At 38.8% G+C, this 72,089-nt stretch overlaps 1 protein-coding gene across 1 annotated transcript; it reads left to right on the forward strand.

The window, feature by feature from the left end:
* Positions 1-2,382: 2,382 nt before the first annotated feature.
* On the forward strand, positions 2,383-59,184 carry LOC126455692 (probable tRNA (guanine(26)-N(2))-dimethyltransferase). Its single transcript, XM_050091458.1, has 9 exons — positions 2,383-2,694; positions 2,769-2,856; positions 16,624-16,811; positions 17,124-17,352; positions 20,961-21,109; positions 32,599-32,761; positions 34,216-34,430; positions 52,790-53,089; positions 58,947-59,184. The coding sequence occupies exons 1-9, from the start codon at positions 2,468-2,470 to the stop codon at positions 59,059-59,061; spliced, it is 1,674 nt and encodes a 557-aa protein (XP_049947415.1). The 5' UTR covers positions 2,383-2,467; the 3' UTR covers positions 59,062-59,184.
* The last annotated feature ends 12,905 nt before the right edge of the window (positions 59,185-72,089 follow it).

Raw genomic sequence — 72,089 nt, forward strand, 5'->3', positions numbered from 1 at the left:
GTCGAACAAAGATTAAAATAAGTAACTAGTATATAATACGTGACAAACATCAATTTCTTTGTCTTCTTCATCTGGGAGTCGAGCGAGTAAGATATCCTGTGTCGTAGTAGCGAACGCTAGTGTAGCATTCTTTTGTCGAGACTAAGAGATGTACGCCATTACGTGTGAATTCATAAAGGTGTGTAACAATTGAAATATTTAAATGTTTTAATAGAGTTATGTAAATGAAAACTTGCATTATTAATTGTTAAAGCTTGCTTGCCTATTATCCCATCCAGTTGACACATTTTTCAGTTATATAAATATTATCAGTGGTGCTGCGCTGCGTGGCGAACGAAAGAGCCGCTGCCGCGGCGTATTCAAACGACTTCCAATATAGTCTATCATACCGCAAGGAAGCGGTAAAGTAACAGTAAAATAATATTATTTCTTTTAGCTTCCAGACTTGCAGAGCAGATCAGCAGATTTTATGATGTGTTGCAGGTTGACGCGGGCTGCTGATAGTATATAACTCACAGTACAAATAAGTTAATGTACCGTCAAAATCTAATAGGAATCTTGCTGTGCTCCGTTCTGGTCTGGCAAACTTTATAGTGAAAACGTATTTTTTAATAAGAGTCTCATGTTCTTGTGCTAGTCGTGGCATTGAATGGTGTTTTACCGAGAAACAAAATCCACTGCAAAATTTTGTTGTTGAACGATCATACGAACTGTAACATCAGTGTTCATAACCAAGTAATTTCAATTTTCAATAACTATAAAGTAGTGAAGATATGTTGATTTTTAGAATGAGTTACAGTCACGAAAAAACGTTACTTTAATTGTAGGCCAGATACAGAACAATAAGATCTCTATATATATATATATATATATATATATATATATATATATATATATATATATATATATATATTGCTTTGTTAAAAGGTAATGATGATAAAGAAATTCAAAGCACGGCATTACTAACAGATATTGCGCGGCTCTTTTCGTATATGCATTAATAAAAAACGCGAAAACGCGCAGTCTAATGCACTGCTTTCCAGGTGGGAAGGTGTGCCGGTCCCTGACATAAATCCCGCCAGCAGGTTAGTGTCGACATCCTGTGTGCTGGGCCAGTCCGTGGGTAGTTTTATGGTTTTTAAGGTGGTTTTCCATCTGTCTCGGCAAATATGGGCTGGTTCCCCTTATCCCACCTCAGTTACACTATGTCGGCGATTGCTGCCCAGACACTTTCTTCACTTATGCGTACACCATAATTACTCTACCACACTACCATTGGGGTTACACTCGTCTGGTGTGAGACATTCCTTGGGAGGGGGGGGGGGGGGTGTCCACTGGGGGCTGAACCGCACAATAACACTGTGTTCGTTGTGTGGCGGCAGTGGGGTGAGTGGACTGCTGTAGCCTGTAGTGGGGTTGTGTACCGGTGCAGGCTACAGTGGGGACAAAGCCTCTCTGTCGTTTCTGACTCCCCAGTTCCATACAATGCAATACAATTATCTTCTTGTACTACTGTAAATCATATCAGTAATCTCTGTCTGTAACCTGACTCTAACCTAAACAATGTTCCCTGTCATTCCAGTAATCACAGGGATTGTGCCTAGTGTGGTTGTCTCCCCCACCCCTCTACACTTTTGGCGATGTGCTATTTCCTTCATCCTCTTATTCAGATGCAGGCCATGATTAGTGTATCTTCATCTCCCAGTCTCAGCACCTGACACGAGACAGCTATGAGACTTTGTTTCAGACAAAAGTGATTCGCTCAGCTTTTTATTACACAGCTAACAGTCGTGTTAACTTAGGAATATACAAAAGCACAAAATCGAGACAATAACTTGAAAGAGCGTGGCGAAAGTGGATTAACTTCCGATGTTAGCAGACACGGATACCGTCAAAACTTTCTTCCAGAGAAACGTTGGTGTAATGTGGCAGCCCGTTCACGGCCTGTGTGAATGCTGCCAATTGAAATGCATTGTAGAATGTTTAGACGTGACGTGACACGATGGCCAGTGTAAACTGGCCTTAATTGTATTTGACGTTATTTCGTAATAGAAAGAAACAAAACAAATTGAATGAGGTAAATGAGAGATATGTAGGTCCTCATAAATGTTGTTTGATGTATGTTTCTTGACATTTTCCTGGCCATAAGAACATTCTGTTATCTTCCGGGCGTGTGACGGCTGGTAGCGATTGAGCCATCTTCGAGGTAAGTCGGTGAAAGAAGTGAAACTACATTACGCATTACTGAAGACAAGACACAAAAATCATTTTTCCGTACCTGTAGATTGTATTCGCCTTGAAGAGAAAACACAAAAATCGTTTCATCGTTTTTGTAATTGTCTTGGTCTAGTGTTTTACATCTTTGGATGTTGGTTGGTCGTGTACATCTTTGAATTTGTTTACAGTGTGATGGACATGTGGCATTGTTGTTGTTTTGATGTCAAGCATTTAGATCAGATAGACTTGTATGACACAAAGACTCCCTGTATTTATACAACTGCGTCGATTAGTAGCGTCAACCCTGAAGCGTAATACACTCGATGTGAAAACGATTATGGCTAGTACATGTGTAGAACCGAACACGGAAGCAAAACAAAATATTGTAACTATAGAAGAAGGGCAGGCAAAAGTTATTATTGAGTCAGCAAACAACGTATTTTATAATCCGGTTCAGCAGTTTAATAGGGATATAAGGTATCACATCGTAGTCTTTGTCGTGTAATATAACAATGTCGCCGTAAGTACTATTTTTAAATTTTTATTTTCAGTACTGCTGTTCTAACCTTACTTGCGAATGAAAGGTTGGAAAAGCAGGGTCCACAAGAAAGTAAGCCACAAGCGGGAATCAGATACGAGGTTGGTAATGTCTACTTGATTTGAAGGTGTAACTATTTGCATTCATCGAGTTACAAATCATTCAATGTTATTTGAGAAATATTCTTGGATATAGAGCCTGTTGAGCAATAATTAATGTACAGAACAGGTAATAGAAATTGCTATCGTATGTTGTTTATTTCAATATTTTTATTTTTGTCTTGTAGTTAGGTCAGTTCATCATTAATTCATGTTATTAACAGCAAGTACCATTAAATGTATGCTAGCAAGAGAGATTAAGTGAAGTTTTCATAAGTTGTCAGAGGTAGTTTGACTTATTAATTCAGCTGGTTTCGTCTATGGATAATGAAATAACTGTTCAGTTGTCAGTCATTCTGTAGTCTTGTGAATTTTATTTTTTCTAACGGAAATTAATGGCACTTTTGCAACTGTCAGTACTTTGTGTGTGAAAAGATCAAATGTTAATCATTATTCATTGCAGTACATTCATAAAAATGGTATTTGCTCAAGACTAATGTTTTGGATTAAATTTGCTTTTAGTAAGCAAAGATTTTGTCTTTTAGACTAAATTACTTTAGATTTAGTTTTTGCCCATAGACCCAAAAAATAATATCATCCTCTTGAGAATGGAAGATCCATTAACTAACCCTTATCGAAGATGAATGCAAAAACTTTCCAGTACACATCAAAAACTTTCAGCCCTGTGTTAATTAAAAAATTTGTAACTGAAAATATTTTTGTAATTACTTTCAACAAAAAGACACAAATGATTGTTAGGATACAGATCAGGATATCTGTTTGCTGACAACCATACCAGCATCATTTCTGTTGTGTATTGGAAAGTTTCTATACTTGTTATGCATGTGGTTTTGTTGATGGATTAAATTGTGGGTCGACAAAACCTTAAATGAGCAGAAGTGAACTCAGTAACACAAAACACTGAGTTTTGTATAGATTCCTGTTATGAGGCATCATGCTCTCAAATCAAGCCCTGTAGTATCAGAGAAATTTCATTTATAAAATTGGTATCCAAAACTGAAATAAAATCTTTTTATCAGGTGTCAGTTGACATTCTCATGAATGGATGAAAGGAAAAGTGTTGAAACTTGTAACTAGAGATTCCTTCATATTTTTTGTAGGAAAAGATGTTCAGAAACAAAGGTGGGATGTGTTAGGGGGCCTTAAATCGTATAAATGATGGTGAGATTATTATAGATAGTGTAGAAGCACATATTGTACAAGGCAGTTGGCATTGTCATGTCTTTGAATTTATTTTATCTCAATATCAAGGTCACGACTTCTTAAAGCAGGTAGTAACATATTCTTAACTTATATAAGAAATAAAAAGCAGTCTAATAAAATGATAAAATATGAATGTCTGTTGTGAGAATAATGATAATTCACTAGTAGGCTCTAGTAAGAATTAAACATGCAGCATTAACAGGTTATTTGATTTCATATAATATTTTAATGGACAAGAAAAGGCAAAGTTATTGGTCATGACCTGTGAGCAGGAATCAGTCACACATTCCATAGACCTTGATGTGTTCATAAAGTGAGCAAAAAATTATGAATAGTGAGCAGTAGGTGTAAAACAAAGCATAGGGCCAGAGATAGAAATATTCTCAGTGAAACACTTGGAAGGTCAATAGTGGAGCCTTCAGTTATTTCCATAGCAGAATCTTATCAAAATGTGTCTCATAGAACCCAGAGAAATGGTCATATGCAAAGGTTGTTGCTGGGACCAAAGTTAGTGTACAGACATTCATAGACGACACAGGAACTGGGATTCAGGGTAGCAAAGCAGAAGCTGAAGTACTTTATACCATTTCCAAATGATTCTTTACAAAGGGAAATAAGGGACTTCAGCCCCAGTTTCATTCACACATTTCTACAAGGGTGAGTGACGTAGCTGTTACAGTCAGTAGGGTTGAGAAACAGCTGAAACTGAATAAGTCTTCAAGGCCTAATGGAAATTCTTTCCAGATTCTGTACAGAAATTATGATTTAACTATAATACACCATACATCGGTGAAACATGTATTTGTGCCCAGTAGTTGGAAGAAAGCTCAGATCTCACATGAACAATAGCAGAAGTGATGGGCGAAACTAGCATCCAGCATCATTGACATCCATCTGTTGTGTAATCTCAGAACATGTTTTGAGCTCAAACATAATTATTCTAGATAAACTAAAGTATTGTGGTATGAATGGGACAGTGCACAAATGGTTTAATTCATACTTAACTGGAAGAATGCAGAAGGTTGAAGTTAACAGTACAGATAGTCTACAAAAACCAGCAGAATCTAACTGTGGAAGTATCAAGAATGGTGTGCCACAGGGTTCAGTCTTGGGCCCCTTATTGTTCTTAATATATATTAACGACTTGCCACTCTAAATTTATGAAGATGCAAAGTTAGTTCTTTTGGCTGATATACAAGTATAGTAATCACACCCAGGAAGCAAGAATCAGCTGAGGAAATTTCAAATAATGTCTTTCAGAAAATTATTAAGTGGTTCCCTGCAAATGGACTCTCACTAAATTTTGAGAAAACACAGTTTATACAATTCTGTACAGTAACTGGCATAATACCATTGATAAATACGGACTATGAATGGAAGTCTGTTGCTAAGGTAGAATACTCAAAATTTCTGGTTGTGTGCATTGATGAGAAATTGAATTGGAAGAATCACATTGATGATCTGCTGAAACGGTTAGGTTCAGCTGCTTATGCTATTAGGGTTATTGCAAATTTTGGTGATAAACACATAAGTAAAATAGCCCACTATGCCTATTTTCATTCACTGCTTTCATATGGCATCATATTTTGGGACAATTCATCATTAAGAGAGAAAATATTCATTGCACAAATGTGTGTAATCAGAATAATGGCTGGAGCCCACCCAAGATCACCCTCCAGACATTTATTTAAGGAACTCGGGATATTCACAGTACCTTCACTATTTTTTATTTATATATATATAATTTATATATATAAATTTCATAAGTGTGTGTGTATATATATATATATTCACTTATGAAATTTGTCATTAACAACACATCCCAATTCAAAAATAACAGTGAAGTGCATAGCTACAACACTAGAATAAAGGATGATATCCACTATTCTGGATTAATCCCACTCTGGCACAGAAAGGGGTGAATTATGCTGCCACAAAAATCTTTGGTCATTTGCCAAATGGTATTAAAAGTCTGACAGATAGCCAACCAACATTTAAAAGCAAATTAAAAGAATTTCTGAATGACAACTCCTCCTACTCAATAGATGAATTCTTAGATATGAAGTAGTAACTGTAAAAAAAAAAAAATTATTATTAATTAATGATTGTGTGTAAAGAAAACTTATGTTAAAGTGACACGAAATGTTGTATTCATGATCTATGGAACAAGGATTAATGTATGTATGAGGTATTGTGATCTTAGTGATCTCCAAGTCAAGTGGCATGGCTTTCGAAAACACAGGTCACACAAAATCCGATTTGCACTTTTTTCACATGTCTTCCGAAAGCCATTGATCAAGGCAATATGTGTGTGTTGGGGGGGGGAGGGGGAGTGGTCAGCATGTTATCTTGGATGGAGTTATCCACAGATTTAGAAATAGCTTCAGACTTCCCTCAGGGAATTGTTTTTAACCCTTGTTGTTTGTACTGGACATTAATGTCATGGTAGACATTGATAGTTATCTCTCACATTTGGCAGGATATGCTGTTATCCATAATGAAGTTCTACCTGAAAAATGCTGCACAAATAATCAAGCCCATCTTGATAAGATTTAAAAATGGCATAAAGATTGGAAAATTGCTTTAAATGTTCAGGGAAATGTGAAATTCTACACTTCGAAAAGTGCAAAAAGCTTAGCATGTTCGACTACAATATGTGGGAGTGTCAGTTAAAGTCAGTCAACTCATACAAATATGCCAATGTAATGATTTGTGGGGTATGGTCACATATCCTGAATTGTAGATAAAGTGGGTGTTAGACTTTGCTTCATTGAAAGGACACTGGAAAAATACCATCAGGTTAAAAAAGTAGATTGCTTGTAAAACACTTATTACATCTACATCCATGTGACTGCTCTGAAATTAACACTTAAGTGCCTGGTAGAGGACCTACACTTATACTCAGCAAACCACAGTGAGGCGCATGGCAGAGGGTAAGTCACAATGTACCAGTTATTTGGGTTTGTTCCCATTCCATTCACATATGGAGCATGGGAAGAATTATTGTTTGAATCCCTCCATGCATGCAGTAATTATTCTAATCTTATCCCCACAATCCTAATGTGGGTGATACATAGGGGATTGTAGTATACTGCTGGAGTCATCATTTAAAGCCAGTTTTTGAAACTTGGTTAATAGAATTTTTTCAGGATACTTTATGTCTATCTCCAGGAGTCTGCTAGTTGTGATTTTTTCAGTATCTCTGTGACACTATAAATTGAAATCTACCTCTTCCACCTTGTTTACCCACAACTGAGCCTGTATGATCATTCCATCTTGTATCCCTACAAAGTGTTACGCCCAGGTATTTGTGTGAATTGACAGTTCCAACTATAACCCATTGATATTACGGTCACAGGATATAAAATTGTTTTTTTTTTTTTTAAGTGCACAGTTTTATATTTCTGAACATTTAAACCATGTTGCTAATCTTGCCACCACTTTGAAATCTTATCAAGATCTGACTTAATATTTATGGAGCTTCTTTCAGGCAGTACTTCATCATAGATAACTGCATCATCTGCAAAAAGTCTGAGTTTACTATTAATACTGTCTGTAAGCTCATGAAAGGCCATTAACATGCAACATGAATGGCATGGGTCCCAACACACTGAGTCACAGCTAAAGTTAGCTCTATATCTGACAGTGACTCTCCATCCAAGTTAACATACTGTGTCCTCCCTACCAAAAAGTCCTCAATCCAGTCACAAATTTCATTTGATACCCCATATGATTGTACTTTTGACAGTAAGTATAGGTGTTAAGTCAAACGCTTTTTGGAAATCAAGAAACACTGCAGCTACCTGATTGCCTTGATCCAACACTTTCTGTGTGTCCTGTTAGAAAAGTGTGTGTTGTGTTTAATATGATTGATGTTTTCGGTATCCATGCTGGTTGGCTTTGAGGATGTCATTCTTTTCAAGATGCCTCATTATCTTTGAGCTCAGAATATAGTCTAAGATACTACGACAAATTGATGTCAAGGATATTGGACAGTAGTTTTGTGGGTTACTTCTACCACCCCTCTTGCATTTGGATTTGACCTGTGCTTTTTCCAAGAACTGGGCACTATTTTCTGTTCAGGGGATCTACGAAAGATTATAGTTAAAAGAGGAGCTAACTCAGTTGCAAATTCAGTATAGAATCTGATACAGGTTCCATTGGCCCCTGGAGCTTTGTTCAGTTTTAAAGATTTCAGCTATTACTCAATGCCACTGACACTAATACTTACTTCATTCATCTTTTCAATTGCGTGAGGATTAAATTGGGCAATTCATCTGGATTTTTCTTTGTAAAGGAACATTTGAAAATAAAGTTAAGCATTTCAGCTTTGCTTTGCTACCCTCAGTTTCAGTTCCTGTCTCATTCGCTAGAGAATGGACACTCAACTTTGGTGCCAGTAACAGCCTTTACATATGACCATAATTTCTTTGGGTTCTGTGGAAGCTCACTTGGCAATATTCTGCTACAGTCGTCATTGAAGGCATCACGCATTGGTCTCTTGACAGCCAAAACCGTTTCATTCAGCATCTCTCCATCTATAGCCATATGCCTTGTGTTACACATCTTGTGCAGTAATCTCTGTTTATTTAGAAGCTTCTCTACAGTGACTGAATACTAAGTTCCTCATTGAGATATGACACTACTAATTGTTTCTGTAGTTTGCTGAACATATATATGTATATCTTGCTGCTTTTTGAGTTGCCCTTTAGACTTAGGTAATCATTGTTGCCACAACCATGTCACCGTCACTGATACCAGTTTCGAAATGGACTTCCTTAAAGAGGTCATGTCTATTTGTTGCCATTGGATCCAAAATGTTTTCATCATGAGTGGGGTACCTAACTAACTGTTCTAGATAATTTTCAGAGAGGCCATTTAGTAATGTTTCACAGGATATCTTATCACATCCACAACTGACGAAACTAATTTTTCCAATTCATTACTGGATAGTTAAAGTTTCCACCAATGTTTACAGTATGATTGGGGAACTTACATACATGTGACCTGCGGTTTTCTCTAAGGTTTTCGGTTATATTGGGAGATGAGTCTGGTGAGTGATGAAATTATCACTTTATGCCCACCCCTGATGCTGAGACTTGCCCAAATAATTTTACATGCAGCTCCAGTTTCTATCTTTGTATAGGCCTATATGAGTTTCTTATCTACTGCGACAAATCTACCGTCACCATTTCCCATTTGCCCATCCTTTCAATATACAGTCCTGTTTTCCCCAAAAATCTCACTGCTATCAGTTTCAGCTTTCAACCAGCTTTCAATACCTAGTTTTATGTGAGCTTCACTGCTTTTCAGGAGTGCTTCAAACTCTGGCACTTTGCTGTGATGCTTCTGCAGTTAATTGTTAGGATTTTAATGCTCTCATCTGTTCAAGGCATTTCTTTCAGTCCTACTCTTATTCCTCTCAGTTTCCTATCGCTATCTTTAGGTTGATTGGATGAAGAGTCACCTAATCTAAAAAAAACTCGTGTATCAATCCCAAACACAGTCAGCTACAGGAGTTATAGCCTATGATGTGTAGTGCACACCTGACCTATTTAGGGGGCTCTACAGTTCTCAACCCTGTGGCACAAGTCTGGGAAATTACAGCCTAGCTTGTCACAGAACCTCCGAAGTCCTTCCACTCGACTCAGAACCTGTGATTAGTTCTGGGGACAATGTTGCAGATTGTGAACTTCATTGAAACCGATGCTCAAGGCTGGTGTTCTCAACCCTTTTTGCCAATCGCAGGAATGACCCAAGTACGACCTCGGTGCTCAGACGACTGGCATCATTTGTTCCAACAAACACCACAGTTTACAGTTGATTGCACCCTGTTTTCTTAATGGCTGCTGCAATAGCTTCCTCAATGAATGAGGCCTCTAGGCATACACACTGAGCGCACCTGGTGTCCTTTTCTGCCTCTTGCTGCCATTTTCCTAAGGGGTACAGTCATTCGCATCTTTGAACTGCTTACTATTAATAGGCCCATACCCTTTTGCATGTGCCTCCTGTTGACACCAGACATAACAGGTTTCCCCAGAACACGTGAAGTGAGTTCCACTTGCACAGTTTCAGTGAAAGACAGCACCTCAAATTTGTTAGTTAAGGGGATTGGAACAACACCCTCAGTCCTCCCTGGTTCCTTTCCACCCTGTACAGGATGCCTCGATTTACCATTAACGTGTCAAGTGGCTGAGTACTAACAGATCGTGTACTTTCTGCAGAGGAGGCAGGATCCACAGTAGAGGATAGTATTTGAGATGCCTCTGGTACTGATATCACAGGTAAACAACTCTCAGGCGCTCTTCCAACACACTGAATCTGCATCAGCTGCCAATCATTTGACAGTAGTCACGGCGATTTTCAGCTGCTTACAAATGTCAGCCAACTCATCTCATGTTCAACAACATCGTTCACGGTGGGGCTTTGTTTTGGCTGGTGCAATGCATTACAAGGCAGTGAAAAATAACTTTGTAAGTTAAGCCTGCTGATTATCTTTTAATCTGTTAAGCTAAAAGGTTACTGGTTCCCTATGAGAACTGAAGCAAATACACAAAATAAGATTTTTATTAAGGCAACACAAAAACCTTTGGTAAAAATTGCTAGTTTCCTAAAACATTTTGAAGTTAATTATATTTGTTAGAAAACCTGAAATCAGATTTAATTCACGATAAATGTAGATAATATATAGGGCTACTTCTCCTTAAGGAAAAAGTAGATGTAACCCAATAAATTAGTTAGAATATCAGTTTATCAAACCACCTTCAGACTATTGCTGTACCATTCCACTCTCAAACAGTACAAGGGACAAATGGACACTTAAATCTTTCCTTAGAAGCTCTGATTTCTGTAATTTTATTACGAAGATCATTTTTCCCTACATAGATTGGGATCTGTAAAATATTTTCACATTCAGAGGAGAAAGTTTGTGATTGAAATTTTGTGAAAAGATCTCACCGCAATCTAAAATGCCTTTCTTTTTATGACAGACACCCCCTCTTCCTTGCCATATCCATGACATCTATCCCCTTTTCATTATAATACAAAATGAACTGCCCTTCAATGCCCTCTGTCAAACCTATCTGGTAAGTATCCCATACTGCACGGCAGTACTCTAGCAGAAGATGGAAAAGTTTAGTGTAGGCAGACTCCTTAGTAGACCAGTTGCATCTTCTAAGTGTTCTGCCAAAAAACACAGTCTTGTTTTGATTTTCCCATCACATTATCTATGTAATCATTCCAATGTAAGTTGTTTGTAATTGTAATTTTTAGTTTTTAGTTGAACTGGTAGCCTTGGTAGATTTTTGTGATTTGTTGTGCAACCAAAATGTACAGATTTCGTTCAGCAGTCTTGTGGATAGCTGCAGACTTTTCCTTATTCCACTTTCTGCACCACAGAGACACTGTGACACCCATCATAGAATATTGCTCAGCTGTGAGAGATCAATGCAAAAATTGTTCTAACTTATTGAATGGGTACATACAAGGATTACATGAATGGGGGACTTGTTCGTTTGACTCGTGCATGTATTCACAAACAATGGTAGATGCAGAACCACAAATGCTTTATGACATTTATGGAATTTTCCTTCGGTAAGGGCAGGATGTGACTACTGTTTTAAATAGGAAGCACTTTTATAATGGTCTGTGAAATTATATGTATTTGGTTACCAGTCAGCTTTTGATTTTTTAGGTCATTGTGAGATAACAACTGAACTTTACGGGCACACTTCTGTGTTCCTCAGAAATGTTTACATTTAGCAAAAAGTGAAAGATGAGGTTTCTTGTAACAGAAAATCACCTGTATGATGTAGATTTTGATGTAGTATATTCTTTTAAGGAAAGCAGAAAGATGACCCTATTGGAAATTATTCCTTATAAAATCCTCTGATAAATAAATACTGTGATCTCATTATGAGCTTTAAATGAGTAACATAAATGTATTTTTTCAGTTTATTTATTTTGGTACTCTAATATTAAATCTACTTTCTGGTGTAAGCAACAAAATAGTCTTTTATGCTGGTATGCAATATTCTTTTTAATTTTCTGTCTTTTAGTACGACAGTATTCCCCACCTAAAACTGCTCTTGGCCTTTAACCTACATCTTAAACATCGAAGCAAATGCTGATCAACTTCAGGCTTTAGTGTGTCCCTACTCATAAACATTCCAAACCATTGGTTATGAGAAGTGGTGCAAACTCAGGGCAGCCAGTTTTTTATGCATTAAATAATGCTATTCCTTGCTTTGTGTAGTTATGAAATATCTACTTACAAATTGGGCACCAAAAAAGTTTTTTATGTGGGGTCAGTATTACACACAACCTACATCATCACACAGTGTCCAGAACACAATTAGCCATAGCATCCATTTCATCATTCAGATACCCCTGAGTCTGTTGTAACACTCAAAATAGCTTAACTACCACAATACCAAAGGAGAAAAACAAACAGTCACTGTCCTCATGAGGCACGGTGCTACCTATGAATTAGTTACAAATTCTGGATAATGATTGATAAAATTACTGATCCAACAACTTTCATTGATCATATCTTCAAACCCATTCAAAAAGTTATTTACTTCAATATTAACTAATGAGTACAATTTTTTTTCTGCAACATAGTACAAGGTGTACAACTTTGCTTCCGCCGTTTTCCCGCAACATTTGAGGCTTTAATGAGACAAATTGGTTTCACAAGTATCATTAAAAGTATTTTCCATTGCTGGCCACTACTTTCTCTCATCTTTCGGGCAGTGTACGAATCCTGCATCGAAGAAATTGTTCATCTTTTGAAGCGATCCATGAATTGATCCAGTTTGTGACTTCTTCATGAGTTTGGAAGTGTTGGTCAGCCAGGCCATGCACCATTCATCTAAACAGGGGATAGTCAGAGGGAGAAATGTCTGGAGAATATGGTGGGTGGGGTAGGACTTCCCATTTTAACGTTTCCAAGTACATTTTGACCTCTTTTTGCAATGTGGGGTCAAGTGTGCTCATTCAGCAAAATCACTTTATCATGCCTCTCGCTGTATTGTGGCTGTTTGTCTTTTAATGCTCTGCTCTAATGCATTAATTGCATTCGATAATGAGCACCTGTGATTGTTTCACTTGGTTTTAGCATGTCATAGTATACGACGCCGAGCTGGTCCCACCAAATGCAGAGCATGATTTTGGAGCTGTCGACATGGAAGCACGGCCAGGATATACCCATGATTTTTTGTGTTTAGGGTTATCATAATGAACCCATTTTTCGTCCCCGGCCACAGTGCGATGCAGAAATCCCTTCCGTTTTTGCCTCTGAAGTAACTGTTCACAAACACTGTTCAACGTCTCTTGGGTTCAGCTCACATGGGACCCAAGTTCCTTCTTTCTGAATCATGCCCATAGCCTTGAGATGTTTTGAAATGACTTGTGTCACTCCCACTAATTGTGCCACTTCTTCTTGAGTTTGATGCGAGTCTTCACTCAGCAATGTCTCCAATTCTGCCTCTTTGAAAACATTCTCTCTTCCACCACTATGCCAGTCTGTGACGTAAAAGTCACAGTTCTTGAAGCGTTGAAACCACTCACAACATGTTCTTTCACTAATAGTGTTCTTACCATACATAATCGAGAGCATTCGATGAGACTCAGCCACTGTTTTCTCCATATTGAAACAAAACAGTAACACCTCCCACAAATGACGAGAATTAGGGTCGTAAACTGACATTTTCAATCAAGAACAACTTTATGATGCAGACACAAATTGACTAATGTTTGAATGAGGTTATGTTGACAAAGTCCAAGCTAACTGCCTGATGTCTGCAATCTGTTTCTTTCGACCGCTACTTACCGTTGTAAGTTTTTAACTTACCACCTATTGGCAAATGGCGGAAGCAAAGTTCTACACCTTGTATTTCATTACACAAATCAAATGTTACTGTTGTAATGTTTTTGTCTCTTCTCTCCCAATCTTGGAGAAACTGAAAATGATGTTAATCAGACTTCAACTACTGAAAACATCAAGATGTACTAATTTTACTCTAAATACAATGCTTTCCTGTCTCTAATTAGGTTACCATAGTCTTCTGATCAATACACTCAGTCAACTCCAGACCCAAAATTCTACTGCCCTAAAAAGAAAACCATTATGATCCTCAGAAAGAACTACATAAAAGCAAAGGAATGGCATTATACAAGGGCTGTTCAGTAAAGAATGAACATAATTTTTTTATGGTCATAATTTCTTACTCTAAAATTTAATCTTATGATATTCTGTTAGCTTAATGTGCAACAAACACACCGTGGTAGTTTCATTGTTGGGACTCCTGGTTCCCGCCTGTGAGAGGCAGGCAAGGTCAGACATGTTCAGTATTGCATACCGCTACAATGGAGGTAGCATGTGAGGAACAATATGTGGCTTTGAAATTCTGCTTTTGTCTCAACAAATCTTCAGCTGAGGCCTATACAATGCTACAGGAGGCCTATGGAGAGTCTGTTCTTCCCTACAGCACAGCTCGAAGATGGTTTAAAATGTTTAAAGAGGGGAGACAATAAATTTCAAAGGAAGGTGGACCCGGTGCTCCAGTTACTGCTTACTGCTCTTACGGAAAAAAACATGAACACTGCAGCTGTCATTGTGAGAGAGGATCAGCGTATTACCTTAAGATGACTTCCCACTTTCTGAAATACTGAACATTTCAATGGGTGCCATTCAGACGTTAGTGACAGAAAAACTACAAATGACATTTGTTTCTGATTCCTGAACAAAAGGACATTCACATATTAGCTCTGCATGCTGTTAAAGTTGACATTAGAGGAAGGTCCTGAGTTTCTTTCAAATGTAATCACTGCTGATGAAACTTGGCTACATCATTTTGACTCTGAAAGCAGACAGCAAAGCTCAGGGTGAAAATCTCCTTCATCACCAACCCCCAAAAAAGCAAAACTGGTGCTTCTGCTGGGAAAGTTATGGTCATCTCATTCTTTGATATTAATGGAATGGTTTGTCAGCATGTTGTACCTGCACACACATCAGTAACTGTACAATACTACAAGGATGTCCTGAAAACATTGCAAGTCCATATCAGGCGCAAAAGACCACATTTTTGTGAAGCAGGCTGGATGCTGCACCACAATAATGCGTGACCTCATATTGCCGATGTTGTTGCTGAATATATATCAACGTGAAGTGCATCACTCACCCTCCCTCTTCTCCGGATTTAGCCCCATGTCACTTTTTTCTGTTCCCTAACATGAAGAAACGCCTTCATGGGAGGCATTAGCAATCATCAGAAGCAGTGATGAAAGCTGTGAGATGATTTTGAAAGCGTGCATTTGAAGACTGGCAGAAACTCTAAAAAGAGATCATAATTTATTTACTACCATTGTACCTTGTGCCAGAAAACCTGAGAGATCACACTTTGTAATAGTGCTTGATTGTAGGCTACGGCCATTCGTAGTCTTCCTACCAGTCTGCTTTGATGGCCTGTATAATACGTACTTCAGCATTATTCATCGTTTCTCCATTCAGTTAGGCTCTGATTAACTTCTACAACATTACAATAAAATTTTCATATTAATTCACAATATATATAAAAAATCACAATCCACAGAATTTAAAAAGTAATATTTTCCTAATTATTCAGCTTTGCATCATCTGAATGTTAAATAGTGCGATACCTTTTTTGCATGATGCATTATTCTCTTTTTGACCTGTCACATATGTCACTTTAAAGACCTTTTGCAACTCTTTGAATGACGTGGGTGGGACTAGAGGGTCAAGTAATTTAAATGAAAGGACTACAGAGATGACACATCGTACTATAGATAAGCATAACACTAGATGAGTATGTATTCATGATGAACAAAATATAGAGAACATAGTGAAGGCATGCAATATTAGAGAGTTCTGGAACATTTGTAAAAGGGAAGGAGGTCTGTGGGAGTGGTCATTGATCAAAGTGGGATTATCAGAAAAACTACTTCATGTATGGTTCTGTGTCACCTTTTCCATTAGAAAGGTTCTGAAGTTGAACGACAAAGTGAAATTTCCAATTTCCTTTGAGTGTAAAGGAACTTAGGATATTGACTGATGCAGTTAGTTTGGTATTAGATATGGAACTGAGATGGTAGAGACAACTAAGGTACATCTGAGTGAAGATCTGAGAAAGTTTCCTGATGCTGTGTTCTTGCTGGCTTTAAAGATTCTAAACATTCATATTTGAGGGAAGCAGGACATGTGGCTAAGCAAGTCGAAAAGATTCACCAGATTGAGTTAGCAGCACAAGCATGGGTGGTATCTGGAGAACAGGAGTCAGACAGGGATATTGCACTGTTGATGTACCTGAGGAGAAAGTTAGTTAATGTTTTAAGGCAGTTGCTGCAGTCTTTGTATAGCTTGACAGATAATGGCATCCATCTGTATATGGGGTTCAGACACTGAGAACATAAAAAACAATGAGAAAATTACATTTTGTATTTGCGTCATTTTATTGATAAATTTGAATGATACATAGGTTTCTAATATTATGATGCAAGAGTTAATAACTGTTTTACTGGTTTCAGAATGGTATAAGAGTCTTAGAAGCTCTTTCTGCAACTGGTCTGCGAAGCATTCGCTATGCTAAAGAAGTTCCAGGGGTAAAAGAGGTTGTGGCCAATGATATTAGTGAGAAAGCTGTCAAAAGCATTCAGACAAATGTAGCTCATAATGGAGTAGAGGAACTGGTGACTACAACACAATCTGATGCGGGGTAATGATAATTTTCTTTTCAATTTTTCTTCCTTACTCCTCTAAGAACTATATTACAAGAGTGATGGGTAGTCCAGTGAATTAAAATTTGCTGTTAATTTTGCTGCAGTTATTTTCTGAACTTCAACAAAGCATAATTTGTTTACTGCCATTTTATGTATTTGTTGTTTTTCTTTTATTATAATATATAGTAAATATAATATTAGTACTTAATACATCACTTATTTCAGTGCAAGTTTTCCTGACACTTTGCAATAATTATTATTAAGAGTTAGGGCCAACAGTAATATTTTTAGTCTTCCTTTTTTTTCAGCATGCTGATGTACCAACACAAGCATCCAAAAGACAGATTTGATGCTATTGACCTTGATCCATATGGGTGCCCCTCTCAGTTCTTAGATTCAGCTGTACAGTCAGTAGCTGATGGTGGCCTTCTGCTTGTCACTAGCACTGACATGGCCGTTCTTGCCGGGAACACACCAGAGACTTGTTATGTGAAATATGGTGCTGTATCTCTCAGGATACGAGCATGTCATGAGATGGTTAGTGTCAATAGCACATAAGAATGTTGCATGTATTTTTATCTTGTGTATCAGTTTCATAGTGTTTCTTATTTAGTGATGTTTCTGTGTGTTTTTATAGAATTCTGTTTCTTTTTCTGTTTCAGATTTTAAATTTTTTTTAATGATTCATGTTAAATTGTTGTGAGATTAAACTCCGAAGTTCAGGTAGACCGTGTCACAGTACTTACTTGTTCAGTCTCATTGTTAATACCAGGAGACTCCTGACAATAACTTGTACTGCAACACATTCAGCTTGAGAATAGTGGAGACTTGCTTATTTCCTGGCCTGTATTGCTTGTTGTTTCTGATGTTTAGTGTGTCATGCATTTTGTTTTAGAGGGACTGTTGATTATCCTTTAATGTATGTGGTATTCAGGGAGCTATTTAACACAAGGACTGTTACACATTATAAATATGCTGATATTTCTGAGCTTTTTGGTGATGCACAAAACTGTAAGAAGGTCTGGTATTGTACTACAACTGGCTTTGTAACAATGAGAGATACTGTACTTCATATCATTGGCTCAAGGAACTATTGTGGTGGTATCCGGTTTGTTGCCAATCAAAGCATCTTAACCTGTATTCATACCTTGTTTGTATTTTACTTTTGTAAAGGCCTTCATACCTTCCTAAGTGGAAGTTGTTTGGACCACTGTAGGAACAGATTTATTATTATGACTGATCTTACCTATGAAGAGTTGCAGTTCTTATAAGTTTTTGGGGGCTAGTAGGTAGTGTACTGCTTTTATGAACTCAAATGTGATCTTAAGTAATCCTTTGTTCTGGAAGTCGATACTTCGTATGTAGTGTAGGTACTGATGCTCCAGTTGAAGAACCAGCTTGCACTATAAGCTGCTAACGTTGAGTTTCTCGAATAGCAGTCTTAAGGGACACAAATGGTGTCTGTATCCTCAAACTAGTTGGCACATGATACCTTTGTATTGTTACCACAAACATCAAACTTTAAATCTGTACATTTCAGATACTATTTTTAGGTCTAATATTTGGTTCATCACCTTATCAAGTAGCAGTTGTAAATATTGGTCAGTCAAATGGATCTTTGATAAAGTATTTGTACCTGGTAATTTGATTGGCAGTTCTTTGAGGCAAGGTATCAGATACAGGTCTATGTTGGACTGGTTTTGAAACTTCAACAAATTTATTTTGCACCATTATTTCCACCATCATGGGTTTAAGGTTATAAGTGTGATAACACTCCAGACAAGGCATCTGCAACTGATTTTGACATTGTGTATCCTGAGCAGCACTTTTTGACAACATATAAAATGGCCAAATACTGACTTATGAAGAACCGATTGAGTGTGAGTGACTGCAAACTACACACTTTTTGTTGTTGGTGACTACTGATTCTGGACAACTAATACCACTGCTGTCACTTTATTTTGCTGTAGCTGTATGTTTACTGTGGAAAACACTGACTGATGAAGAAAATTCTGATTTTCATAAATTTGTGAAATCCTTGTCAGGTGCTGATTGCACTACTGAGGCTACTTTATGAGACAGCCTGGGCAGTTTGAGGATTTCGCTGAGACTTAAGTCCAAAACTCTTAATGCCATCACGCACTTGCGACCAGGTGCTAAATACACTAACGCATTGTGTATGAATGGTTCCATGAAAGCTATGCCGTTGAAGTTACACCGTCAAATGAAACCTGCAAGGACCAAATAGGAATGACCTATTTTGTGTAACATCCACTGTATCTGGGTGGGATGGCTGCTACTTGAATTTGATGACAAATGTACATACTCTACAAACTGCAGATGTTAGCAAATAATGAGTTTCCGGGGTCTTTGAAGGGTGCTAATGTGTTCAGTGCTGTGTACAAATCACTAACAGAAAACAACAATAATGGCTACACAGATTAGGCATGCTACTTTAAGGAAACACAGGACCATTTTGTATGTTTTATTTATTAATATTTCAGCCTGATGTCTCACAAATGGTATCACTGCCAGTTTAAACTTATTGCCAAGTCATCATTAGACAATCTCAATAAAAAATAAAGAAGAAAGGGGTATTTCCTATCCCATGTCCTCATTTATTGTTTAAACAAGTCATGTGATAGTGATGTGAATATAAGTCAAAACTGGTAATAGTACAATGTATGTGACAATGTTGAAAGACATAACATGAATAAAAGCAGCAATATCTTTCTGTGAGCAGCACTACATATCTAGCAATACAGCATACAGTGACAGAGGTTGAATTCCAAACTCTCCTTCAGTTTGTTGAAATTCATGAATGGAGGAGCAGGTGGAACTGATGCCACCTTTTACTGCATCAGGGGATTCAAAAGGAGCTCATACTGCTTTTACTATTGTGGCATCAACTTTTATTAACTCAGATCAAAAACTTTGGCTCCATAATGAAGTAGTTGAAAATGTACTAGTGTTGAAGCCTTGTTGCCATTTAAGTATCCCATGAGGAACTTCATTACTGAGTTTGTTTGTGACTGACAGAAGAGAGCTGTGCTCAAAGAACAAGTCCACTTCATGCAAGATCGTCAAGAGTGAACAAATGTTCCAAACATTTTGCAAGTCAATGAATAACATAAACTGTGCACTTCTGTGTAGCTCATTTTATTCTGCTTCTGAGATAGAGGCTTTGCCCATTGAAGTTGCCTGTAGTGGTTCCCCTGCTGAATGTTGCAAGATAGCCAAATGTCTTGCCCCATTTCCAGAATACCGTCTGGTGAGAGCTTTGATGAATCCCTTTTCCCTCTCCTTTGATTCAGGATACTGAAGCTACAATTTTATTGGTGCTATAATAATTTTCTGTCTTCAACGACATTGTCTTTCAACATGTTTATGTATGTAATGAACATAATGACTATTAAATACTTCTGTGGGGCACACACTAATCTACTTTCACATCTGACATCCTCTTTTATTTATTAAACAATGGAAACTCCAGGTAGGAATATCAACAATGTGCGAAAAGATAGATGTAAAGAAGACACATCAAGTTGCAGACAGGCACGATTAAAAGAGATTCACATTTATTAAGTGTGACATACTAAATTATGCTTGGTAATGGAAAGTCCTGCTGGAACATAAGTAATTTATGAGCAACATTCATCACCCCCCCCCCCCCCCCACCCACCCACCCACACACACACACACAGAGGAAAGTTTGAAAGTGTGACTGAATAGAGTGCAGGTTGAGTGGGCTTATGTCGGGTGGAGTGGGCGAGGGAAGAAGGCAGCCTGGAGGGAGAAGCAGATGCATGGGATAGAAATGAGGGAGGTAAACACAGCAGGTGCATCAGATAAGAATGCAATATAATGAGTTTTTTTAATCTCTTCAGTGAAGTATGCATAATTTTGAAACTTTGTTATTGATGAAAACTGTGTGATCTATCATGACTCGCACCTGGGACGTCGCCTTTCATGGGCAGTGCACTTCCCAAATGATTTGCTCAGGCACATGAGGAGTTAATAAATAGGCTAAGCTTTGAATATTATGTGGTGGAAATTTCCAGTGGTGCTTTACTAAATATGTGTAAACATTCTGTTTTTACTTTCCTTTAGTAGTATGATTAAAGGATAAAAATTATCTTTTATAGGCACTGAGGATACTGCTGCAGTGTATCGAAGCCCACGCAAATCGTTATGGACGATACATTGTTCCTCTCCTCTCACTTAGTGTTGACTTCTATATCAGAGTATTTGTCAGGGTATTCAGTGGACCTGTTCACTGCAAACGAACAACGAGGTAAGTGTCAGTTATAATGTTCACTGAAGCTGAAACGATAAATTTTATGTTCTGTTTCTCCAAATGCGTTAAAACTGTGATTTCCATGTATGTAATGTACATCTGTGTGGCTTAATGAAATACCTTGAAATAGTCACACATTTCGTTCTTTGTTTAACTAGCAAAGTATTCTCAGCGCCCTGTAATACGTGTCTTGAATATTCAGTAAATCTGTGAAAAGAAAATCTTGAAACAATCTTTCACATCTGTTTTTTAGATTGTAAAAATTTTGATAGACATATTTCCCAGCTTATTAAACATTATTAATTTAATTTTGGTTTTCCTGAAACTCAGAAACGTATGCAAATCATTCTTCAAGCTGAAGATTGCTGAACCTTGTTTGTTTTTGGTTGCTCCTTTTCTTCCCTTTAAATTCCACTGCTTTCTTTCTCCCAATCATAGTAAACGTGTGTATGAAACCATAAGCAGTTTAACAGTACATACAACCTTTTTACTTACCTAAATTAATGCACTTAATATACATGACATGAGGTCTATCAGTTTCATTCTGTAGGTTCCCTCACAGAATTTTGTAAGGTACTTTTGTTTTTAAATAAACTAATTTGGAGAAAATACAGAAAAGTATTCATTCATAAAAAATATGATACTGAAGCTGATAAGAAAATTTAATGCAGTAGTGAAAGCATATGGCATCTATTCAGAATATATTATCTCCCCTGTCCCCTCCTCACACTGAATGTATGAAGCACATCAAATCAGACGAAAGTCTGTTTCATGGATATTACTAATTTGGGTAATATACGATAGCTGATGAGATATGTACAGTGGCTTGCGGGTATTCTGCGATTAATAAACACACTAAAAAAACAGAAACATTGCCGAGTTTCTCTGCGATGCTCTTTTCCAATGCTAACTGATATGGTAACCTCCCCGCCCCCCTCTCCACACACACACACACACACACACACACACACACACACACACACACACACATTCTATTTCAGTCCTGTCTTCTGTCTTCTAGAGGAAGAACTGCTTGTGAAAGCAGTCATGTCATATACCAACTGTGCTGTAACTTCTGCACAGCCCTTCTGTGAGCATGGCCTCCAGCAAACTGTCCACCTGAAATGAATGGACAGTGCCAAATGGTGGCTTTGGCTAGCCAGCGGCAGAACATGTTGCTGAGTATAGCATGCTCCACTGTAATGGCTAATTCACAACCTGTGCTGTACTGGTTCAAAAGATCCTTGAATTTCTCCGTCTCCCTGGTCTCTGTCTATTCCAAGAACTAGCCTTACACCCCTGTACTCAGTGTCTCCTTGAAGAAAGCTCATGAAATTGCTGTATGCTGTGTCCTGCTACTAGTGCCTGTGAATCTGAGTGTGCCAAGAGTAGTGTCACTGTGCATGTGTACTTAAATCAACCACCCACTGTACCAGCATGGGCCACCCACTAGAGGCTGCCTGTAGGAAGCGAGCACACAGCACAGTCTCCACTGTGCCATCTACTGGCAACTGGCACCTGTATGTACACAGAGCAGTGCTTACTCACTCTGACAATGTTCTTTTGCTTTATACTGCTCACATCAGTTGCACCTTCTGTATGATTCTTTTGTCTTGTTTTGTGTGGAGTCATGAGAGGCTTATTTCTGTTATTTTTCAGAGGTTTATGAATAAAGATTTTGGTGTGTAAGACTCAAATTTGTGCAAAGTCTTATTCCTTTCATGGATTCCACATGAGGTGTATCAATTACTGTGTCAGCTTGCCACTCCACAAGAACTGGCGGCTCATATTTTGATCACATGTGAAGTTTATTGTCCAGCCACCGTCGAACGCATGTCATTATAGGGTGAGTTGAATTCTACTGATGCTGCAAGAAACCAAACCAGTCATACAGGCCCTGTGCAGCCAAACTTCACACCCATAGCCATAAGTGTCAGTTAGTTACTGATGCCCATAATGACAGTTATGCAGACTTTACAGTGCTCAGCATAATTATATGTTTAGTGCCAGACAAGGAAGTGTGCCAGAAGTCTTTACTCTCTGTAACCTGCCCCCCCCCCCCCTCCCCCAGTGCACCAATATATTGACAGTTCTGAACGACCAGTTACTTTCACCTCAAAATCTGTCACTCAGCCCAGCAGTATTACTGTCAGGGGAAAAAGAGGCTCTTACCATCATTTATGCTCTCCAGAAATTTCATGCTTTTTGTATGGCTCCAAGTTTCAACTTATTACTGACCATAAACCATTGGTTTCCTTGTTTAACCCTCACACTTCCATTGACATCGGCTGAGGTCACAATTTATATGCTTTTGAGGTTTTTTTGGGGGTTGCCTTGCACTTTAGTTTCTGACAATGGACCCCAGTTTGTTTCTCGCACCTTCCAATTGTTTTTTCCCATCACGACTAGATCATGTTATGGTTCTGCCATTCCACCCTCTATCAAATGATGAGGCAGAATGTCTAGTTTGTACATTCAAGTCCCAAATCAAAAAGTTTGTTGTGGATTCTTCACCGGACAATGCCCTTCTCCATTTTCTGAGCACCTATATAGCTTCATGCCTATGGGGGAGTGGAGCTTGACTGAATTACTTCACAGCTAGGAGCCACGCATGCTCCTCTGTTTTCTGCAGCCTGTACTGCATCGGTGAGTGCAAGGGTTTGGTCGCAGGCCCGAGTGGATGCCAGCAGCTGCTGTCTGCCACCAGATACACCACCTTTGTGATGTCTATACTGCCAGTGGCCTGGTGACATGTCACTTTGATCAGTTATGGCCCCACTTGCCACCAGAAGCTACTGGTTCACATGTGTGACCCTCCATTGCTGCAGCCCGTCCCGCCACTTCCGCCTGAAGCCCATTATTGCCTGCTGTGGAGGCATCCCCGTACCATTGGCTGCCTCTTCCATGGGCAGTGTCCTGGTGTTCCATCTGCTGGGTGCTGGTCCATCTTCAGCCTCGGTACCATTGCTGCAGCATGCTGTTTTGGCCTGGCCGCCTTCACTGGCCTCCTCACCATCATCACCTCAGCCATTGTTGCCAGTGGGTCCAATCAGGCTCCTCCACACACAGCCCTGTCTGCTGATGACAACACAGAAATGGTGATGGCACCCACCTCCTAATGGTTTTGCCAGTCTCTGCACGGACCCAGCACCCTTGGGCATGCCAACATCTCTGCGTATTGTGGCCCTATGCTGCTGTACCTGCCCAGCATATTGTCCTGCCCCCAGCGTCAGCACTGGCTGCTGCCACTCGGGATCTGATGAATCTATCTCTCATTGGGCTGCTGGCGTCTCCTCCCTCACCTGGTCACCATCTTTGCATAAGGGAGTGGTGTACTGTATTCTGCTATTAGTGCATTTAAGTGTGAGTGCACCAAGTGTAGTGTCATTGCGCATATTTACTTAAATCAACCGCCAATGTATCAGCTCGAGCCAACCACTAGAGGCCATCTGTGGGAAGCTAGCACACAGCATGGTCTCTGCCGCTTCATCTACCAGTGACTCACACCTATATAAGCGCAGAGTAGTGGTGACTCGCTTTGGCTATGTTCTTTTAGTTTGTACTACACACATCAGATGTTCTATACGTTGCATGTTCCGTATGATTCTTTTCTCTTGTTATGTGTGGAGTCATGAGAGTTTTATTTCTGTTATTGTTGAGATGTTTATGAGTAAAGCTATATTTGTGTTATTTGGATTGGTTTCATGTAGTACTTAGTTACTACAGTATAAGCTGGTTATCAGGAACTGCTCTGTATATTTTACATTACACAGCTCTTTTGTTAGCTATCACTTTTTCCTTATTTATCAATAAAACACCTGATGACAGTTCCCATTCACACAAAAAATATACTGCACCATTCCCTTCACCAAGATGACATATAGAACAAAACTTATAGAGCATTTTCACTACCCAGCTCTAACCTTATAATGTCACAACAGTGGCTGTACTGTATGAAAAATACTGCACTTCTTATGGTCCATGATGTAACTACACAAATAGTAGGTAGTAAAACGTAAACTTTCACAGCTGTAATTGCCACAATTAATAAAATATTCCAGGCTGTTATGACGTGGCTGAAGGGATCTCACTTTAAAACACAATGTTTTGTCCCCATCTGCTGAGGACATTTTCAGTAGGGATTGTAGTTTTATTGAATGTCCGATTCACACCCTGGCTTGCTACTGACTATCAGTAGCAAGCCAGAGTGTGAGTCAGACATTCAGCAAAGCTACAATCTCCCTTGAAAATGTCCACCGCAGATGGGAACGAAACGTTGGGCTTTAAAATGAAATCCCTTCAACCACGGCATAACAGTCCAGAATATTTGATTAATTGTGAAATAATAAATATTCATTGCGTATGTGCAGTAAATGCCCAAAATGCCAGTAATTCACAGACAGACTCAAAAGAGAAGTGCATGAAAAGTAACATAAGTCAGTGGTGAAGTTCACATGTTATTAACTTGCATGAATACACCGAGAGTATGAGTGATGACAGGAGACTTCTCTAAATGGTATTACGTATGCTGATTGAGACCGGTCTCAGAATGGATTTTAGCATAAAACAGAATAGTCACAGTCTCATGACATTTCACATGGCCTACACGTTACTCATATGCTAACCTGGCACTGACTCTTGCAGAGATGGGGGCATGGGTGACACCCCTACATGACGTTATGCAATTGCGTGCTGCTCACAAGAATTTTACTAGTGTGTGTGACAGGGAGATGTTAATGTGTTAATAGTAGTTCACATACTGAAGATTTTGAGTGGGGTTGGCCATATAAAGACCTGATGTATGAACACTTTAGTATTTTTGAAACTGCATAATGGTATGAAAAGCTGCTAGGTTATAGTTTGCTAATTTTGATGATCTTTATATTGTGATAGTGATTTGGCTTGCAAAATCTGTGGGTTAATAATAAAATGTACAAGTTCATAGAACTATTTTTATGCGTGCAATGGAATAACACATTTATGAGTACAGCCACCACATTGGAATATATGAGGTATTGTAAAATTTCTTAATTAACAGCTTAATTACTTACTGTGGGTGACATTCAGTTCATAAAAATTAGGGCAAGGAAAGTAGTGGTAAAAGCTGGCATCTAACAAGTGCAGTGGGTAAATTTTCAATGAAAAATCATGGTTTTTCCAAACTTTAACATCAGTTATCTGATAAGTTAATTGGTTTCAGGAAAATCAAAACATGTTACTCTGAAGTCTGGATGCCAATCTTTGTAATGAGTAGTGTCAGTACGTCAAAAATAACATATTAGCTCACTCACAATCTGCTATTGCATACTGTAGTGATAAATGTAGCTCTTAATATCTTATTAATTAACTTGGTTTCCAGTAAAAGTAGATACATTAATGGTATCAAAATATTGAAAAGAATATTCTGAATAATAAATGTTATTGAGGAAAATGTCTGACTATCCCCTCTGAACAACATGATGCAGTCATGCTTATGATCATGTGGTGCTACAGTATGCATGAAGTTTCAAACAGAAATGTAACAAAAGGCCTTATGAGCAGAGTATGTCATCATAGCTGTGCATGAGCAGTAATGCCCATTTTCTGGGCTCTCTGGCAACTGCTCAAACAAACCTATTTCTAATAGGATGCAGGAAAATTTTGCGGTTGTGGCATGGGAAGTGTTTCTTTCAAAATAAACTTTGTTGTGAAAATGTGTGATATATTTCTTAAATCATAGAGCATTTGACTCTCATCCAAAACTTAACACTTTGAGGACAAGCCACTTAGAAAAATTTCATGCCCAGAAGACCAGCCATTTATGTCATCATCTGAAAGCTTATTGGCACATTTGTGTTCGAAATATCTTAAAGAGTAACACACACAAGAAAAGACCAATATTATTTGTAGCTTTTCTTGAAGGTAAACTATATGCATATTAATTGAAGCCACGAACTTTTTCTATTTGTGTGTTCGCACTACTTAACTATGATATTGATATTGGCTTACATCTCCTATGCTCTGACTGTCTGCTGTCATTGGATGGCAAGATCATGTGATGTGAACTACCGTAGACTGACAAAAGTGTGTCACAAATTTATAAAACCTTTACCATTCACAGGATTGATAAGTTTTCATCCCCGAGGGAAAATATACTGTCACTTAACATGTAAAAAGTGTATTTTCAATCAGGAAAAAGTGTATTTTTAAACAGAAAATCGAAAATTTTTCCCCCTTGTCCGCATATACGCTCTGGGCATTCTTGTTCCTCTGTTGTATCTTCCCCTCCCAGTTGCTCTTCCATCTTTTTGTGTGCCGTGTACAACTCCCCCAGCCAGTGGCCAGAGCAAATTTGCTATTTGGGGTGCCTGCTGCTTCTCCTTCCCATACTCCCCAGCCATCAAACACCCTTGCCTAAAATGTCTCCCACTCTCTGCTTCCCTTCCTCTCCTCGCCTACTGCATCGAACACAATCCCTCAACCCAGTTGAGCTGCAGTGCTGGTGGAATGTCAGCTACAGTCATGTAGTTGTACGGATGTACGATTGTGTTTGCTCAGTAGCTCTAAAGATAGATTCTATGAAAGCTAGGAACTTTCTCAGTCATAAACATGTGCCTAGCAATGACTTAGCACCACAACCATTAGCGAGTTGGTATCCTTACTCCTCGGATCTAAAATCTGATGTACAGCCTGTTCCAAAATGATATTTACAATTTTGATGACATATATTTCATAAATGGGGATGCGTAGAAAGATGTGGATTGTAGCATAATGTGATCATACACACCCGAAGCTTTTAGAAAACATTTAAAGGAGTTCATTGTGTGCGCCATCTGTAGCGTGCATAATATCTAACAAGGAAACAGTCCCAAATGTCAATAATCAATCTTGATGAAACTTGCTGGGTATGTGGAGGGGTCAGAATAATGCAATACACATGTTTTCATTTCTATCCAATTTCATTTTTAAGGAGTAAAACATGCCCCAAAAGGTAATTTGGCAAATTAGGTTTGGAGGCAATTTCTTTGAAATGAAGATATATAAAAAATGTTTCTCATATAAAAGTTGACAAAACATGACATTCTCGAAAGATGTATAACCAAATTTTGTAATAATTTGAAATTTTGTACATCCATCAGTGTATGTTGAAAAATGAAAGCTTTTGTCACAACATATATTAAGGAAGCTTTCAAGGTACATATATCCATGTATAATAAAGCGGTTTCGGAAATTCCATTTTTTTTTTAATAAGCTTCACACAATCTGCTGTCTGAGTATTTTCAACACACCTAATTAAAGTATCTAAACGTTCATTATTATTCTAGTTATTTATTTTACTTATATTTGTTTAATATTTTAAATTTCTTATTTTATGATTTACATTGATTCTTTTTTGTTTTGTTTTTTATTTTACCATTTCACATATGTGTAATTTGTTAATAGAAAATTATAAGTAACTCATCGTTATGACACAAAATCATTACAATAATGATAATATGAAAATAAATGCTTAAAACATAATGTTTTCATACACCATGCACATGAAATGAATGATATTTCGTTACGTAATATACACGACAGAGAAGACAGTGTAAAACAAAATTCTGCAGGGTTTAAAATTGTCACGGGTGATCCTCTAAATATCCCGATTTGTTTCGAGCATATTTCAGTACAATGGTAAGCCTTGGCAAAGTGAACTGAATATGTACTACTGACTGCAGCTTGATTATATTGTTTCTCAACTGGAGATTGATATTACTACATTCAGGAGAGCTAGATCTGTAAACCTTATCACAACGTACTTCCATCGTCGACGGCCGTTTACACTTCACGACTGTACCTGTGCCATCGAGCCCTTTGGGATCACCAGTTGAACAAGTTCCTTGTCTTCTGATACAACGCTCTGTACAGATTTTCACACTGACTGCCCCAATAATGTAACAATAGCACAGATTTTTCTCCCTCACTGGGAAAGAAATCATCTTTCAAATGTTTGATCTGGTCAGATGTTTCTTTACCAGATTTTGATGTTGTATAATATTTGGGGCTTCAAAAAGAGAGTCTTGAATTCTCAGTCCAAACTCCCTATTAGTTTCTTTTAAAACTACAAAAAGGCTTGTGCTCAGTGTGGGTGTTGAGGGAGGGGGCAACACTTTGACTCTCATATGTTGAAAATACTCTTGACACTACATTGTATTCATTGTATTTTTCAAAAATGGTATTTCAAAAACCAGCTTTATTAAACATGGTAATATGTAGCTCGAAAGCTGCTTTAATTTATGTTGTTACTAAAGTTTTCATTTTTCAAAATTAATTAATGGTGGTGGGGTATTTCAAAAAATTTTAAATGATTACAAAATTTGATCATACCATTTTCAAGAACCTTACTTACATATCAACATTTTTATATATAATTGTTTTGAAGATACTCCCTCCTAACCCACTATGCCAAATTACCTTTTGGTGTGTGTTTTACCCTTAAAAGCAAAATTGGACACAAATAGAAAAATATGTTTTGCATTAATTTACTTCCTCTGCACACCAGCCAAGTGTTATCAAGATCATTTATTGGCACTTGGGAATGTTCCCTTGTAGTGATATTCCAATTCCTCTGGCCTAGCATGTCCTCATTTATATGTGCAATAGCTGCTCTGATGTGAACTCACAGTACCTGCAGGTCCTGAACCAGGCTTTGGTAGACAGTATCTTTCACAAAAAAAATTAATGGGATTATGTGTCTATAAGTCGTTTTTTGTATAAGATGGTTGAGGGACTTAGGCTGTTAAGTATAAAATGTAAAATTGAAAACACATCTATATTTTGATTGCTCTTATCTTCAATTGATGGATGAAGGAATCACGCTGTTGAAAGTAGAAGTCTACAGATACCAGTTCCTTAATGCTGGCCACTATTTCAACCGCACATGAGGTGGGATTCTCCTACATGTTGGTCATGGGGCCTGAAGATGGCTTAGTGAAACACTGAAACTGGTCACATAAACAAAAATTACATTCAGAATTTAATTTTACGTTTTATTTTTAGTGGGATTATGTGTAGAGGCCTTGGGGGCAAGGAAATGGATTCTCTTCTACCAATCTAACAACTTGGAAATGTGTCGTCCACAACCCTCCTGATGGTCAAGGCCTGGTAAGGGCACCACCCTGCTGGAGCATGATGTCAGTTTGCAATTCTTCGACTTGTGGACATGTAAACTATTGCAGAATGTCCAGATAACAGTTGAGGTTATTGAGGTGTCTTCAAACTTATTTCATATCCAAATGGTTCATTTCTGAACGAGAGTCCCTTATGAAAATATTATCCACGAGGTCTCCTCTACATAGATTGTCCATAAAGTAATAAGATGGGCCACTGAGTAGCATTCCAGTCACCAGCAGCGTGCTCCGCAGCAGGGTTATTCGTGGTATGCACTCTAAGCTAAGCAATGCTCTGGGCGACAGTTGTGTCCAAGCTCTGGTACAGTGAGGAGTGCATGGTGCAAAAGCTGTTATTGATATTCTGTCATGCCAGAAGCTTCATCATGACAGTGGGCTGAAGTTCCACTGACAATGGTCCAGCCTACACCACCTGCATTATCTACATCTACATATGTACTCCTCAATCCACCATACAGTGCGTGGTGGAGGGTACCTCGTACCACAACTATCATCTTCTCTCCCTGTTCCTCTCCCAAACAGAATGAGGGAAAAATGACTGCCTATATGCCTCTGTACGAGCCCTAATCTCTCTTATCTTTGTGGTCTTTCCGCAAAATGTAAGTTGGCGGCAGTAAAATTGTACTGCAGTCAGCCTCAAATGCTGATTCTCTAAATTTCCTCAATAGTGATTCACGAAAAGAACGCCTCCTTTCCTCTAGAGACTCCGACCCGAGTTCCTGAAGCATTTCCATAACACTCGCGTGATGATCAAACCTACCAGTAACAAATCTAGCAGCCCGCCTCTGAATTGCTTCTATGTCCTCCCTCAATCCGACCTGACACGGATCCCAAACACTCGAGCAGTACTCAAGAATAGGTCATATTCGTGTTTTATAAGCGGTCTGCTTTACAGATGAACCACATCTTCCCAAATTCTACCAATGAACCGAAGACGACTATCCGCCTTCCCCACAACTGCCATTACATGCTTGTCCCACTTCATATCGCTCTGCAATGTTACGCCAAAATACTTAATCGACTTGACTGTGTCAAGCACTACACTACTAATGGAGTATTCAAACATTACAAGATTCTTTTTCCTATTCACCTGCATTAATTTACATTTATCTATATTTAGAGTTAGCTGCCATTCTTTACACCAATCACAAATCTTGTCCAAGTCATCTTGTATCCTCCTACAGTCACTCAACGACGACACCTTCCCATACACCACAGCATCATCAGCAAACAGCCGCACATTGCTATCCAGCCCATCCAAAAGATCATTTATGTAGATAGAAAACAACAGCGGACCTACCACACTTCTGTGGGGCACTCCAGATGATACCCTCACCTCCGATGAACACTCACCATCGAGGACAAACTGGGTTCTGACTGTCTACCTGGCCCGGATAGATGCTGCAACCTTGCCATGAGCCCACCAGACTTTCTTCTGTTCCAAAGGCTCAAGAGAAGCCTTTTCATCAATGTTCCCCTCATGCAATGGACTGCCACAGAGTCTACAGAGTCTCAGAAAGAGGTTACGGCAACTGACTTCTAGGGAGCCTTTGCAGCTTAAGTATCGCATTGGTGCCCAAGGAGAAGTTTTTTTATGTGTGTGTAACGTCTCCCTCTAACAGACAGTTCACCATCAATAGCATCACAGGATTTGAACCATCTTACCCCTAGGTCGAGCACCACCACACAAACATACATTAGTAACCTGGTCATGAATGCAAGTGCCCAGGAGAGTATTTTGAAGAATTTTAACAATACATACTGAGTGAATGAATAAATTCTTTTTGCCAGACTCAGTTCCTTTATGGACAAACCCCATACAATCCGTAGAAGCTTGTAATAGGAATTCTGAAACAGTATATATAGATTTGCAGCTTGAAACACCTCGTGATGTATGCGACAGAAGATATTAGAATTGTAACAATATACAATATCAGTTAGCATTCCCACATTCAATGAATTGATGGACAGTGATATAAATGATTTCCATTAAAGCTGTACTATGCTGTAATTAATTGTACCCTAAGAGATATACAGAGGTGTTAAAGGACACTCCTAGTTTTTTTTTCCATTTCAATATTGCATTTGATTTGTGTATCTATGTTTGCTGCAACTACATCACAGTCGCTGGTCATATTCTCCATATGGACAGTGGTAAGAAATGCAAGCCAAAGAGGAAAAGTGATGATGGAGACTGTTTTAATTGCACGGAAAGCAAACAAACAAACAAGCACAAGCGTTTGCGTGCGCGCAGATTGTTTTAAGAAGCCATGAACTTCAGTCATTCATTTAAAAACTTGTTTCATTTGTGTTCAATCTTTCAAATTGTTTCAGCAAGCTGGCAATGGTATTCACTTGCGTAGGATGTGAGTCAGTCACTCTGCAGCCCTTGGGTCTTGTTCATCAACATCCAGACAAGCCACACATTGACAAGTTCTCTCTTCCAAGTGCACCTTCTGTTGGTGTAACCTGTGAACACTGTGGCCATAAACATCGTGTACGTTGAGCTATCTACTTTCTTTCCTTTTCAAAGTAGCTCCTTAGACTGTACATAATAAAGTAACATTTTGAGACTAGTATTCACATTTGTTACCAACTTAGTTGTAGAGGTTTTCAGTGAATTATGTTAATACAAATACTCAGTACCATTTCTGGTCACAAAGATGATGTGCATTTTCATGTTTTGTTGTACATTGACTAATTCATTAGATTTTTGGTCTGTGGGTGCAAAACCTTCATTTCTTCAATGATATTTCAACTGTATATCTGTAGATTGATGTATCAGTTGAAGAAATGGATTTTGTGTGACTGCTTGCCCCAAATCCAAAGTCTCATAAAGGAGATATCTGTACTACTGTGGGTCTTTTGCAACTTTATCCATTGTATTATCAGAAAAGATATTTGTAAAGAGATGTCTTGTGCATTGATTTATGAAAATTTTACATTAATTTACACTTGAATAGTACTGTCATCAAGTATTGTCAGTGTGCATAATTAATTGATGAGCAGTCGACTTGTTAATGAAAGAGAGGAATTTTGTAAATATATGTTGTAGTACAGAGAGTAATCTAACTCGCAAAGCTTGCACAGGCAAAAGACTTGCTCTCCCGCCAGTGTGCCCAAATTGGGAAGGGTAGTGATCTCAGTATGGGTGGACATTGGGGACATGGAAGAGACATGATGTGGGAAGAGGGAGGTGTAGCAGAATATGAAGTTACAAAGATCATGAGGAACACTGTAGGTATGATCTGGGAAATTGAGTGCCACCTGTGATGCAGCAGGTTAAAGCAGCTGCTAGAAAAGATGTCTTGGGGGAGGGTGGGGCAGCAATTGAAGGAAGAGTTACAAAACAATTCCTTTATGCTTGTGACACATTTGGCAGGTTTGATCAGAGAAGGTTGTGGGGCCACCACGTATCTTGAACAGTATGGTAGAGAATGTGAGTGAAGAGCCAATGTGCAGTTTGATATTCTTCATATATGTAGAGCTTTGAAACCAACTGCTACGTGGAACAAAATCTTCCACATTCACCAGGGCATCATAGACATTTGACCTACACTGCACTCATTATCTTTGTAGACATATTAATGCTATATCCACATCCACTGAGAATTCTATAGTCTTGACTTTCTAAGAAAAGAAAAGTGCTAACCTCCTCTTTATTACTTTAATTTCATTTTTTATTACTAGGAAACATTTTTAGAAGAATAATCCATGAAATCAATGCAGAAACACAGGGTTTTTAACAAACAAACCTTTTATTCTGAAAATGATTTAAATTTATGGCAACATGTTTTACAATCAATTGAAGTGCAATAATATGACACAAATTATTGATAAACCGTTTGAAAACTGTACTAGGCAACTAATGTTAACCCAGGCTTCACTCTACTGTTTTCACTGGATAATGTCCTTACTCATCACTTATTGTTTGTCATTGTATACCAACAGATTGGGGGTCCTGTTTGGAGTGCCAACATACATGACATGGACTTCGTATCAAAGCTAGAGACCATCGTACAAGAACGTGAATTTGGTACCAAAAAGCGAATGCAGGGTATGTTGGCTCTAGTGAGCGAAGAATTACCGGATGTTCCATTGTATTATACAGTAGACAAGTTGTGTTCTACTATTCGCTCAGAAACAATGTCTCTTCTTCATTTCAGGTTTGTGTTAGCAGCATTAATCTGTAAGACTTGTGTTCATATAAAATCTAATTTAATCTGTTATGACTAAAATTATATTATGGGTTCTAACTGCCCAAAAATCTACTAATAATAAACAAGTATTAACAACAGTACAAAAGGAGATGCCAAAGATTCACTAAAGTGGCATGAATATAAAAAGTAAACAAACTGAAGGTTATCTTAATAGATTGTTACAATTTACATAGAGAACAGTGCCATAGAAGCATGAGTTATCAGTATGGTATGATGTCATTTGAGTTGGTTTCTAAATATTGTACCTACAAATCAGTAACAGTTTTAAGCCCTAGAATTTGAAGATAATGAATGCTGAGAAATGTGAAAAATTATGCAGTTGAAACTGGAGATACTCAAAGTTCATCGAGTTTGTGCCACCAAAATTATATGGCACATCACAATATCGTTCAGTAATCACAGTTACTGCCACATCTTCCTGTAAAGAGTGTGGATCACACACTTTAATGTAGTTGTGGCTCATTAGTCAGTTATACTGCAGCTAATTAATGTTTTGTGAGTTTACATGTTACTCAGTACCATGCATCTAGATTCATTATAGTTTCTCTCAGATGAAAATGTGTTTTGATTAAGCAAGAGGTAGATAACTTTATTATGAAACAGTTAAAACAGTCACATTGTTCCTGTTACAGTTTGACTATCTAATGGCTTCCAGGGACAACAAAAATGTGATTGTCAGTATGTTGTATAATTATTGACTATATTTAACCATTTAATATGCTGTCATAATTCACTCATTAAGAGGTATAATCTTATGTTCAAAAATTAAAACAATAAGTACAGTATTAAAGTTAGAAAATGTATATGTCTTGGGGCTGTGTAATGCATGGTGTGCAAATTAAATTCATCCAGACTATATTCATCCAGTATTTGAGAATGAGGGTACTTAGTGACTTGCAACAACTTTAATGCATAATTTAAAACCTATTTGAGTTTTCATTGTTATTGCAGTAAAACTTCAGCATCAGAAATATCTTTTCAATTTATTATTTTTTACTACTCACTCTATTCACAACACATTTTCTAGACAGAAACCACACATACCACTGAATGTACCCTCAAAATTATATCATTGTACAACACATGTTTCAGGAAATATGAAGTCATAAACATTGAGATGTGTCAGAAACTCCACTAACCAGAATATTTCCATATGTATATTTGGAACAAATGCTTTGATGTCACCTGTCACTATATGAAATAGGGTCATTAGCTCCACCTTACTTAGTGAAACTCTAGGAATTACTTATTACAGTATTTACCAGAGTATAAGACAACCCTGTATGGATAAATGATGATGACGTCCTCTTTGCTAAAATATTCTGGGGGTAAAATAGTCCCCCATTCGGATCTCTAGGCGGGGACTACTCAGGAGGGCGTCGTTATCAGCAGAAAGAAAACTGGCGTTCTATGTGTTGGAGCATGGAATTTCCGATCCCTTAATCGGGCAGGTAGATTAGAAAATTTAAAAAGGGAAATGGATAGGTTAAAGTTATATGTAGTGGGAATTAGTGAAGTTCGGTGGCAGGAGGAACAAGACTTCAGGTCAGGTGAATACCGGGTCATAAATACAAAATCAAATAAGGGTAATGCAGGAGTAGGTTTAGTAATGAATAAAAGATAGGAGTACGGGGTAAGCCACTATGAACAGCATAGTGAGCGCATTATTGTAGCCAAGGTAGATGCGAAGCCCACACCCACCACAGGAGTACAAGTTCATATGCCAACTAGCTCCGCAGTTGACGGAGAGATTGATGAAATGTTTGATGAGATAAAGAAATTATTCGGATAGTGAAGGGAGACGAAAATTTAATAGGCAAGGGTGACTGGAATTTGAAAGTAGGAAAAGGAAGAGAAGGAAAAGTAGTAGGTGAATATGGGAAGGGGGTAAGGAATGAAAGAGGAAGCTGACTGGTAGAATTTTGCACAGAACATAACTTAATCGTAGCTAACACTTGGTTCAAGAATCATGAAAGAATGTTGTATACATGGCAGAGGCCTGGAGATACTGGAAGGTTTCAGTTAGATTATATAATGGTAAGACAGAGACTTAGGAACCAGGTTTTAAATTGTTAGACATATCCAGGGGCAGATGTGGACTCTGACCACAATCTATTGGTTATGAACTGTAGATTAAAACTGAAGAAACTGCAAAAAGGTGGGAATTTAAGGAGATGGGACCTGGATAAACTGACAGAACCAGAAGTTGTAGAGAGTTTCAGGGAGAAAATTAGGGAACGATTGCAAAGAATGGGGGAAAGAAATACAGTAGAAGAGGAATGGGAAGCTTTGAGAGATGAAATAGTGAAGGCAGCAGAGGATCAAGTAGATAAAAGGATGAGGGCTAATAGAAATCCTTGGGTCACCGAAGAGATATTGAATTTAATTGATGAAAGGAGAAAATATAAAAATGCAGTAAATGAAGCAGGCAAAAAGGAATACAAACATCTCAAAAATTAGGTCAACAGAAGTGCAAAATGGCTAAGCAAGGATGGCTAGGGGACAAATGTAAGGATGTAGAGACACATATCACTACGGATAAGTACATACTGCCTACAGGAAAATCAAAGAGACCTTTGGAGAAAAGAGAACCACTTGTATGAATATCAATGTACTTGACAGTATTATGGAAATGGAAGAGGACATGCACGAAGAGTTTGACAGAGCCCTGATAGAACTAAGTCAAAACGAGGCCTGCAGGAGTAGACAACATTCCATTAGAACTACTGATAGCCTTGGGAAAGCCAGCCCTGACAAATCTCTACCATCTAGTGAGTAAGATGTATGAGACAGGTGAAATACCCTCAGACATCAAGAGGAATATAATAATTCCAATCGCAAAGGAAGCAGGTGTTGACAGATGTGAAAATTACCGAACTATCATTTTAGTAAGTCACAGCTGCAAAATACTAACATGAATTCTTTACAGACAAACGAAAAAACTGGTAGAAGCCAACCTCGGGGAAGATCAGTTTGGATTCCGTAGAAATGTTGGAACGCATGAGGCTATACTGACCCTAAGACTTATCTTAGAAGATAGATTAAGGGAAGACAAACCTACATTTCTAGCATTTGTATACTTAGAGAAAGCTTTTGACAATGTTAACTGGAATACTCTCTTTCAAATTCTGAAGGTGGCAGAGGTCAAATACAAGGAGCGAAAGGCTATTTACAATTTGTACAGAAACCAGATGGCTATTATAAGAGTCGAGGGCATGAAAGGGAAGCAGTGGTTGGGAAGGGAGTGAGACAGGGTTGTAGCCTATCCCCGATGTTAATCTGTATATTGAGCAAGAAGTAATGGAAACAAAAGAAAAATTTGGAATATGAATTAAAATCCATGGAGAAGAAATAAAAACTTTGAGGTTCGCCGATGACATTGTAATTCTGTCTGAGACAGCAAAGAGCAGTTGAATGGAATGGACAGTGTCTGGAAAGGAGGATATAAGATGAACATCAACAAAAGCAAAACGAGGATAATGTTATGTAGTTGAATGAAATTAGGTGTTGCTGAGGGAGTTAGATTAAGAAATGAGACACTTAGAGTAGTAGATGAGTTTTGCTATTTGGGGAGCAAAATAACTGATGACGGCTGAAGTAGAGAGGATATAAAATGTAGACTGGCGATGGCAAGGAAAGTGTTTCTGAAGAAGAGAAATTTGTTAACACTGAGTATAAATTTAAGTGTGAGGAAGTAGTTTCTGAAAATATTTGTATGTGGTGTTGCCATGTATGGAAGTTAAACATGGATGATAAATAGTTTACACAAGAAGAGAATAGAAACTTTCGAAATGTTGTGCTGCAGAAGAATGCTGAAGATTAGAGGGGTAGATCACATAACTAATGAGGAGGTACTGAATAGAATTTGGGAGAAGAGAAATTTGTGCCACAACTTCAATAGTAGAAGGGATCGGTTGGTAGGACGTATTCTGAGGCCTCAAGGGATCACCAATTTAGTATTGGAGGACAGCATGGAGGGTAAAAATTGTAAGGGGAGACCAAGAGATGAATACACTAAGCAGATTCAGAAGGTTGTAGATTGCAGTAGGTACTGGGAGATGAAGAAGATTGCACAGGATAGAGTAGCATGGAGAGCTGCATCAAACCAGTCTCTGGACTGAAGACCACAACAACAACAAGACATGAGGGTTGAGAGAAATTTATTTGTAACATATTGTGACTAATCAAAACTAGGAACTGTTTTGTTGACATAAAATATCAGCCTAAAAAGTTAACATTGTACCTGTTGTAAATTTTTTCCACTCCTGGGTTGTCTACATTTTGGTAATTCAAGGAGACACAAAATTGTTAAGGCTTTCGTGGCCACTTGTTGACAAACTGCCTATTGGCTTCTGTCTTGGGTTATTCAGCCGATGTTCATTTAATTTTACTGACGTTTCGCCAGAACGAGTGGCTGGCATTGTCAAAGCTTCACCCTCCATTGCTGGTGGTGAACTGGAGCCGAGCTTGAGGTCGCAGACTATATGTACCTGGCGCGCCAATGACCGAGGGCTTCTCCGCGGTCATTTCCAGTGCGGTTCTCCTCTTGCTACCTGCAACGGTCATTCGCTGCAGTACGGGAAGCCAGGATCCATTTACCTTAAGGCTTTCCTCTTTCTTGTTGAAACTGTTTGCGTGTTTTTGTATTTCTACAGCTTCTCTCAAGAAGTGTGTGTGATAGTGCTTCTCTACAGCCAGAACTTCCGCGTCGGCGAATTTTATTACGTGGTAGGTCTCACTCAGTGCGTGCTCTGCCACGGCCGATTTTTCCACCTGCCCCAACCTGCAATGTCGCCTGTGTTCTTTGATCCTGGTGTTAATTGATCGTTCAGTCATTCTGACATAAACTTTTCCACATGTGCATGGTATATGGTATATTCCCAACATTGCTGTGGGTCCCTTTTCTCCTTCGCCGATCTAAGATACTCTTTGATCTTCCTTGTCGGTTTGAAAATTGTCTTTACGCCATGTTTGCGCAATATACGGCCGATTCTGTCTATCACTCTGGGAATGTATAGCAGAAAGGCCGTACCCGACATTTCTTTTTTGATTCCTCACTTCACCGAGTGTTTGGCTCTGTTACACTTCTAATATAATTTGTGGAGTACCCATTGCTCCTCAGAACACTTTCCAGGTGTTGCATTTCTCGTCTGAGGTGCTGCGGCTCAAATATTCGTTCTGCTCTCATTACGAGAGTATTAATCATGCCTCTTTTCTGGCTTGGGTGGTGGTTTGATAGTTTGTGCAGGTATATGTGCGTGTTTGTCGGTTTTTGGTACACGCTGTGCCCCAGGTTTTCGCCATCCCTTGTGACCAGCATGTCTAGAAATGGCAGGTTTTTGCCCTTTTCTACTTCCATGGTAAATGCTGTGTTGGCATGGAGGCTGTTCAAATGTCTTAGGAAGTCACCGAGCTGTTCTTCACCATGGCTCCACACCACGAAAGTATCATCGACGTACCTGTACCACACCTTAGGTTTGCAAGTTGCGAAGTCCAGTGCCTGTGCTTCGAATTGTTAGATGAACGTCTGCCAAATAACCCAAGACAGAATTCAAGGAGAAATAAAATAAACAAAAAGAAACGATTTGTGTTAATTTGCAGACTTTTCTTTTCTACATTTTTAATTACTAACCCTGTCATTTGTGGTATATATATTTTTAATCATCACCCTATTAGAAGAACTGTGAAATTTATATCTTCATTCCACATATACTTGGCTGCTTCTTCGGAATATGTTGCAGTTTCTGAGGTTGTGATTACAGTGGGACCTGAAAACACAGCTGTCCCAAGTAAATATCAGATTTTGTTTCTCTACTGATGCGAGAATGTTACAATGTCTCTTGCTTCCAAAAGTATTATTTGACACATCCCCTTTGTTCCAGTGGTGTCCCAATGAGTGACAAAATCACAACACAAAACACACAAGTATGCCACTGGACCTTATAGTCTCCTGCAGAAATGAATAGAATTGTTTAGTATTTGTCCAATTTTTAAATCCGTTCAGTTCTGACTGCAAATAGATTCAGGCAGACGGCAGTAGATGTAAAATATTGCAAAAAAAGTCTAATAACAGAGTTTCAAGAACTGGCTTTAAATGATGACTCTAGGAATATACTACAACCATCTACCCCCATTGTCCACAAAAGGATGTGAGGACAAGATTAGAATAATTACAGTCCACACAGAGGCATTCAAACAGTCGCCCCATATGTGAATGAAACAGGAAGAAATCCTAACAACTTGTACTGTGGGATGTATCCTCTGCCATGCGCATCACAGTGGTTTGCAGAGTATGGATGTAGATGTATAGTTTTCCATGGTTGGAAACATGATGTAATTTGCTGCCCACACCCTACTCCACTCCCTGCACTCATCTAGTTTTCAACCAAGCTGGTATCACTATTCCCCCTCCACCCCAATTGTAGTGCTGTGCCTGAGCAACTGTGAAACACACACTGAAAAATCTTCTAGTGTGCAAGTCATATGGAATGTCAGTAACAAATACATAAATAAAGGATTATGGCCATGATTCAGACCAGTTCTCCCCTCCCACCACCTACTGACAACTGTTAGTACCATCTTCACGACAGCTCTTGCCGCTGCAATTTATTCTCACAAAAACAATTACAGTTCAATATAATTTATTTTGTTTGTTAGACATTTCATTGTGACTTAATTTTCATTCTTGTTTCATTAGAATGTCACCACTATGTTCTAAACCTGATTAAAAGATGGTAACATTTTTACCCGATATTATAATATGTGAACAGTGACTGAGTTTCTGATTTGCAACCCACTTAGTAAATCATTACTGACTCTCATAATTAAATTAAATGTTGATCTCCGTTCAGAATCAAGTAATGTTTTTTGAGAGTCAAAATGTCCACTTTTGAATGTTACCCTTACCTTAAAAGCAGTATTAATGTTTGTACACAATATCCATATATGTCTGAGAAGTTTTACTGCAAATCTGCTCAAATACAACAAGAGTTTGTAAGTACTGTTTCCTCCAGTGTTTCACAGAATCATCAGATTTTAAGCAGAGCAATAGATTGTTGTTGTGGATAGTTCATAGTTTCTTGCGTACACCTTCCACTACTGTTGCATGGGTCAAACCTCACCTGATTGTTCGAGCAACATCAATACTGCATAGACTATAGAGCGTTTTGGTGCATCATGGAATCTTGAGCCTGTTCGAATTCGAGTATCCTTTGCACAGCCCTGCTCTTCCGAATTCTTCAAAATAAAATAAAATAAATCTGCGCATGACCTCAATAGCCATAGCTTCATCTGTGAATGTAAGCCGACCCCTATATACGCTTTAAATAACATAAAAATGTTAACCTCGGTGGCAATAGCTAAATCTTGAAATATAAGGTTACCCTGTATTTTTCAAATGTCAAATTTGGGAAAAATACCTCATCTTACAATTGGGTAAATATGGTAAAAGTGGTTAATTAGTCCTTAAAATAAATTCAGGGGAACTTCTCCATTGTGAAAGTTCACGAAGCATCTAAATTTGAAGTGAAATAGTCAAAAACAAGGTCGAAAATATGCAAAGCTGTGTGCACATGGCCACTGAAACCATTGAAAGTATGTTTCCTGTAATGTTTCACAGCATGTTTCTATCTTTGTTTCATGCCTCTGTGTCTGTCCACACTGGTGGCAAACGTGTTTTTTTATCATCTGCTTTGTTAACGACTAGTGACAGGGTAACTTTAATGATACGTGGTGCCTGCACTGTTAATACTCAAATGCTCACACAAACAAAATGAAGGGTGTCATTTGTCGTTGTGTCATTGGTGGGCAGAAACATATCACAGAAGAACAGATGGGAATAACTTGCTGCAGGAGCTGAATATGGAAGACACTTCTGTTTCCATAATTTCTTTCAGATATTATCGCCTAATTTTTAAACTTCTGGCAAATACAGTAATACTGTGTGTTTAAAAAAGACACAAATTTCAGGAAAGCAGTTACAGTCAACCAAAGACCTGCTGTTACTATTTAGTTTTGCAAAAAGGAGATTCACTTCAGAACATTGCATCTTTATGTCACGTTTCGAAGTAAGCGATATCGCAATTAGCACCTGAAGTTTGTGGAGCACTGGTGGAAATCCTGAAGGATTATTACGGGTAACTAAATGAAAAACATCATTGACAATGCATATTATTGAATTATTATTCATTTGATATGTTTTTGCATAAATCATTAAAAATTACTTCCTCAACAGGTTCTTCAGCTTTGGGGTTGCTTTTGAATATGGCAAAGGAATTAACACAGCTTGTTGATGCCCGTGACACAGCCACTCCCATTGATGACTTTAAACTCAAAATTCCAGTTCTTGTTGTATTCACAATGCATTTGCTTTTCACCACCTTGCTATTTTCCCGTCTATACTGGACAACAAAGTACTTCATTTTCTTTTCAACACAGTCACTGTTAGTAACAAATATAGCATTTTCTACAGAGCATCTAATTTTTTGCGCTGTTCTTGTGCTGCTTGCTTTGTACATTTCACACACAGTTGTCAGCCTGGTACAGTGATAACAATTCAATGATCTGCTGCCTTGTCCAACCCCTCTTCTTATGGGAAAACTCAATACAGCAAGCAAAAAGACAACAAGAAATAACTCTGTTTACCAGATGACACAACGTGAAATATAAACCTGCGCTGACATCACGAAGCAATGGTATGTGGTATCTGGGCTGAAACATTGTTTCCTTTGATCTTTACCAACACTACTGGGGAAATCTGTTTCCATGTTTCAAAATGTTTTCGAACAATGTGCACATTAGTAGCCAGATACATGTTTTGAAAACTTTGCAAACTCAGTGTACCATATTTACTCGAATCTAAGCCGCACTTGAATCTAAGCCGCACCTGAAAAATGAGACTCGAAATCAAGGGAAAAAAAAATTTCCAGAATCTAAGTCGCACCTGAAATTTGAGACTCGAAATTCAAAGGGAGAGAAAAGTTTTAGGTCGCACCTCCAAATCGAGACAAAGCTGGTCCATTGTAATATCAGACACAATTTAGGTCGAATGAATGACGATACAGCTACAGTAGTTTAGTTCGAGTCGTAAGCTTCGCAGTTAAGCTTTACCAGGTAGCCATTGCTATGCGTCAGGCGCTCCGTCTGTATGTATACGGGTACCTTTCCTTTTTCACATGCTTCGTCTGGTTTGAATCGATTGCTTACTTTTCTTTGATCTGATAAGTGCCGTTCTCTTTGTTATAGGTGTTTACGTCACTCTAAGCTGAAAATGCATTACTGTACTGTGTCATGCATTGTTTGTCGCATTCTGATAATGAGTGTTTACGCCCTGTCGCCGCTCGCGGCATGGCTTGCTTTTGTGCACGCTACCACCGCTTACAATTAAAAAGAGAGAGAGAGGAATCGTCTCATTAGCGAAACAATGGCAAGAGCCTGCCATTTGTTGTTACTTACACTGTTGCTTTCTTTGATAATGATCAACAAGAACCAAATAATAGACTGCGTATGATAGAAGATGTTCTGAACAAGAGTTTAGCGAAAATTTTTCTCCGTTTGAAAATCTTTGCAGGCGCCTCTTTAGTACGTTACTTTCTGCACAGAAATTAGAGTCATCTTAGATTTAAAAATCTAGTCAATTGCCATGCTTCATTTCTGACTGTATCACTATTCAGCATAAAAATAATACGAATATAAACATGACATGATATGTATATTCTTCCGCATTTACTGTTGTCTCACTCTAGTTTCGTAGTTTATTAGGCAGAAAGGATTTAAATGAGGTAGCAGCAAACAAGAAAGAATACATGGCAAAATGTTTATATTCATATTATTCTTATGGTGAAGAGAATACTGCATGTGATTCACAATTCATTAAAGTTCCTATTAGCAACAATCTACATCTACATTTATACTCCGCAAGCCACCCAACGGTGTGTGGCAGAGGGCACTTTACGTGCCACTGTCACTACCTTCCTTTTCTGTTCCAGTCGCGTATGGTTCGCGGGAAGAATGACTGTCGGAAAGCATCCGTGCGTGCTCGAATCTCTCTAATTTTACATTCGTGGTCTCCTCGGGAGGTATAAGTAGGGGGAAGAAATATATTCGATACCTCATCCAGCAACGCACCCTCTCGAAACCTGGCGAGCAAGCTACACCGCGATGCAGAGGGCCTCTCTTGCAGAGTCTGCCACTAAGCATCTCCGTAACACTATCACGCTACCAAATAACCCTGTGACGAAACGCGCCGCTCTCCTTTGGATCTTCTCTCTCTCCTCCGTCAACCTGATCTGGTACGGATCCCACACTGATGAGCAATAGGTCGAATGAGTGTTTTGTAAGCCACCTCCTTTGTTGATGCACTACATTTTCTAAGGACTCTCCCAATGAATCTCAACCTGGTACCCGCCTTACCAACAATTAATTTTATATGACCATTCCACTTCAAATTGTTCCGTACGCATACTCCCAGATATTTTACAGAAGTAACTGCTACCAGTGTTTGTTCCGCTATCATATAATCATACAATAAAGGGTCCTTCTTTCTATGTATTCGCAATACATTGCCTTTGTCTATGTTAAGGGTCAGTTGCCACTCCCTGCACCAAGTGCCTATCCGCTGCATATTTTCCTGCATTTTGCTGCAATTTTCTAATGCTGCAACTTCTCTGTATACTACAGCATCATCCGCGAAAGGCCGCATGGAACTTCCGACACTATCTACTAGGTCATTTATATATATTGTGAAAAGCAATGTTCCCATAACACTCCCCTGTGGCACGCCAGAGGTTACTTCAACGTCTGTAGACGTCTCTCCATTGATAACAACATGCTGTGTTCTGTTTGCTAAAAACTCCTCAATCCAGCCACAGAGCTGGTCTCATATTCCGTAGGCTCTTACTTTGTTTATCAGGCGACAGTGCGGAACTGTATCGAACGCCTTCCGGAAGTCAAGGAAAATAGCATCTACCTGGGAGCCTGTATCTAATATTTTCTGTGTCTCATGAACAAATAAAGCGAGTTGGGTCTCACACGATAGCTGTTTCCGGAATCCATGTTGATTCCTACAGAGTAAGTTCTGGGTTTCCAAAAACGACATGATACGCGAGCAAAAAACATGTTCTAAAATTCTACAAGAGATCGACGTAAGAGATATAGGTCTATAGCTTTTTGCATCTGCTCGACGACCCTTCTTGAAGACTGGGACTATCTGTGCTCTTTTCCAATCATTTGGAACCTTCCGTTCCTCCAGAGACTTGCGTACACGGCTGTTAGAAGGGGGGCAAGTTCTTTCGCGTACTCTGTGTAGAGTCGAATTGGTATCCCGTCAGGTCCAGTGGACTTTCCTCTGTTGAGTGATTCCAGTTGCTTTTCTATTCCTTGGACACTTATTTCGATGTCAGCCATTTTTTCGTTTGTGCGAGAATTTAGAGAAGGAACTGCAGTGCTGTCTTCCTCTGTGAAACAGCTTTGGAAAAAGGTGTTTAGTATTTTAGCTTTACGCGTGTCATCCTCTGTTTCAATGCCATCATCATCCCGGAGTGTCTGGATATGTTGTTTCGAGCCACTACTGATTTAACGTAAGACCAGAACTTCCTAGGATTTTCTGTCAAGTCGGTACATAGAATTTTACTTTCGAATTCACTGAACGCTTCACGCATAGCCATCCCTACGCTAGCTTTGACATTGTTTAGCTTCTGTTTGTCTGAGAGGTTTTGGCTACATTTAAACTTGCAGTGAAGCTCTCTTTGCTTTCGCAGTAGTTTCCTAACTTTGTTGTTTAATCACGGTGGCTTTGTCCCATGTAGGAAAAAATTCAGAACGTAGAGTTGGCCATATTGACAAACATTCCAAATAGTCTTGCCAGTCGGATTTTCATAGTACAGTGAAATGCTGCTACATTCGAAGATGAACAATACGGAATTTGTATTTACTTCGTTGGATAATGTATGAAAATACAGTGGTCGAAACTCGGGGCACAGAAAAAAAGCTCGTCTTCCACCCTTTCTTTCTTTCTTTCTTTCTTTTTTTTTTTTTTTTTTTTTTTTTTTTTTTTTTTTTTTTTTTTTGTAAATTTATTTACTGACGCCGAGGTTTTGGCGCCAGTATTTATCTTTGTGCCTGCAAAGCATGTCTGTGCAGCGCTACATGTATTCGATGGCAGACGTTAGTTGTGGCGGCACCTACCAACATTTTTCAGAACTTCCGCTTACTTTGCACACGATTCTAAGCCGCAGGCGGTTTTTTGGATTACAAAAACTGGAAAAAAAGTGCGGCTTAGATTTGAGTAAATACGGTATATGGGGCATAAGTGTTTACATTTATGTCTGTTTCAATATGGCTCACTGGTGAAGTTGACTGAAGGTCTGAAGAGCCTACAGATACCGTAAATCAAATGCTAGGAAAAATACATGCAATCTGCAAAATAATTTCTCAAAAATAATGTTCTTATCCATCTTGTCTGTTCACATCCACTTTGTCCCCAGTAAGAGAAAAGTCTTGACTTTCTACATCTTGTATGTGTTTCACTGAGTAAAAATCATTTTTTGATAACCAAACCCTAGCTGTGATTACCTCTTCTCACCATTTCTTTCGTGTTCTCTAGCACATTTGAGACAGATTGGGAAAAGGGTGGGGTGGTACAAAAATTATCTAATTGCTTTAAATCTTTGGAAATGTGCCTGTCACAAATTACAAAATTGTAGTGTCTTGTGACTGTAATATCAGTGAGTCACAGCTAGAACAAGACAAGTCACATAAAACACTGAGTGTAATAATTTATGGGAATGAATATGAAATAATATGATCATACAAGCTGAATCATAGGTGAAACAAGTGGAAGGCTGCTAGAGTATAGAGAAAATGCAGTCAATCTACAAAAGATTGTACAGGACCAACAAGATATATTGAACATCTAGAAAGAAAGGCAGTAAGAATGATCACAGATTTGTTGATACATGGGAGAGAGTTACAGAAGTTCTGAAAAATGTGAATTGGCAGAAGCTTTGAGATAGCCAGCAACTATCTGTTAACAAAGTTTCAATATCTGGCAAAAATTACGAATCTAGGAATATACTACATCTCCCTACTTGTTGCTTAATTATGGACGATGAAGTCAAGTTTAAACTAACAGGGTACATTCGCAAAGTGTCTCATGGGCATTGGACTCATGTTTGTACTTAGGCGTAACTGATCCACTAGACATCATTAACACACATTTTTGCTGCCCATTCTAACTGGTTTGTGACAGAACCTCGGTTGCAGGTAATCCGTGTGTGTGGCATTATAGTGCCTTGACAGTGCAAGAGATGTATATTCAACTCTACTGTATTATTGTGTTAAGTTATATAGTGAACTGTAATTGGACATTCTGCATTTGTGTTTGTATCATGCACAATGAGAATTGACACAAAAAAGATGTTAGAGGCTTTATACCAGATTGAATTACTTTCTTCATCACATGAAGTGTGGGAAGAGGAAAGAGACAGTGCAAACACTATCTTTGATTTGCCCATGAAACTTGGAGATGCCACTGCCACTGAAATCCTGAAAAATGAAGAACCGGTGCACATGCCTTCTAAGGATGCTACTGATTTCAAACCAGTTTATGAGCCTTTTACTGATGATGTAGCTAATGACTATGTTTCTTTTGATTATGTCAAGAAGTTAATTGAGCATAAGTGTCAAACACAGGAATTTTGTATCTCATATCAGAAATGTTTTGAACAACAAGGAAGAAAATGTGACAAACCCGAGGTAATAGTTGAGTATGTTTGGTCTACTTTTCACGAGGCAAGGACTAATTCCATAGCTGTGCATGATATCGATATAAGGTGATGGGCATGTACAATAGCCAGAGTGCTTGGACTGATGAGTTTCGAAACTGGATCTACTTGAGTGTGGAAATTTAAGGCAGTTCTCAAGACTGTGAGCCAAAAAGTTATGCAGTTTGTAACATACAAGCATAATTGAGTGCAGGAAGATGTAGAGTATTCTGTGATTGCATTTGGTATTGAATTCATGGGCACTACCATTCCTAATTATTCAGTAGCTGAAATTCTAAATACCAACCAATCTGGATTTAAATGTGACAATCACAGAGACTACACACTATGTAGCATAGGCAAATGAGATACGATTGTCGGGGTGCAATCAGCATCTAGAATATCACATTTGTGTACAATTTATCCAGTTTTTTCTGTGGAAGGTTGACTTCTTTGCCCACTACTCATTGTGTTCCGTAAACCAAGTGGTATGTTTGGCCTCTTATGCAAAAGAAAATGAACCAGCATTCAAACATATAAATAACAACTTCAAAATCAGACAATGTGACAAGCATATCCTTGAACAGTGGTGAGATAACTGTCTGTCTCCCAGCATTGGATCAAAATACTGCCTGGTTCTGGATTACAAGCGTATCCTTGAACAGCAGTGAGATAACGGTATGTCTCCCATCATTAGATCAAAATATTGTCTGGTTCTGGATTTATTTTCAATCCATCAACAGGACATGTTCCTAATTCCACATAAACACATACAGGTAACAATTACTCTACTAGACACAACACCCTTTGCTGAGCTTTTGGATGTATGTTTCTTACCAATGGAAATAGTTTGCTAAACATATTTATGAGTGGGTTTTACTCTATAATAGTGATATTGAACCCCATAGTCGTAACGCCATCATCAGACACCATGCACTTATACATAATCAATTCAGTACCCCCATATTCAACAACATGGTCAAGCATGCCTGGAAAAAAGCTACATTTCCAGTTGATGTGATGCTTTTGTCAGTGTTATACAGGACACAGAAGATTCATGACACTCAACACCCAACTGCATCATTTATCAAATGTGCATATTGTTGTTTACATTTGTGTTCAACAGATTTCTAAACCAAGACTCTCAGCTAAATGGGAGATACTAATACATAAATACTACATAATAATAACAGTAATAGTAAAATATGTTATACCTGTATTTTCTCTTCTATTCATTATTACACCACTGTCTATAAGGCTGACCAACATGTATAATTACCACTATGGGCAGCTAAAATTGGTGCTATAAGTTTTGATTACACCTGATGTTTCCATGATTATTAATTGTATCTCAATATTGGTGAGACACTTCACAAATGTACCTTGGAAGTACAGAGCTCACACAGCCATTTTTCCCAGACTCCATCCACAAATGGAATGGGAGGAAACACTATTACATAGTACAATGAAAAGTACTCACTGCTATGCCCTTTATGATGCAGAATATGAATGTAGATGGTAACATGAGTCTGTTCTTTTTCCGTAATGCGGGCTAGGACATCCCCCACTCACAACTCTCCTGAGCTTCGTTTGTCTTCCTGGTATGGACTCCGAGACTTTTGATTTGTTGGCTTAAGGCAGTGTGTGTAATGTTCACAAAACTACTCTTAAATCATCACAGCCATTTCAATGTAGGTTTTCAACAGATTTCTACACCAAGACCACAAATAGACTTAATAATAGGTACATACAGCTAACGGAAGATAAATAAATAAATAAACTGTACTCTTAATTCATCACAACCCTTTCAGTCTAGGTTTTCAAAGTGTTAAGTCAACTCATGCATTCTCTTTTGAAGAACTTGCTTTCATTTTCTCCATTGGTATTTTTCTTAAGTTACCTTACTCGTAAACTCTCCTCATTCTTCGTTACTTCTTCATTTTTAATATAATGCTTCTTTCCCCTTAAACAGAAAGTTACAATATAAATACAAGCAGAATGTTCCTATTACCAAAAGACTATTTCAGTAGAGGAATTGTCAATATAATAGGTAAAGTTGTGGCAAAATTTTAATAATTTAGGAATAAAGAACACAACTCACTGAATAGTGGAAGTGTTGAGTACTGACAGAAAAAAAAGCTTTGCTGGCTCTTGGAGAAATCCATCAATGGGATAGAAGCTGCACAGTTTATAACTCCCAAGGAGTTGGCCTTCGATCTTGATGGTGCGAACCTTTGTGATCATTTTGGCACGCTATTTTCATTTGGTGTCCATGATGCAAGCTAATGGTTTGTTTTGAACATTTCTTGAACATTGGCGATGTCCATTTTGTGAAGTGTAATAGTTACATCTCATAGAAGGTTGATCTCTGCACATCACACACACTCATTTTCTGTTGCCCTCCTGATGCACATGGTCAGTCAGTAGCAGCTAGTATTTGTCCTGGCATTATTTTTAACACAGCACTTTCAAATGAGTTGTGTTAAAGGTTGAGCTTATGACTTCACACTCAAGGGGTTCCTTGTTAGAAGTGATGAGAAGATTAGGGGAGTGTGATGATACAGTGGGAGAAATGTGTTTGTGAAATTTTCAGAAAACTCTGCGTAGGAATCGTTATCCTGATGGAAGCTTTTCTGAATTATGTGGATAGGAGTTATCCTTGTGACATGTTCTTCATTCCTGTGGTCTTCCCACACTTATTCCCCAGAAACACTCAGCACCCACATCCCTCTGTCCTGCACTTCCTCCCAATCCACTTCTCCATGCCATCGCCATCATGCTCCTGTGCCCATGTATAGCATTCTCATACCATACACTTGCTGCCTCTTCAAATGGTTCAAATGGCTCTGAGCACTATGGGACTCAACTGCCGTGGTCATTAATCCCCTAGAACTTAGAACTACTTAAACCTAACTAACCTAAGGACATCACACACATCCATGCCCGAGGCAGGATTCGAACCTGCGACCGTAGCAGTCGCACGGTTCCGGACTGCGCGCCTAGAACCGCGAGACCACCGCGGCCGCTGCCTCTTCCTCTCATAGTTCTATCCCACACAGCTGCTGTTAAAGGAGTCATCTGAAAGATACTGAAGGTATCGGGCAGTTAGAGGACAACACACACACACACACACACACACACACACACACACACACACACACACACACACACACACACAGAGAGAGAGAGAGAGAGAGAGAGAGAGAGAGAGAATTGTGCACAGTACGCAACCATCTTTAATTGCCAGATTTTCATTACGTGCTTTGGTAACCTTCATTACTGCATCATTATGTAGTAGGAGCATGCATCTCCCCTCATTTCCTGTTAGAGGACTCTAGTTGGAGACCTGATGTACAACTTATTGATCCATCCTTTAGCTAAGATGTTTTATGTGCTATTGAAAGTGAGGTAACTGTTGAATCAGGTTTAGCCATTAAAAATGTATATGAGTATTGATTGATAACCTCTGTAGTCATATTTAGTGTGCTCACTGAGGTGCTATGCCACCCTGGGAAATGTTAAGAAATTGTATCATATAAGTGGAGTAAGTAAATTCAATATTAGAAAAAAAGAAATCTTTTGTTCGTAAGATGATACTTAGTACAAACCATAAAATACAGGAATAGTTGTTGCACTGTGTGAGGAAGGTCAGTGGTCAATATCCTCTCCTCCATCCCCCTCCCCATCACCTGTCCCTTCCATTTCTGAGTGGAAGTCAGTGTGAAGTATGGGACCTGCTTTCATTGTTCCCTATATTTTCTTCTGAAATGGACAATATATTTTCTTCTGAAATGGACAAAAAACCGTGTGTGTCCTATATGTATGACTGGCAGATAAATATCTACATAGGAACGTAAAAAGCACATATGACTGCTTAGACTTAGAATTCCTTTAGTTCTTCAGAGCAAAAAGTTTAAGAAACAGACAGGCACCCTGGAGAAAGACAACAAACTGAAAGCTTGAGCACTTCATCTTAAAGTCAAGTGATAGTTTGTTTTCTTGATCATTGTTTATATGTTCATAACTGGAAATACTTAGATATCAATTACTGATACTGCAGGGAAACAGAGAATCTTGTTATGAGGTTACTTAAAAATACAGTACACAGATTGTCCATGTTGCTAATAACTCTGTACATGTTGATGATTAAGTTTTATTAGCTGTTGCTTTGCAAAAATCTTAAGTGTTTTTTATCATGCCCACCACTAACTACAGGGAAAGTTCTGTTAAGAAAATCTATGTAGTTATAATCTATTAGTCCTCCTTTTTCTTTTTCTCATAAATTCATACCCACTGCTATTTGATGAATCATCCTCGTAGTTCCATTATTTACACATTGGGAGGTAATCAGGAATATATCTTCATTTTAGTCTCTCAATTATTTTATTTTTTTACATTGTCGTCAGTTGTGCTGCGTCATTGCAACTGAAATAAATGCTGTTAATTTAATAGTGAAGCATTTTAACAGCACTTTCTGATTCTGTTATGCTTAAGTCAAAATTAGTTTTTAGACTGTTTGATAAAAATTTTCATTTTCTGTTTCAGGTCTGCATTGCTAAATGCAGGTTATCGAGTATCTTTGTCCCATGCTCACAAAAACTCTGTGAAGACTGATGCTCCAGTTTCTTTTCTGTGGGATGTAATGCGGGCTTGGGAGCAGATTCATCCAGTCCGTAGGGATCGACTACCGTCTCATGCTGCAGCTATACTTTCCCGGACCCCAGCAGCAACAATCTCATTTAATCTGCATGAGAAGGCTAATCCAGAATCTCGCCAGATGGGTCTTGTACGCTTCCAGGAAAACCCACAGCGGTACTGGGGCCCAGGCACTCGTGCCAAAGCAAGGTAATTGCTGTCTCTGTTGTTTAAATGCTAAAAAGGCCAGCACAGCATGATTCTTGCTACATAATTTTTGTTACTGTGAGATATCTGCCACAGCTGGGACAAATATCATTGAAGTAGACCAAAGCCTCACATGGTAGCCTACGAGTAGAAATTCATGCTGTTTTTCTGAATAGAGATTTAACGTTAGGTTATGCAGGGGAGTAAGTCAGACTGGAAATAAGTGGATAGTTCAGAATAAGAGAAACTTTTGGGAAAATGCAAACAGCCTTCATAAATGTGAAACCTGAATGTCTTCCAGTGTATGAAATGTTGAAACAACATACGAGAAGGCAGCTGGGTGATGTCTTCAACAACTGGTTCTTGAAGATGTCTCCCAGCTACATTCCTGCAAGTTGTTCAGACAGGCTTATGAAGTCTGTATTATAGCAAACACAACGCTGAATTGTGCTCTGGGGAAGGATATGCCAAGTAAGTGTATTAACAGCAGAAAAAACCCACCTTGGTTAAATATCGAAATTTAAGAAATGCTAAAGAAGGAGAGATGGTTGTAATCTCAGTTCAAAAAGAACAAAGCATATGGCAACTTCCACTGTCATATCTTAACAAAAGATATTCCAGAGAAGCTGAGAAAATTCTTGTCTACATAAAATTGCTAAGCAGGTCAAAGGCACTTATCCAGTCACTTGTTGACCAGCCTGGTGAGTCATATAAGATAACAAAAGAAAAGCTAAGTTTTAAGTTTTGCATTTAAGAAATCATTCTCACTGGAGGACTGTACAAACATATCATAGTCTGAGCATCACACAGACTCCCTTATGGAGGACATAGTAATAGGCTCTCTGGCATAGAGAAGCAACTGAAAGAGTTGAAAACAAACAAGTTGCCAGGTCTGTATGGAACCCAAGTTCTGTTTTACAGAGAGTTCTGCATGGTATTGGCTCCTTACATGGCTTGCATTTCTCATGAATCTCTCACCCAGCACAAAGTTCCAAGCAATTCAACTACAAGTGCTTAGTTGTCAGTGTCTGTCCAGTCCCAAACCTCATCTCATCGCAGATTTCATATTTTATTTTGAGCGACACCTAATAGTTCAACACTAGCTTAATTTTTGATTGGAATAGTGGAGTTTATTTCTTCTTTATAGGCTTACGTCCTGAGTTTTTGCTAAGACTCCTGTATACAAGAAGGTTAAAAGACTGGACCTGCAAAATTACAGACCAATATCCTTAATATTGGTTTACTGCAGAGCTATGAAACATACTCTGAGTTTGAACACAATAAATTTCCTTAAGAGAGAAAAGCTTCTGCCCACAAATCAGCATGGATTTAGAAAGCACCAGTCATGAAAAACTCAGCCTGCCCTTTCCTCGCACAATATCCTGCAGCAGGCAGATTCCATATTCGTGAATTTTCAGAAATAATTTGACACAGTGACCAACTGCAAACTCTAAACGAAGGTCTGAACATGTGCATTAGGTTCCTAGGCATGTGAATGGCTGGAAGGCTTCTTATATAAAAGAACCCAGTACCTTGTCTTCAACAGTGAGTGCTCATCAGAGACAAAGTTATAGTCAGGAGTGCTGCAGGGAATTATGACAAGACCGCTGTTATTTTCTATGTACATAAGTGATCTGTCAGATAGGATCAGCAGCAATCTGCAGCTGTTTGCCAACGATGCTGTGGTATACAGGTAGGTTGACTGTAAGAGGACACAAGATGAATGGGACAAAATTGCTGGTTGGTGTGATGGAGAAAAGCTTGCTACAAATGAAGAAAAATGCGGGTGACCAAGAAAAACAGTACCATAATGTTCTAACTCTGCATTGGTAATGTGCTGATTGGCACAGTCAAGTCAATTGAATGTCGAGATGCTATGTTGCAAAGTATTTTGAAATGGAATGAGCATGTCCGGGCAGTAGTAGGGAAGGTGATGGTTGACTTTGATTTACTGGGAGAATTCTAGGAAAGTGTAGCTTGTCTATGAAGGAGACCGCGAGGTGTTACCTGTAGGTTCCGACACCTAATGGTTCAACACTAGCTTAATTTTTGATTGGAATAGTGGAGTTTATTTCTTCTTTATAGGCTTACGTCCTGAGTTTTTGCTAAGACTTCCAAAGAGCAAAGGGTAGCAGGCTTAACTTTATTTCACGCCAAAGCAGTTCCGAAAATAGCTTCTTTAATGTTAATTTTTTTTTAAATCTGCCCCTGAATTGTATGAATGTATGATCTCTTGATGAAAAGAAGCTCTGTAAAGACATTTGTAATTTTTAATTACTGCCTGATGCATTAGCTGAAACAGAGAGGTAATGTTTGCTGGAAGGTAAGTGGTGATGGAGGGTATACTACAACTGTTGTCTGTTTGGGCAAACAAAGTCCTTTTTTTAATTATTTTCTCCCACAGAAAGTATGAAATTATGGAAAACTCAGTCTTTAAACAATTTGGAGGTCATCCCTAAATGGAGAACAACTCCACAAATTACAGGAAAATCTGATATACCTGTAAAAGCTCTTGGCTTTCGGTACTTGCCTATAACATGAGGAGTCAAGCATTTTGAACATAATAGAACTGTAACCAATCCTTTTTTTTAAAAAAAAAAATACCTTTGGTGCACATTTCATCTTCACCTGCTAGAGCTGAACAAGGCAAACAATGCCAAAGTATGTCCTTTTCATCACCTGTGTGTATTCTTCTGCCAATCATAAACCCCCCCTCCACCTACTTCAAGCTACCGAATTCCATGGCAAGTTTTGAACTGGTATAGTCAACCATAAGAAAATACACAATTAGTTTCTGATAACCTCAGATCATCATTTAACTGTTTACCTGTGTCCATAATCATAGTCCCAGTTAAAGGTGTTCTTCAGACTTTTTGGCACAGAACCACTTGTACAAAATTTTATCCAGCTGATCTAGTTTAGACTTTTCCAAAGTTTTTTGTAATTCAGTGTCTTTTACTATAACTTTTGAAGCTTACTTTTATTTATTTTTTTAATATTATAGATTGTTGAAGAACCAAATTTATATTCTTCCAAAATCTTATTTCGATTCTCATATTTCTCAGTCTGATCACTGATGTCAAGCTTTTGTTGTAGCAAAAGTGTAACATGTTTACATTTCACTTCAACTTTGTTTTAAGAGATGCTTTGTTGAGAACACATTCCCACAACAATACACAGAACTACTGTCATTGCCATGTGGACAGCACTAATCATGGCTACACTTTAAAGCACTGCTCTTTAATTGCTACAGACAATTCGTACATGACAGAAGCTGTCTTGACAGGTGAGTGAAACAATTGTTGGCACTACACAACTTGAAATTGTTGACCACTGCTGAGCACAAACAAATTCTGCAGAGTACATCTGCAATATGTAAGAAGTGATACCATATTATTAAATGTGCCAGACTGTCAGAAGCCAGGTTAATGGGCTAAGTTTGAATTTTCTTTTACAGTCTCTGCAATTATTACGTATGTATTGCTGTGCTTTAAATAGTTGTAGCACTTCGTAATCACTGTATTCATTTGGAATTGCCTTATAGTGCCATGAAATTATTTTGTTAAATGAGAAATGTAATAAATTGCAACTGAACTTCATAGGAACTTGAAACTCCATCATTTAGTTTGCTGTTTCAGGAATAATCACAGAGATGTTTTGGTTTCATACATGACATTAGTATCTGAAACTTCGGTGTACTGTGGGCAGGTAAAAAACTACTGACATTATTGCAAGCCATAATATAACTAGATATAACAAACAAAGTCATGAAAACAGATAGATACAGACATTTGGATGTATTCTGTCTAACACCAGTGTCGAAAGGAAGAGGACGACGATGGATTAGGATACGTAGATTAAGTTTGGAAGAGCGGTTGGCTAAAAGAATATGTTGCAGAGCAAATTCCTGTCTCAAAAGTTCAAGGGAATATGCTGGTTGACAGGAACCAAATGACCCATATGTTACTGTCACCATTCTGGTCTCTTGAGTCATGCTGTAGAGCATGATCAGCAAGTAACTGCATTATGCCCCCAAGAAGTGCCAATTCATTTGTGTCCATTCACCTGTTTTGCCAATGTTATCCCCATGTAGATAACCATGCGATGAACACACTTGAACTGATAAATAATTTTGATATTTTTTTTTAGTATGTTATGCTAGTGATGCAGTTGGTGTAGGTGATAGTTGCAGTTGCAGGAACTGTGGGCTAAGAATGGTGATGTAGGTATGTCATAGGAAGTGAGAAATTGTGAAGTTTAGAGGGGTGATGGAAGGGAACTTTAGGTTGAATAGGGAGGATATCAGGGAAGGATGTCATTTCAGGGCTCAGCTTGAGCATGTCTTCTTTGAGAGTCATATACTGAGCCATTCAGGGCATAGATGATATTGAATCTTCTATGTTATTTGAGAGTAGGAACTTTTTGCTAAGATTAGATGAAGTTAAAAACAAGTTAACACCATGTTTCTGATGTTCATAATTTAAAATGAAATTTCTTCAGGAAAGGGAGATATGTTTCCAACGTCAGTTCGATTACTTAAATTTTTCTGTAGCCCTTTTTTTAGGATGGGGTGTGAGTCTTGCTTGGATAGGTCAGTTGGTAGAGCACTTGCCTGCTAAAGGCAAAGGTCCCAAGTTCAAGTCTCGGTCCTGCACACAGTTTTAATCTGCCAGGAAGTTTCATTTCTGTATTATGTTTGTGTTCTATATACTCAGTTTTTTCATCGTCGGTTCGGTTTTCAGTTATCAGTGCCATATCATCCACAAAGGCTAAACATTTCACTTTGAATTTGTTCTTTCCTTGGCTCATGCTTATACCCTTTGTGCCTCTGTTTTTAATATGCTTTCCCATGTTTTTACTATTTTATCTAAAACCTAGTTAAAGAGAATTGGGGACAGTCCATCTCCTTGTCGAACTCCTGTTTTGATTTTGAATGGTTCAGAAATTTCGCCTTGAAATTTAATTGTAGGTGTTGTATCTGTGAACGTTTGTTTAACAAGTCTTCTGGCGTTTTCGTCCATCCCTGATTCATAAAGTATGTGGATAGTGTTTGTCTGTCAGCTGAGTCGTAGGCCTTCTTGAAGTCTACGAAAGTAACTGCTGTATTTTTATTTTGTATAGTTTTCACTCTCAAAATTGTTTTTAAATTAATAAGCTGTTCTGCACATGATCTGCCTTTTCTAAATCCTGCTTGATAATCTCCTATATTAAGTCTGCTTGTTCCTGTACTCAAGTGCTTTAGACAGTATTTTGTATGTTACTGGTAACAAGAATATAGCCCTGTAGTTGTTGGTGTGTGTTTTATCTCCTTTTTTATGGAGAGGATAGATCAATGCTTGTTTCCAGTCACTGGGTATGATTCCTTTTGTCCAAATGTCTTTAATTACTTTGTGAATTTTCTGCCATGCGGGTAAGCCCCCTAGTTTCCACAGTCTGCTACTATCCCATCCTCTCCTAGTGCTTTGTTATTACTCAGTGCTTTGATAATCTTCTCTGTTTCTTCTACTGTATGTGGTTCCAATGGAGGATTTTCATGTTGTGGTTTTTGAAATTAGCTGTCATTAGGCTCTTCACAATTTAATATATTTTCAAAGTATTCAGCTAAAATTTGCAGGTCTCTTTATTGCTTAAAACAATTTTTCCATTTTCATCTTTAAAATTTTAGTAGTGGCCTCACTTATAATTCTAAGCTAAATGCTTGAATTTTTATCATGGAAAGGTTCATCTGCCTTTCCCAAAACTAAACTTTAACCTAAGAGGTGACGGTAAATTTCTTTAGCTATAGAAAGACAAAATTAACAAAACCATTCAAGTTGCATTACTTCATTATTGCTATGTAAATAATTTTGTAATTTTTCAGCTTACCCTCTGAAGAGTTACCTAAACGGAAGAAAAATCAAGGAAAGAGAAATCGATCACTGTCTACTAGTCCATCAGGCAAACACTTCAGAGACGATGCTTCAGTGCCTGTGTAAAAAAATGGAAAGTTAGTTTTAAAAACAATGTACTGCATCTGTTTTGCCAGATGTAACTACTGTATCTCACGAGATAGCATGTGCCTGGAAATAAAGAGTGCCTTTCTCTCTCCATTATCAGTAGCTCATAGTTTTCTCGATATATTTCAGTATGAATGCTATAAAGCAAGAATTGGTGGAACAAAAAGATAAAAGATATGGTGGACTCAAACTATATGTTATAGAAACAACAGGCATAGTAATCACTTGCTATTTGAATAGTTGGTTGAATATCCCACAATTTTTTGGTTATTTAACAATAGAAATACAAGACAAAGCTTCTTGGTATGGAAGGAGTCAGTACATAGTTTACAGAATACTGATCATAAAATTTATGAACAAAAAATTAAATAATTAACAAAACCCAAAAAATGTGAGAGCGTATATGAATAAATAACACATTACAGAGGAAAGTTATCAACTACTGTGAGCAATATCTGTTCAGAATAGGAAAGCTGTGCCACAAAGAAACTTTTAAACTTGGTTTTGAATACAAGTAGTTTATCACTCATCTTTTCAATTCTGCTGGCAACCTATAGAAAATGAAATTTGTTGAATAGCGGATTCTGTACAGTGTTGTAGGAAGTATTATCCAAATGCTTATCATTTTTCTGTGTAGTATTCACTGAATGTTTATTGCAGTTTCTTCTGAATGATTCGCTATTGTCAACAGCAAATCCAATAATCAAATACATGTACAGACATGACAGAGTTACAGTTTGAAAAAGCACGTGCGAGCAAGTAACAGTTCGGGTAAGTGGGTGTTCGGTTGACTGATGTTCTGATAATCAATACTCTGCTGTATTGAGAAAAGCAGTTGATCCAGAAATGAACCTTGTGGTTTTCCCCACTGTACAAGGCCTTAGTCAGAGTCAAACCTGTTCCCTGTTGGTTGACCCTGGAGGACAACCTTTTGTTTTCTGCTTTCCATACATGAGGTAAACCACTGTTGAGCTCTCTCCCTAATCCCATAATGTCCCAAATTATACAAAAGTGTTGTATAGACCACACATTAAAGTGGTTTTGTTAAAACAAAGAAAATATCAACTGTCCTCAACTTACCATTTAGCCCTCCTAGTGCGCTACACTCAAAAGATGAAATTGCATTTTGTATCGATACTCCTTTCCAGAAACCAAACTGTGATTCTTAATGGCAGATCATGCATACTGAGATGTGCCGTTACTCTTCTACGTTACCTTCTCAAAAACTTTTGAAAAAATTGGTAGCAAAGAAATAGGTCAGTAATTGTCGAAATTATCTCTTTCACTCTTTTTAGAATGTAGTTTCAGTAACAAGTATTTCATTTTGTCAGGATATTGATGACACCTAAAAGACATGTAGCTGCATGTGATGCAGTTGTGAGGAACACCAGGTTTCAAAAATTCATCAAATATCGAAAAAGTTTGATTTAACTTGCCAAATGTTGACAAGATGTGATTTATTAAACATTTTGCACAACTCTGATGGATCACCATCAGTTTTATTCTCAAACAGATGAAGTGTAATACACTGAGCACCCACATTGTTCCCTGACACCTCATGAACTTAGGTACTGCTAAAATTTTGAATAAAAGACTCCCAATGTAAGGAGTCACCATCGTTCTACCGTCAGCCTTGTCAAAGATGGTGGAGGAGTGGACAGAGTCTCACAGCACAATCATTTCGTTTGAGACACACAACATGTATCCACAGAATATGTAGCCTGTACTTGAAAATGTGTCATTGACAAAAAATTCCGTATTAGTCCCACATTCAGGTCTCTGGGAGGGGACTGCCAAGGGAGAGATAAACAGTATGCAAAGGAAAAAGCAAAGGCTCGGTGTAGATACAGTGGAGGCCAGTAAAGTGAAATGGAAAGAAAATAAGGATTTTTGCTCAGATGAACATAGGGGCATTTCAACAGCAGCAGAAAATGGTCTAACAGGAGTAGGTTTTGTTATAAGTGGTAAAGTAGGAGAGAGAGTGATTTACTGTGAACAGATCAGCGGTAGTGTAGTTCTCATTAGAATTGTTAGCAACAATACCAACAACAACAGTTCAGGCATACATGCCAACATCACAAGCATAAGATGAAGAGATAGACAATGGGTAATTCAGTATGTAAAAGGAAATGATAATCTATTAGTCATGGGGGATTGGAACTTGTGATAGGGGAAGGAGTAGAAGAAAGAGTGACCAGAGAAAGTGGTCTTGGCAATGGTGTCCATACCCGGTGGCAAGGGGGCCCGTAGCTTTCAGCAAAAGGAATATATATATATATATATATATATATATATATATATATATATATATATATATATATACACACACACACAAGGTGTGGCTAGAAAAAAACCGGACTAGTACTGGTGAAACAATAAAACGAATGCAATAAGGCTGAAAGTCGCGTGGCCTGTCACGTGACTCTCGCTCCGCCTACTGCTCGAGTTTCATCTGCCTCCTGCACTCAGTCTGCCCGTGGCGTCTGTTTTAAGTAGTTGACGTTTTGTCTGTGCGTTGGAAAATGTTGAGTGTACAGAAAGAACAGCGTGTTAACATCAAATTTTGTTTCAAACTAGGAAAGCCTGCAAGTGAAACGTTTGTAATGTTACAAAAAGTGTAGGGCGATGATTGTTTATCGCGAACACAAGTGTTTGAGTGGTTTAAACGATTTAAAGATGGCCGCGAAGACACCAGTGATGACACTCGCACTGGCAGACCATTGTCAGCAAAAACTGATGCAAACATTGAAAAAATCGGTAAACTTGTTCGACAAGATCGCCGTTTAACAATCAGAGCAGTGTCTGAGTTAACAGGAGTTGACAAGGAAAGTGTTAGGCAGATTCTTCATGAAAGTTTCAACATGAACAAAGTGTGTTCAAAAATGGTTCCAAAGTGTCTCACAATTGAACAGAAGGAACACCGAAGAATGATTTGTTCTGACATCCTGGAAAATATTGAAAGTGATCCCACCTTCTTACAAAATGTTATTACTTGCGATGAATCGTGGTTGTTTACTTACGATCCCGAAACTAAACGCCAATCGATGCATTGGAAAACTCCTGGTTCTCCACGACAAAAAAAGCACGAATGTCAAAATCGAAATTCAAGGCAATGATGATTGTTTTTTTTGACATCAAAGGGATTGTGCACATTGATTGGGTACCAGAGGGACAAACAGTGAATCAGCATTACTACATTAGCGTCCTGGCTACCCTACGTGAGCGAGTACGGAGAAAACGGAACGATTTGTGGAGAAAAAAGTCATGGATCCTTCACCAAGACAATGCCCCAGCTCACAGTGCGTTGTCAGTGAAGACGTTTTTGGCAAAACACAACATTCCCATCTTAGATCATCCACCCTACTCACCTGATTTGGCCCCCTGTGACTTTTTTCTTTTCCCTAAAGTCAAGTCGGCTTTGAAAGGAACTATATTTGAGACTGTTGAAGCAGTAAAAGAAAAAGCGACGGAAGTAATGTATGGACTTACCGAAAATGATCTGCAGCATTGCTATGAACAGTGGAAAATTCGTATGGAGTGGTGTAGAGACCGAGGAGGAGAGTACATTGAAGGAGATAACATGAAATTGTAAATAATTGTAAATAAATGTTTTTTCCAGCATCAGTCCAGTTTTTTTCTAGCCGCACCTCGTATATATGTATATATAATAGAGGGAAACATTCCACGTAGGAAAAATATATCTAAATACAAAGATGATGTGTCTTACCAAATGAAAGTGCTGGCAGGTCGACAGAGACACAAACAAACACAAACATACACACAAAATTCAAGCTTTCGCAACAAACTGTTGCCTCATCAGGAAAGAGGGAAGGAGAGGGAAAGACAAAAGGATGTGGGTTTTAAGGGAGCGAATAAGGAGTCATTCCAATCCCGGGAGCGGAAAGACTTACCTTAGGGGGAAAAAAGGACGGGTATACACTCACACACACACACACACACACACACACACACACACACACACACATCCATCCACACATAGACACAAGCAGACATATTTAAAGACAAAGAGTTTGGGCAGAGATGTCAGTCGAGGCAGAAGTGCAGAGGCAAAGATGTTGTTGAAAGGTATGAGTGGCGGCAACTTGAAATTAGCGGAGATTGAGGCCTGGTGGATAACGGGAAGAGAGGATATATTGAAGAGCAAGTTCCCATCTCCGGAGTTCGGATAGGTTGGTGTTGGTGGGAAGTATCCAGATAACCCGGACGGTGTAACACTGTGCCAAGATGTGCTGGCCGTGCACCAAGGCATGTTTAGCCACAGGGTGATCCTCATTACCAACAAACACTGTTGGAAGTGGGTTACGTATTATTGAGTATATATAGTTGGAAGTGGGTTACGTATTATTGAGTATATATAAACAGTCCACGTGGGAAAAATATATCTAAAAACAAAGATGATGTGACTTACCAAACGAAAGCGCTGGCAGGTCGATGGACACACAAACATACACACAAAATTCTAGCTTTCACAACCAACGCTTGCTTCGTCAGGAAAGAGGGAAGGAGAGGGAAAGACGAAAGGATGTGGGTTTTAAGGGAGAGGGTAAGGAGTCATTCCAATACCGGGAGTGGAAAGACTTACCTTAGGGGGGAAAAAAGGACGGTATGCACTCACACACACACACACACATATCCATCCACACATATACAGACACAAGCAGACATATTCAAAGGCAAAGGAAGGACTGTACGGAAAAAAACTGACAAGGGACAGGATGATAGGATGTGTGTTAAGACATCGGGGAATAACTTCCATGGTAGCAGAGGTAGCTGTAGAGCATAAAAACTGTAGAGGGAGAGGGATATTGGAATATATCTAAAAATTATTGAGGAAGGGTGTAAGTGCTATTCTGAGAAGATGATGTTGGCATAGGACAGCAAGTGGTTGGCTGCTTCAAACCAATCAGAAGACTGATGACTTGGAAGAAATACTGACATTACAACATCTATTAAAGAAGGATATGAAATTCTAGTGAATGGCTGAATGCCATACCACATCTGAGAAATTAAAGGAGGCGCTAACGACTCGCTCTGTATTAATATTTCCAAATTGTGAAGAGGCGCTGAGAACCATAAAGGCCTAGAGCACAATGTCATTGGAGTTGAAATGGTAGCATTTGTACATGCTCCTGACACCTGTTGATCTTATGGTGAATCAACTGTAGTACCATGTTGTATATAACATTTAAAAAATCTGTCTTATCGATTTCTCTGATATTCACTTCCATACAGTCACAAAGCATAGCTTACACTTTGTGCTTTGTGCTCATATGGTTCCTGGTGCCTCAGTGTATCATGTCCTGAAATTTGAGCAAAAAGATGATAGAATGGGAAATGCGTCATAAGTCAGGAAGTAAAAGAGCACCCGGTAGCTTACACATCAAGACAGATATAGCTAAATAATGACTCAACCATGGGAAAGGAAATGTTAAGTTCAATATACGGTGTCACGTATTTTGGGTGTTACCCACATGGCAGGAAATTCAAAATCATGACTGACCAAGCAGCATTAAAGTGGTGATTAAGGTTGAAAGATCCTTTGAGCAGATTGACTTGATGGGCACTGAAATTAAGTGATATCGACTTTAAGGTAGTTCAGAAGTTGGGCAGGAAGCATGGCAGTTCAAATGGGATCAACAGAAAGCCTAGTGTCACACAAACGCTTGGTTGAAGCCTTACAGAATGATAAAGGGCACAAACTACTGACAAAGACTGTGAAATATTCAAACTGTAGCTGTAGTTTGCTGTGCGCAATGGATTGCTATGTAGGACACTGAAGCTTGAGCCTTGCATCCTAGTGCTTGAAGCAATAAGAGGGGAAGTAATAAAGGACTCTCTCAACCTCGTGTTGTCAGGACTCGGACAATAAAGAAAAACGTATTGTGGGTTAACATTCTGATGCAGAAACAGGCTGTGAGAAACAGTGTGCCTTGTGCTTAACATGCTGATTTAAGCCATCAGAAAGTACTACTTCATAGCATGCAGCCAAGCCATTTGAAGTGATAGAGGTGGATGTCGTGGGTGCATTTTGCCAAACATTGGTGGTAAACGCTATCTGTTAAATATCATAGAGCATTTTTCATATTACATTCTGATGGTTGCCATTTCAAATCAGCAAACGAGTATGGTAGTATAAGCAATTGTGAATATCTGTTTACTGAAGTTTGGCATAGCCAGAACGATAATTACAGGTCAGAGCACCAGCTTCATGTCGCAAGTAAATACATCACGTATTGCATATCCAGAAACTAAGAACTAGTTCCTTCCACCCACAAGCTAATGGGAGGACTGTATGCATTCACTGAACCAGTCTGTAAAACCTAAAGCTATTATGTAAATAGCCAACACAATGACTTGTATGTTTACCTACCCTATGTTCTGGCTGCTTGTAATTCGAAGGTGAATGGTAGTGTTGGGTTCTTGCTATGTGAGGTAATGTACAGAATGATCATACCATCACCTTTTTCAGTTATTAAACTCAGGATAGCGAAGAAGTGGGAATTGATACAAAATATTGCAAAAATTTTAAGAGACGTATGGAAGCAAGTGAAAAAATGCGAATACTAAGGCAACTGAACAGCAAGAGAACACGCAACAGCATATTGTTAACTTGCTGGATTATAGAATTGGATAATGAGCCCCTCTACACCAAAAGGTAAAACGAAGAAATTTGTTATACATTTCCAAGGGCCATACCAAATCATAGAAACGACCTTAAACATTAAGTTAGAATTATTGACACAAACAACTGTTGTGCTCTTGAAGCACGTGAGAAGTTTTAAAGACTCTCCAGATGCCTTAACAAAAGTATTAGTGTTATTACTTGCGAAGGAGGTCACAAGGAATAAGAAGGGAAAGAAGGAATCGAAAGCCCATGCACAGGCTGCCTGCGAGGTACCTTACGCACTCTGGTTGTACCAGTAAGTGTAGAGGCCTACGGAATTTATGATGAAACTTGATGGTAAATTGTCATGTTCATACATAGTGTGTACCTGTTCCATTATGACTGCTTGTGTGAAATTCCATACTGCAGCGCTATCTTATGGCGAGTTGCACTGAAGTTTCAACAACAGCCATGTAGAAGGTCGTCGCTGCAACAGGCGTCCTAGTCACGAATATAACAGTACTTTTCTGACAGATGTCGGAAAATGGCGGTGGAGCAGCAAGGCAGCATCGAGTTTAGTGTGAAGTTAGGCAGATCAGCTAATGACACGTTTGATATGATGGAAAGTGCTTATGGCAGTGTTTGTGTAAGTCGCTCAAATGTTTTGCGGTGGTATGCTCTATTTCATGACAGCAGAGAGGCCAGTAAGGATGCCCCACGAGCATCAAATCCATGAACAAGTCGTACAAACGAAAATGTGCAAAAATTCGTGTAAATCATTGCATCAGGAGATGTCTTTCCGTAGAAACCATCAAGCAGCTATCAGGAATACCGAAAGCTATTGTGCCCAGAATTTTGGCGATGAAAAACATGGCCTAGTCCAGCAATGCAAAGACTTGTTACAGGCAGCGCAAAGTTATACTGGTTTCACAAAGTTGATGTAATTGGCGACGAGATAGGGTGTTTCCAATACGAGCCTCTTAGAAAGTAGCAGAGCGCAGCGTGGTTGAGCCCACAGAAGCCAAGACCAAAGAAAGTGCGTTTGCAGAGGAGTTATGTGAAGACAACGCTAACAGTATTCTCCTATTCGAAAGGAATCATTTACAAGTAGCTCATACCAGAAGGACAAACTGTTAAGGCGGAGTATTATCTCGGCGCCCCCTATCGTTTGTGGACGAGAATTCGTCGAATACCGAGGGGCAGGTTCCTGGTTGCCACAGCCAACAAAGTGAAGATCGTGCGCGAGATTTTGGCCAGTGAATGGATTACAATCCTGCATCATTCGCCGGACTTGTCCCTGGGCGACTTCTGGTTATTCCCCAGACTGAAGTTGCCAATGAAGTTGCAGCTAAAGACACCAGAGAAAATTGTACTGCAGTTCCAAAAAAGGGTTACAGTGACTGTTTGAAAACACTTCTAAACCAATTTCAGCTGTGTATTGATTCAAGGGAGACTAGTTTCAATAAATACATTGATTTTGTGAACATGATCTATGAATTTTATTTTTCATATCCAAAGTCGTAATGGATCTGGGACACACTGTGTATAGTTACCTTATTTTGTTGGAGTTATTACGTTTTCTGAGTTAAGGATGATTTGTGTTTCTGTTTTGATACGTTATTTAATAGTTGGTCTGGTAGGTAGAATAATGCGTAAGTGGACTATGGGTATGCTGACGTAGCTGAATGTGTATGTCGTCATCGATGGTTGATAGTGGACCATAGGAGACCAGTATTTCGAAGGACGAGGAGACTGACGTGGATTGTTGCATCCCTCCCCCCCCCCCCCGCCCCCACTCCCACCCCCCACCCACCCCCCCTTCAACGTCGCCTTTGAGGAGGATAACCTGGATGGTTCACGCCCATACATGATGAGGTATACTTACTTCTAGGGAGAGTATAAGCATTAGGATGTCAAAGGAATGTGCTGGCAACGAGCCCATATTTCCAAATTAGTGATATGTTTTGGATTTTCTCCATTTTTCAGCTGAAATAGTGATCAAAAATTGTTATGAGCAGCGACCCAACGGAATGATGAGACTGGAAGTGCAGGTTTTGTATTATTGATTAATGTTATTATTGCGATACAGCAAGAACTGCTTATTGTCTTCTTGCTACTGTCACTGGGAGCATTGTAATGAAAATGACAGTGTCCTCATTGTACTGGCCAGGAAAACTCTTGGAGGTGCTACCAATCCATAATATAACTTACCTAAACCACACCTGGCAATCTGATGTTCTGTATTTGCTGGATTAACTTATAGGGTCACATTATCACTGGGCAGCTACTTCAGAATGTGTTCCTGACTCGACTTTGCGTAATCTGTATCTACTTAAAGTGGAAAACCACTTGACCAGTCGAATTCCCAATGCATCAGCTACTGACTGACTGAATTAACCTTAGGAAATAGCATGTAAGTTATTAAACAGCCAATGAACCATGTTGTGTATGCTGAGTTAGAATAACAAGAACAGAGAATATTATATTTTTATGTTAACCATGCTAGATACTAGAAGGTATCAGATAGATTATATAATGGTAAGACAGAGATTTAGGAACCAGGTTTTAAATTGTAAGGCATTTCCATGGGTAGATGTGTACTCTGACCACTAAGACAGAGATTTAGGAACCAGGTTTTAAATTGTAAGGCATTTCCATGGGTAGATGTGTACTCTGACCACAATCTATTGATTATGAACTGTAGATTAAAACTGAAGAAACTGCAAAAACGTGGGAATCTAAGGAGATGGGACCTGGATAAACTGACTAAACCAGAGGTTGTACAGAGTTTCAGGGAGAGCATAAGGGAACAATTGACAGGAATGGGGGAAAGAAGTACAGTAGAAGAAGAATGGATAGCTCTGAGGGATGAAGTAGTGAAGGCAGCAGAGGATCAAGTAGGTAAAAAGACGAGGGCTAGTAGAAATCCTTGGGTAACAGAAGAAATATTGAGTTTAACTGATGAAAGGAGAAAATACAAAAATGCAGTAAATGAAGTAGGCAAAAAGGAATACAAACGTCTCAAAAATGAGATTAACAGGAAGTGCAATATGGTTAAGCAGGGATGCCTAGAGGACAAATGTAAGGACGTAGAGGCTTATCTAACTAGGGGTAAGATAGATACTGCCTAGAGCAAAATTAAAGAGACCTTTGGAGAAAAGAGAACCACTTGTATGAATATCAAGAGCTCAGATGGAAACTCAGTTCTAAGGAAAGAAGGAAAAGCAAAAAGGAGGAAGGGGTAAATAGAGGGTCTATAAAAGGGCGATGTACTTGAAGACAATATTATGGAAATGGAAGAGAATGGAGATGAAGATGAAATGGGAGATACGATACTGCGTGAAGAGTTTGACAGAGAACTGAAAGACCTGAGTCGAAACAAAGCCCCGGGAGTAGACAACATTCCATTAGAACTACTGACAGCCTTGGGAGAGCCTGTCCTGACAAAACTCTACCATCTGGTGAGCAAGATGTATGAGAGAGGCGAAATACCCAAGACCTCAAGAAGAATATAATAATTCCAATCCCAAAGAAAGCAGGTGTTGACAGATGTGAAAATTACCGAACTATCAGTTTAATAAGTCAGAGCTGCAAAATACTAACACGAATTCTTTACAGACGAATGGAAAAACTGGTAGAAGCCGACCACGGGGAAGATCAGTTTGGTTTCCGTAGAAATATTGGAACACGTGAGGCTACACTGACCTTACGACTTATCTTAGAAGAAAGATTAAGGAAAGGCAAACCTACGTTTCTAGCATTTGTAGACTTAGAGAAAGCCTTTGACAATGTTAACTGGAATACTCTATTTCAAATTCTGAAGGTGGCAGGGGTCAAATACAAGAAGCGAAAGGCTATTTACAATTTGTACAGAAACCAGATGGCAGTAATAAGAGTCGAGGGGCATGAAAGGGAAGTAGTGGTTTGGAAGGGAGTGAGACAGGGCTGTAGCCTATCCCCGATGTTGCTCAATCTGTACACTGAGCAAGCAGTAAAGGAAACAAAAGAAAAATTTGGAATATGAATTAAAATCCGTGGAGAAGAAATAAAAACTTTGAGATTTGCCGATGACTTTGTAATTCTGTCAGAGACAGCAAAGGACCTGGAAGAGCAGCTGAACGGCATGGACAGTGTCTGGAAAGGAGGATATAAGATGAACATCAACAAAAGCAAAACGAGGATAATGGGATGTAGTTGAATGAAATTAGGTGTTGCTGAGGGTGTTTGATTAGGAAATGAGACACTTAAAGTATTAGATGCGTTATGCTATTTGGGAGCAAAATAACTGATGATGGTCGAAGTAGTGAAGATATAAAATGTAGACTGGCAATGACAAGGAAAGCGTTTCTGAAGAAGAGAAATTTGTTAACATCGAGTATAGATTTAAGTGTCAGGAAGTCGTTTGTGAAACTATTTGTATGGAGTGTACCATGTATGGAATTGAAACATGGACGATAAATAGTTTGGACAAGAAGAGAATAGAAACTTTCGAAATGTGGTGCTACAGAAGAATGCTGAAGATTAGATGGGTATATCACATAACTAATGAGGAGGTATTGAATAGAATTGGGGAGAAGAGGAGTTTGTGGCACAGCTTGACAAGAAGAAGGGACCGGTTGGTAGAACATGTTCTGAGGCATCAAGCGATCACAAATTTACCATTGGAGGGCAGCGTGGACGGTAAAAATCGGAGAGGGAGACCAAGAAATGAATACACTAAGCAGATTCGGAAGGATGTAGGTTGCAGTAAGTACTGGGAGATGAAGAAGCTTGCGCAGGATAGGGTAGCATGGAGAGTTGCATCAAACCAGTCTCAAGAGTGAAGACCACAACAACAATGTTAACCCTGAAAAGTGTTTTTTGAAAAGGCAGGAGCTTTGCATCACAGCATTACAGGGGATGATGAACTGCTCCTGTATTGATCAGCAGAACGGCGCCATAGAGGGATAAGTGCTCATCAGTCTGATGACAGGGTATTAAACAAGAGAACATATTCAGGATGCAAAAACACTCATTCGTTATGGTGATGATGTGGAAGATTCCAGTCAGCGCCTCTGAAAGCTGAAGTTGCAGCAACTTACATCTTTGCCAGGGCTTTGAAGGTGCTGACCCGACAGGAAAACAGGGGCAAACGAAGTCATCATTCTCAAATGGTCGCTAACTCAAGTCTGCTACAGTTTCTGGGGTTGAAGCGCTGCTGGTAGAGAAACACTAGCCAGACGGTTTGCATATGTACCACCCAAATCAGACTCTCATTTTCAGATTACAATGAATATACCAGATGGTTATGGTAAGGTGAGCAACACCTTCAGTGCCAACCACTAACTACAAGAAGAAAACCACTTACATTTCAAAATGAAGCTGCCAGATTTTGCTGTCCTTAGATATAGGCCTCTGCCTGATATGAAATCTACATGCATTCAGCTGGGTATCATGCTATTGAGTCACCCACTGGGTTGCTACATTGAGCTGCCTTACACCTCCCTGGTGAGCTGTGGTTTTGAGCCTGGGCCACCTAGCTGTTCATGTGTACCTTCACTGTTCGCCAGCCCATGCAGGCCTATATTATCCCTGCCCATCACCCAGAGCATGCACATGTTATTGTCCTCGACCATGCTACAAGCTAAAGTTCAATGCCACCTCTTCTGGAGTGCTGTATGCTGCAGCGGTAGGAGTCGCAAAACAGCCAGTGCTTTCTGTCACCTGTAGCTGTTCTAGGGTTGCACTGACAGGAGCATGCGGCGCCATTTTTGCAGAGAGATTGGAATATGCCAGTGTTCCATCAAGTGCGGCTGTTCAGACTGATACGTGTCGAAATTTTCTGTAAATTATTTGTTAACAATTGGCAGCACTGGTTTGATGCAGCTCTCCATGCTACCCTATCCTGTGCAACCTTCTTCAGCACTGCAGTAAGTATTGGGAGATGAAAAAGCTTGCGCAGGATAGAGTAGCATGGAGAGCTGCATCAAACCAGTCTCAGGACTGAAGACCACAACAACAACAACGGCACCTTCTCGCTAGTACTTCCCTCCTCCAAACGTTTTTCGTTGTTGTATGCTTCAGAATCGACGCGACTGCTCTGTTGTCGAGGTGTGTGTGCTGATTTCTCAGTTTGATACATTGCACTTGCTCGCATTTGGTTTCAACAGTTCGTTTCTCTGGTTATCAACAGAACTTAGTAAGTTGTGCAAAGCCAATTTAAAATGTAATTTTTGGACCGTTTAATCATATAGTACAGTTGTCTGAATATAAAGTTACAAATTGATACAATGCATCTGTCTGGATTATGTTACAAGAATATATGATTTTATATGGGATATACTTGATCATGGCAGACTGCAGTAAGACATGAGGTCCTCAACCGAAAGCACGTTGAGGAAAT

The sequence above is a fragment of the Schistocerca serialis genome, chromosome 2 (genome assembly GCF_023864345.2).
Source record: "Schistocerca serialis cubense isolate TAMUIC-IGC-003099 chromosome 2, iqSchSeri2.2, whole genome shotgun sequence".
Taxonomy (NCBI): domain Eukaryota; kingdom Metazoa; phylum Arthropoda; class Insecta; order Orthoptera; family Acrididae; genus Schistocerca; species Schistocerca serialis.

Coding starts and splice junctions, on each gene's coding strand:
- LOC126455692 (XM_050091458.1), top strand. CDS start 2,468: ATGACACAAAGACTCCCTGTATTTATACAACTGCGTCGATTAGTAGCG. Junction 21,110..32,598: donor CACTGCAAACGAACAACGAG/GTAAGTGTCAGT, acceptor AAATTGTTTCAG/CAAGCTGGCAATGGTATTCA. Junction 32,762..34,215: donor ACTGTGGCCATAAACATCGT/GTACGTTGAGCT, acceptor GTATACCAACAG/ATTGGGGGTCCTGTTTGGAG.